General features: G+C 41.2%; 1 protein-coding gene across 1 annotated transcript; it reads right to left on the reverse strand.

Moving 5' to 3' along the window:
* Positions 1–12,460: 12,460 nt before the first annotated feature.
* ATP7B (ATPase copper transporting beta) lies at positions 12,461–37,102 on the reverse strand. The gene is made up of 20 exons (XM_074913595.1): positions 35,894–37,102; positions 34,128–34,364; positions 32,815–32,978; positions 31,773–31,934; positions 30,322–30,398; positions 29,786–29,960; positions 28,257–28,490; positions 27,987–28,078; positions 27,724–27,851; positions 26,465–26,619; positions 26,121–26,255; positions 25,197–25,391; positions 23,489–23,671; positions 21,751–21,949; positions 20,264–20,410; positions 18,837–18,979; positions 17,096–17,299; positions 16,868–16,985; positions 16,020–16,122; positions 12,461–14,547 (listed from the first exon to the last, which is right to left on the reverse strand). The coding sequence occupies exons 1-20, from the start codon at positions 37,071–37,073 to the stop codon at positions 14,283–14,285; spliced, it is 4,296 nt and encodes a 1,431-aa protein (XP_074769696.1). The 5' UTR covers positions 37,074–37,102; the 3' UTR covers positions 12,461–14,282.
* Positions 37,103–56,995: the final 19,893 nt, after the last annotated feature.

Consider the following 56,995-nt stretch of genomic DNA (forward strand, 5'->3'; position numbering starts at 1 on the left):
TGCTAACATTTTGCTACATTAGATCAACATCCTTTTTTTTTTTTTTTTTTTTTTTTTTTCCCAGTTTGACAAAAGAGCTGGATCCTGACTGCTTGTATCAGTTAAAACTCTTCAAGACATGAGCAGCATACCCAACCAGTCATGCCCACCTGTCTTTCTACATTAAGAAAGAGCTGCAGAGGTGGGGTCCCTTCCCTAGCCCAAAAAACTCTTGCAAGGAGCCCAGCTGAAAACTGGTTACATATCCCAACTGATACTGGTAGCTTCTGTGGTTGTTAAAGAGCTCAGAGATGTTTTACCTGAAGTGGCAGGGGGGGGAAAGGCAAGTACTTACAAGTACTTATTGTGTGGGAAGATCCAGATGGGAAAATACTACATCAGCATTAAATCACAGTAGTTCACTTGTCCCATAACACAGTTAAAAATATAGCGGAACGGGGATCTTACTATGTTTTATGGGTTTTATCAAATACCTGAGAATAGTAACTATGGGCACAGGTAAAGAAAGCTTCTAGCAGGGTTTCGACGTGGCTTTAAACCACTGGGTTTTTTTCATTATTATTTTCATTCTTAAAAAGGATTTTTAAAGGATTTGAGGAATACTTAGTGTTTTCAGTGCATATGCCATCTGCCCGGGGAGGATGCCCTGAAGGCCTCCAGCAGGCATCCTCCAGGTCTGGCCATGCTGTCTGGAGGTGATGCCACCCCAGAGTTGTGCCACTGAGAAAGACCAGGGAAACAGATCATTCAAAAAGGGAATAGCTGTGTAAACAAAGTGAAGCGTGTGGTCATCCGTAAAAGCATTTCTTTGCTATGCTGGTGAGGGTAAAGAAAACCCGCAGCACTCATCAAGGCAGTGTCATCTCATGCTCTTCCACATTGTGATGAGCAAACCCCAAGTCCTTCTGCACTGCAGCTGGGATCTGAAACATGGATGAAACCAGTTTATGTGGCAGAGAGTGTGCTGAACTACACTGTTTAAAGGCAAATCAGCAGATTCAGGCAACTCTTAAGTTATGCCTGGGAGCTGAAATGAAGGCTAAGGGGCTGCATGCTCCTGGTGGGAGAAACACAGCTAAGCTCCAGGATCACAAAGGTTTCAGGAAGCAAGTGTGTCTGCTAAAAGAAGGAGGCCTCTGAGTGTGCTGGAAAGAACAGGGATGATCAAATCTGTATCACTGAACTGTCGCTGCAAAGGGTTAATCTGCATGATGGGGCAGAGTGAACCCTTAGCAGGTTTGCTGATGACACCAAACTGGCAGGAGTGACTGATACAACAGTGGGCCATGCTGCCATCCAGAGGGACCAAAATAAGCTGAAGAAATGGGCTGACAGGAACTTCATTATGATTTTGTATATATCCTGAACCTGGGGAGGAACACCCCAGGCACCAGTACATGCTGGGGAACACCCAGCTATCTGGAAAGCAGCTTGGCAGAAAAGGACCTGGGGGTCCTGAAGACACCAAGTTGACCATGAGTCAACAATGTGCCCTTGTGGCAAAGAAAGTGAACGTTATCTGGGGCTGCATTAGAGAAAGTATTGCCAGCAGGATGAGGGAAGTGATCCTTCCCCTCTGCTCAGCACTGGTGAGGCCACTCCTGGAGTGCTGTGTGCAGTGCTGGGATCCCCAGTACAAGAGAGACATGGACATACTGGAGAGACTCCAACAAAGGGATACAAAGATGGTGAAGGGATTGGAGCATCTCTCCTGTGAGGAAAGGCTGGGAGAGTTCAGCCTGGAGAAAAGAAGGCTCAGGGGGGATCTCCTCAATGTATATAAATACCTGAGGTGAGGGTGCAGAATGGAGCCAGGATCTTTCCAGTGGTGCCCAGTGTCAGGACCAGAGGCAATGGGCACAAAGCTGAAACACAGGAGGTTCCCTCTGAACATCAGGAAACACTTTTCCATTGTGAAGGTGACCGAGCACTGGAACAGGCTGCCCTAAGAGATTGTGGAGTCTCCATCGTTGAAAGTCTTCAAAAGCTGACTGGACTTGGTCCTGGGCAACTGTCTCTAGGTGTCCCTGCTTGAGCATGAGAGGTTGGACCAGATGGCCTCCAGGAGTCCCTGCCAACCTCAACCATTCTGTAATTCTGTGAATCTAATTGTTCCCACCAGCATGTGTGCTCTTAACACATTACTCTGTAGTATTAAACTTTCTTAGCATTGAAGTGACATGGAGAAAAGCTGGTGAATGTTGGTTGACGTTCATGTCCTCTTTCTAGTTCTCAGCTTCTGGAGGCAGGGACAAGGACCAGTGACAGAAGTGGCTCTGGGAAACACGTGTTCCCAACAAGGTGCCACGTGATCCTCAGCACAGGAGCAGCAATGGGGAACACCACATCTGATGTGGACAGAGAGACAGGATGTCCACATGGGCTTTTGTGGCTGAAACACATTCCCCAGCTTTCTGAGGCCATGGGAAATGCTTCTTCCTAGTTTTTCCTGTAGTCAAACCAATCTCCCAGCTCCCTGGTAATTGCTTTTGTGGTAAACAGTTGGAGCTGAATAACACTAATAAGGATAGCTTTTCTGCAATTAATTATTTTCAAAAGGGACTGAGATTCAGCCAAATGCTAATGAAGTTAGAGGAAAAAGGGAGCTGAGCCATGCATGAAGCACTGAAAAAGCTTTACCAGCAGTTTAAGAGCTGTGTCATTTTCTTCACCAAACCAGATGGATACATCTTCCTGCAACCCTTTTCAGTCACTTTTCACATTTGAGCTCTTCATTCCTTATGTAAATGGTATCACTTAATTCCTGCACTAGTATTTTAAAAGACAAACTAATATAAGATGGAAGACTGCCATACAGTGGGAAAGCCTGAGCCAGAATGTGAAAATATTAATAGAGTGGATGAGAAATAGTTTGTCTAGTCTGAGATATTTGCTTACTGTAAAAATAGGATGGGGGAAAAGGCAAAATGGAAAGAAACTCATGCAAGAGGGACTGCCTAATATTTTTTAAACACCAGATACAAAAAGAGATGTAGGGACACAGGGCGTTGCAGGACTGTAAGTTGTGCTGTCATGACTGGTCTTAGGATAAATGAGCCAAGGCTGTGAGAACTGCTTGATCACACAGAGCTACTGAGGAATGGATGGTGGCGTGAGTGGTAGATGAATTCCCTGTGCTGACACACTGACTGGGATGATTGGCAGTCTGTATATTTAAAATGAGACCATGAGGATTGTTGGCTCTTTTTTTCCCCAAAGATTTTCAGCCCTGTTTTGGATTATCAGTCAAAGTATATGGCTCATCCAGCACATGAGTATTTACTATCTGGCAGGCCAGGTTCTTGAGCTTTTGCTGTATAGAAATAGGCCCGCCTCACCTTTGTGATCCAAATGACTTTACGCACCTTCTGTTAGGCATGAATAACATCTTCCCTTAAACCTTCCTATTCGTATGCAACTAAACAACACAGAGGTCTTGAGAGTGCCTCCCCCATATTTCAGGAAAGCTCAGTCATCCTCCTCTTTTCCAAATCATCCAGCCTCTATTAGAAACATCTTTTATTTTAAAATCAGTGATGTGGAATTGCTGGATTTCAGAGTCCAGGAGAGGGTAAGGCAGACAAGTTTGCTGGTGACAACAGATGAGATATGTAAAGACCAGAAAAAGGAAGTGTATAATTACCCCAATAAAAAACATGCTTACAATACGTACCAAGTTATTGAGGAATAGCTAGCTGTCTTCATGCCCTTTGACAGTGGGCTGCTATTAGGCGGAATGATGTAATTAAAATTACTCAAACCAGGCAGTTTGAAAGTCCTTTCCATTCCTCTGCTCCAAGCCCAGCTATATCCCTGGGATTTCTGGGTCTGAAATAGGTTAAAAGTTGTCTTGCAAATGTGCATGAGGTTTGATACAGTATGCGTGTGTGGGATTTACTGCAAGTACTGCATGAAGTTGACCTGCAGATGGACTGTGGCCATTTGCCAAGGACATGGAGGTGGCTCCATGGACAAGGACAGTGGCAGCTGGCTCAGAATTACTTTGGATATACAGAGGTTCTGGGCAAATGCTCAGAATCTTCCAATGCCATCCTAAGTTTCTAGGCAGAAAAAGAAAACACCAAATGTGGAAAAGGCCCTGGTGTACATCAGCCCAAATTACATGTCTGGGGATAATGCACCTGAGTCACACCTTTCTGAAGAAGGTACACTAGTCCACTTCAACCTTAGCAGGGTCAAGAAAGGGGAGATGGACCTGAAGTCTGTACATGGTGAGCCTGGCCAACAGTGTCAGCATTGTTCCAGTCTGTGCATCATATGGGACTGAAAAAATAAAGATGATGCTGAGATCTGCTAAAACTGCACATCACCCACTGGTGATGGTGGAAACCACCTCCAGAGGCAGCAAGGAGGTTCTTCTCTCTGGTAGTAAAACAGAAGGAGTGCCATAATACCCTGGTGACTTAGGCTTGGTTTCTCCAGAGTCTACCCTTGAGCTGCTGTGTGTGTGCAGCCTCTGTTGAATTTCCACACACAAATCCCAAAGCATGTTACACACGGGACCAGCTAAACCTGTTGTGGAAGATGAGAAATGGAGATGTAGAGTATTGTCGCAAGGGGCAAATTTAACTACCTATGTGCATCCTCTTGCCAAACCAATGACTTAAGCTTGGAGTAGCCCTTATTAAGTAAATGGAAAGATAATTTTCTTTCTGAGGCAATAGGGGTCCCTCAGCAGAGAAGAAACCATGGTCATCAAAGCACCAAACTCTGTAAACAGGAACCATGGGATCAATAGAAGACAAAGAAGAAAAAGAAGGACTAATGTTCTCTCAGAATAACAGAGGATAAAATGGGATAGCAGCTGATGCAGGTGAAGCAGCCCTCAGGGGAAATGTGCTAGCACTTTCTAGTTACTGCTTTGGTACTGCCCTGTGTGCAAGTGATGGTGTCAAGAGCTGGAACTGCTTGGAGTATCGTGGCTTGCTCTGTGTCCCAATGCCTGTCTGAACAACTCACCGGAATAAAGAGAATATATCACTTGCTGTGGTTTGCCATTTCTGTCTCTGTTCTATTGGTTCTTTGGGTGTTAAGAGTGGTTTTTTGCTGAAGCCAGTGTATGCGTTGCAGAAACGCTGTGGCCATTCACAGCACCAGAGGTGTATATATACAGCATAGTAAATTACAAGGGGAGAGTGTTAATACCAGTGCAGTCATTCTCATTACACCTACTGCCATTTCTAAACGTGTTTTAATTAATAAAGAAGTCAGTGGAAGAAGAGCATTCAGAGGAAGCACTGTCATCAGTGCAGGTGGGTAAATGTGGTACACAGATAAGACACGCACCTTGGCAGAACTTGTAATCTGCTCATTTCATACTCTTCAGGTCTCTTAGTACAGGGTTTTCCAACGTGTTTCTTTTCTGACTTACTCATACAAGACATTGAAAATGATGGAAGAGCTGGTGAGAATGGGGAGGGGGAGGAAATTGTTGGGGAAACAATCACATATGTCTGAATCACAGACTAATAACTTGTCTGCTGGTGAGTTATGTTTTTGCTCACTTGTTTTTACAAAGCTAAAAGTGAGGGTCTTTAAATTCAATTTTTATTTTATTTGGTTTTTTATGAACAAGCCAAACAATCAGGAGAACAAGGCAAGATGGTGGTGAAGAGGCAGGGCTGACCTGCAAAACATCCTGGTCCCTGCCAGGGTCAGACACCACTCAGGTCATTTCACATGCGCCTCAGCTCAGCTTTGTGTAAGATGAAATCAGAACTTGCCTTGTGGAAGTGTCTTGATGTTTTACTGCTGTAAAGCACCTTTATCTCAGGGCTTACATTTAACAAATGTGCAGGGAGTTAAATAACAACAACAATTATAATCTTACTAAATCAGCACTGTGCTTTTCATAGAATTTAACACTTTTCAAAGGAGGAAAAGATTGAGGCTGCTTTCGGCTCAGACTTGTTTTCACCTCCCTTGCCAGCCCTCCCTCTCAGCAGTGCCGTAGAGGCCCTGCGCTCTCTGGGCCAAGATCCCAAGGCAAAACTCTCCAAACAAAGCTGCTTTTCTTGTTACTTTGAAGATCTCTGGAGAGCAAGCCTATTTTTCTGCTGCCTTATATTTGTCCTCTTGCTTATTATTTAAGCAAGATCTTTTCCTACAGCCTAGTGTGTTCAGAAAGGAAAGCTCACTGTCAAATTCCCATTTCCTCCCTTCTTTTTTAGCACACAGAGTTGTTGCTGAAGCCATTAATAACTGGTTAATGGCTTCTTCAGGGAAAAGGACTTGATCTGCCACCTATTTCACTGCAGAGGTGCTGTGATGAAACCTGCCTTGGACTCAGGTTTTGGGCTGCTCCCAGCTTCAGCTGTAGGCTGCGGTGGGTGCTGGTCAGACCCTGGCACCCCTCTGAACAGCTGAGGCTTTCCACCCTCTGGGATCCCCCAGTAAAGTGTGACAGTGGCCTGAAAATCCGGGTGCCCCCTCCCTACAAAAGCAACCTTTACGTCCCAGTTTCTCTCTCTGCTCATCACGGGACATGGCAAGCAGCTCCTACCCCCTTTAAGATACCTGTGTGCCTTGCAAATATTTCTCCTAATTGTAGCTTCCTTTTCCCACCTTATCTAATAGCAACATATTAAGCCCATATTTTATGGTCCGTAGACCATATAAGTCATACTTGCCTGGCTGCACAGCTGTCATCTGTCACAGCAGTCACAAGCAAAAATCAGGCACCCTGTTTTCAGAATAGATGGGAGTTGCCTGGTGTCCCCAACCCTGTCAGCAAAGCCAGGTGGGGGCTACAGCAAACTTTCACGGAGGAGGGAAGTGAATTATGGCAGAGGCCCTCTGGCCTCAACGAGTACTACTGGTCGGTGGGGCGGGCCCAGTGGGATCTTATGCCTGGTACCACCGCTGGCTTCCTCAGACCACATGTCCCAGCAGCGGCTGCCCACCAGCAGAGGCAGGTGAGTGCAGGCATCTTCCACCAAAACTTCCCTTTCAGCAGCTTCGTGCGAGCTGTGGCTATAAACTTTCTCACTGCAACATGGCCTTGGCCAGGGTAGCATTGGCCAGTTCACCTTTACAGCCAAAATCTGCCTCCCACACGAGTGTGAAGCAAGGACCACACAACCAAGAAGCCTTACCTACCTCCCCTTCATCCCTAAAATGATGATAAGCTTAATGAGCTCCATGGTCTGTAAAGAGAATTGATCAAACAACAGCTCCTGAGTAAGTTACTTGTGGCATTAATATATTGCCATAGCAAGAGGATAAAATTCCCAACACAAATGGCAACTCTGCAGCAAGTATCTGACATAATTACAGTAATTATATTGCCTCCACACTCTTTTATAAATCGGTGACAGTATATATTTAATGAGCTCTTTCCTGTTCAGCAGGTTGCTCCCAGCCACTCAGATCTGCAACTGCAATGCAGAGGTATCTTAAAATAACATTAACCCTTGGAAGTGATGCCCCTTTCTGTGGGGACACAAGAGAGTCTTTCGGAGCAGAGCCTGACTCTGCACACCCTTCCTGGTGCCTCTGGAAAGCACAGGCAGGCTTCGGAGTGAGCCCACACACAGATCTGATTTGCCCCGGTGAGTAAGCTTTTTGCCAGTCCTGCCTGCACGAGCTGGATGCGAGCACCATCGGGATGTAACCTGTTTGAAACCTGCATGCAGGTTACAAGCAGCTCAGCCCACAGTGGCTTATGTTGCGTAATCTGATGCTGTGTCCTGTAGGAAAGTCAAGGTTTTTCTTGTCTTTTCAGAGCAACCAAATATTTTTGCAGCCCCTCAGCTAGCAGGTGTCTAAATAATAGTCCATCAGCTTTACCCATGCAGAGGTACCTCTGGAGGCCCAGCAGGACACTTGTGGCAGTGCCATGCTCTCTGTGCACGGAGTGTGCAGCTGGCTGGGGCTGCTCGGCACAACCCGTGCATCCCAGTTAACAGGGAGGTAACATGGTCGCTCCAGGGATGTACTGCATTTGGACCATCTAAAATCCAGCTCTACTCTGCAGAGAAGCCTGTGACATTTTCATTCCGGGGACAAAGTTTATCATGTCTATCACCAGGAGCACACAACGAAGCAATCCCACACCTGGCAGGAAGGCCGGCACAAAGCCAGGCACTAAAACACCAACACCAGATCTTCACTGCAAACTCAGAAGTCCTCTGCCCTCCATGGACAAGACCCTTAGCTGTGTCCCCTGCTTCGGCCCCATAAACCTGCCCACTGACGCTCAGGAATTTAAGAGCCAGCTCTAAAACCTGAAAATGAGTGCACAGAAGAAGACCACAGCCAACTCCCATGTGCCCCCCATGCAGTGGGGCTGCCCCCTCCTGCTCATGCCCCCATGACAGAACCACACTGGGTCCCCCAAGGGACCTGATTAAATCTTCAGGCTCCAGAATGGACGAGCAGGCCCCTCACCAAATGCAATTAAGATCAGCACAGAGTGGCTACTCTACCTTGTTCCTCTCTGCCAGTCCACACCGTGTATGCATATGGCACACCCGGCCCCCCGCACTCCCTGTTGCCAACTGGGCAAGGAAAAAAGCTGCAGAACTGCAGGACAGTGGGCAAGTATCAGGCTTGCCGTGCAGTCCCCTTGTGTCTGGCCAGAGGAGACTGTGCTCTCCTCCTGCTGCCCACCCCAGGGTGCCATCTCCAGCTCTCACCCTAACGCTGTGAGGGTAGGCAAGATGTGAAGAGCTCAGGGTACATGGACACTCAGGCAGGTGTTCCCAAACAACAGAAATGTCTAAAAAAATAAAAGAAGCTGAGAGATAAGTGCTAGTTTTAAAGCAATTTGCTTTAAGCAAAACTGCCATAAACCATCCCCAACTGAAGCAGAAGCTTGGGTGATCCCACTGATCTTGTGTATCCCCAAAAGCTTCACTTGATGCGTTCCCCAAGGCCCTGTGTTGCCTGGGGACTGCTCCTCTTCCTCTTCAGCAGCTGGTACCACCTGGGAGCTCCTCACCTGTCAGGGGCTGAAGGCGAGCAGGGTTACAAGGGATTTAAGTAATACTACAGAGCTACAGCACCTGGTGACCATGGCACCGCTGCTTTTTAGAAAAGCCTTGCACCGTGTCAGTCTTTTTAAAAAAAGGTAGCAGTGAAGGAAAAACAGTTTGGCAAACTCTTTCAAACACAATCTATTTATTAGTTTATTTATAGACAGTCATATGGATTTTGAGTAGCTCCCAAAGTGTTTGGAGGCCTCAAATATTCAGATTTATGCCTAAAATTTTTTTGATATCTATCATCAGACACATGCAGCTGTAGTTCAGAGGAGCACTGAGCATATGCCTTATCTTCATTGACTCCGAAAGGATTTACAACACTTGTGCTTTGATGCTCCTCTGAACAGAGACACATTCCTGGAGCCTTATGGCAGATCTACATGGTGACTTCTCCTAAAGTAAGAGTCTGCTTAAAACAAAAAATAACCAGACAAGCAGTCTTGTACCCTCAGCTGCCTGGGGAGTTTAAACTCGCATCACAAGGTGCAGGTTTGTTCTGAGGTCACGGGCACCATGGTTTGCCTTCCTGCAGCACTGCTCTTCTTCTTGAATCTCAGCTTGTCAAAGGAAAAAGAAAACTAACAATTTTAGCTGACAGCATATGAGGAGCTCAGGATTTACTTAGGTGTCAAATAATACAAACAAAGTAGCAATTCAGAGCTCAAAGCAAATAAACACTAACCTAAAATCTGTTCCTGGGCTATATAACGTCAAGTCAGCCCAAAATGCTAACACACTATGCTATTTGACTTAAACTGCCCCCTTTGCATTTTTTAACCTCCCTGCTAACCAGCAGTCAATGTATTGTATCTTCAGATGCTTTAGAGATTAAGACGATTCTCTGGCTTGGGCTCAACCTGCGGTGGCATCTCGTGGTCCTCCACGAGGTGAGGTGCTGGCTGCCAGGCGGCACAGCTCCCCGACCCGAACCTCACACCGATGCCCCTGGACCGCAGCACTGACCAGCACAAATCTCACAGGGGACTTTCCTCCACCTGGAGTGGCTGAATGCCCAAGTGGGGAAACAAACACACACCTCCTCCTGTGACATCCCTTCCCCTTCACCTGCAGCACCAGAGGAAATTTCAGAAATCATCCTTTTATGCGTGAACATAAACAAATCATGAAAATCAGATCATTGCACAGAAAGCTTGTGGATGGGCCACGCTAGCCTGCAAAGTCCGGGTGCTTTTTAACACAAGACAAGGAGAGGAATTAATCTGCCTCCTCCGGCATTTGTGCCTGTCTGAGAGTCACATGTTAGCAGGATGTTTTGCGCTTCACTACTTCTTCATTTGTTGTTACTTTCAAATGATTTCCCACTGAAAACCAACACGCTTGTTGTTGACATCGTAGTACAGGAAATTAGATCCGACATTTCAGTGTTATCTGATTTCCCATCCCTGTACTGCATTGTATGATTTCACCACCTACTCATTTGTTTTCTTCACACACAAATGCATTTAGAGAAAATACAATCCTTGGAAGAGTATTTAGTCAGAGAAAGGATGTAATCAGCTTGGATAGAAATCAGACAGCAAATTTGCTTGAAAATGGGGAAGAGAGGAGGAAATTAAATGGTTTCTTTCCTGTGAAATTAGGGCACCAAAAAATTTTATGGCAAACTATAGCATGAAAAGTAAAATAGTAGAAAAACTTCACAGGAAACACTGCTCCTGAACTATTGCACTAAAAATCGAAGTAAAAGATCTGATTCATCAGACATATTCTGTGTTCATTAAAAAAAAAAAAAAAAAAAAGAAGTTATGGGAAAAGACTCATAAGCTTTTCCCAGGGCAAAATAACTAAATGTCCCAGATATATCAGCATTTAAGATCAAATCAGCAGTAACTGAGTCATGCCAGGAGAATGTGCAGAATGTAGACACCTAAGGCCAAAACTGGGATTTGAAAAGCTCCTTCACACTATCTAATCCATCAAAATACTCAGTCCAAGGAAAGAGGAGAAACGTAGCACACTAGCGAGCAGCCGGGGCACAAATCTTAGGGATTACCCAAAGAGCCCATCTTCTCGAGCACCTTCCTTCAGCCATTTTACTGGACCTGGTTCACAGCGCAGAGGACCACCAGCCACAGGCCAGCACCTCACTCTGCTGGGGGCTCTGCAGGCAGATGGTCCTGGTGAAGGCAAGGAAAGCTCATAATTATGTTATGCAGAAATGCAGATGCTGTCCTCCATCTCATACACCCCTCTAGTGAATCAGCTCAGGTTTAACAAGATCAGTGATCACTAGTGTCAGGACTAGCACTTATAATTTTCTTGACTATGTGTAACTATTCTAACTTCTAGATATTTATGCAAGTTTCACAGCAGTTTATAGTCCCAGACATTATGTAAATATAGTTAGGAAACCTTAACATATTTTCTAGTTCATTTCAAGTTATTAAATAAAGTCAGAGCCAATCTTTCTTCCAGTCCTTTGGCACCTCCCGAGAGCAGGATAGCGTGATCAGTCCAATAATTTTCCAGTTCATATTATGTTCACAAAAATAAGAGAGAGGACAGCTGGACAGAAGGTCAGGAGATTGTCCAGGGCAGTCGCCTGCCCCAAGTCAGGATTCACCTCTGGCCAATGTGTTTTCATCAGGTACGTGCCTGATCGCCATGCACATCTGAAGACTCCCCCTTGTTATAATGGAGCACTCTTCCAGAGCTCCATAATCTTTCCTGTTAAATGGTTCCTCCCTAGTGACTAATCTAAATCTTCTTTGATTCAGTAAGCCTATTATTTCTTGTTCTAGCCACCATGAACATAAAAGACACGGAAAAGATGAAAGGAATAAATTGTTCTCTTTGTGTTTTCCTTTGAGTATTCTATAGGCAAACCCACTCAAACTCCTTCGATCTTCTTATATTTCTCATTCTCATGTTTTCCTGATTTCTGTTAAATCTCATTGCTCTTCTCTGAACTGTCTCTGTTTTTTCCTAATAAGTATGACACATAAAATTAGACCTGATACCTAAGAGTTGAAGTTATTTTATGTCATATGGATGATATAGTCCTTATACATCTCAATGTTTCTGTTCATTTTGGAGCTTCACTATGTTAGAATGGGTCATAAAATGAATGCCAGCCAACTACCTGACCTTTTTCTGCCAAGCTGATCTTTAATTCCTCCCTTTCCTCTTTACAAAGTTTGTCAGTTCTGTCCAATTTCTCAAGATTATTTTGAATCCTAATTCCACCCTTCAATGTGCTTGCAACCTCACCTGCCTCAACATACAATACAAAACTGTCTCTTTTTCCCCTTCTATATATCCTGCCTGAAACAGAACACAGAGCAGTCACAAAATCTTTCTTCTGCATATGTATCCAACAATCATTGCTTATGCTATTTTTTTTTTTTTGCTGTACTCCTCCAAAAAAAAAAAAGACAAAGACACAAATTTGTTTGTTTTTTTAAAAAACACAATATTTTTACTGTAAGCACTGGTAAGAAAACATAAAAGCGTGAAACAATAGACTATCTTCCCCACAGGGACATGTATAGGAAGCTACAGGATGTTTGAAAAGTGTGTGTGCTGTGGAAGTGATCTCTACAAATGTAAAAAGATTTTACAGTTTTAAAACTGTAGAGGAAGAGGGAATAGGAAGACCTGCTCAATGCTTCAAGCACAATTCTTTTCCTCTCTCACTTGTTTTTCATTTTTACATTAGGAGGAGCAGGATTTGAACCTGTGTTAGAAATAGTTCTGTCTTTAAGTCAGTGAAATTAAGCGGTTATTTCACATTGCTTAGCACAGTAATTCCTGTTCTTTCACTTTTTAGATTAGGCTATAAAACTCCAGTCTGCCTGCTTCAAAGTCCCACAATTGAGCAACACAGCACCACGGGACCAGATTCAGTGCTCCAAAGCTGTTGATTCCTACTGTCCTGACTAAAAAGTGTTAAGGGATTAATTTGACTTTCACACTGATAAAGTTACTGCAAGCTTTGGTAAAGACATTAAAGTGAAAAAAGGGTTGTTCAGCACCTTGATTTCTAAGGAAACTAGAGAAATAGGGAAATTAAAACTAATTCAGAGCATGAACACAAATTTACATTAAAATTCAAGATATTACAAATCTTCTTAGTTTGAGTCCTTCTGTCATCAGAAAAGGTTATTTATATGGTAGCAAATGGAAGCCCCACATTTTAAGGACATTTTTCCACCTTTATCATTTAAACTTTTGGCTCCATTTTAAGCAACTAGCAAGCTAGAGTTAACTTATGCAATAAACTCACTCCTTTCAGCCATGCTGGAGTCACACCAGTGCTAGTTCTGCTCTCATTTGCATCATGGTAAATACCACATTTGCTCACACTGGCATAAATTCTTCACTGTGTCAGAGGGAAGAGACAGACAACTTCCCAATTGTCAGGAGCTTCATGGGGTCCTGCAAAGTATCCACAGGAAAATTATATGCTGACTTGGACCAGGAATTGCTCTGCCTTTGTGGACTTCAATAGGAACAGAAAAGTTCTGGTGACTTAAAGGAGTTTGTCCCAAACAGGAATATCTGTAAACATAGTAATGACTCACAGAAGATATCTTGTGCAAAGGGGGAAAAAAAGAGCTCTCATGGAGCAAAAGAGAAAATCTAGGAGAGCAGTGGGAATGACAGAACAAGTTTAGCAATGGAAATGTGCATCAAAAGGATGCAATACCGGAAAGCAAGTGAAAATCTTTGAAAGAGACTTTTCACAGAGTTATAGTCAGTGAAACACCAAAGCATTTTTGGTCCAAGGAGATGCACATGAATCCCAAATACAAAGTGCTCTCACAGTTATGTGACTAGTCAGGATTTTGTGTAAAGATACAACTTCTGGCCACAGAGATCCTTACGCCATAGATATTTTCACTTGGACAGAGAAATTAATATTTGGCAGCTCTGAAAATACTTTTGCTTCATGTACTCTTGAAAGAATAAAGTTAGAATGAGCAAAAGTATAGAATTTGGTGCCCAGCAAGCCGTCCAGATAAGAGAAACTCTTTTAGACTCTGAAAATGACAAATTTTACATTATTTCACTAATTGCTGTGTGCAAACTGCACAGTTCATTAAAGAGCCACAGATTCTTTCCATGACTAGAAATAACTGGTGACCTGAAAAAAAATCCACAATCCATACAACCCAATATTGAGCTGAGTTGCAATTGTTTTGTGAGCTGAAGGAATGACTTCACTTACAGTCTTGAAGCTCCTGATGAAATAAGTTGGTCCCTCCTGTCACTAGTAAAGAGGAACATTTCCTCCAGTAGTAAGAATACAGTGCTTCAGATGTACTGTTCTTCATCCCCTCCATTCATGAGCAAAGACCACTTGTCCCCTTCCTCCTCAACAAAACCATTACGTCTTGGCAACTTGTCTGAAGTCAAGGAAGAGAGAGAAACTTGACTAATCTGATCCCAAGGAGCCGATCTGGATGAATCCCTCCTCCTATCATCCATTCCAATATGAACACTGATTTGGGAAGGAGTAAGTGGCTTCATGCGGCCTTGAGCTTGTGCTTCATAACTTTCTGTATCTGGCTTCTTATAACTAAGAAGAGAAAGAGAGAAGATGTTTAGTACCAAGAGGTCAATGTGTAGAAGCATCTTTGACATTAGAACAAATCAGAAATTTCTGATAAGCTAAAAGTTACCTGCACTTCAGACACAATGTTAATGGCTAAGAGTACTGGTCACACAGCATTAAGACATTTCAATAGTAAAAGAGAGGAACTCTCCAAGTGAGGTTCTTTGAGAAAAATTATGAGTTTGATGAATTATGAAAAGGTTCATAGTGGACAATTGCAGGCGAATGGGCTTAACGACCCAAAAATCACTTTCTGATTCAATGTATTCTAGGTCAGAAAAAGCCAAGCAATGTCAAGTATGCACGGTCTTCTTCATATACATGTGTTATCATGTTCTTTGGAATCTGAAGTTCTGTCCAGCTGACATGAAGCTTCAGGGAAGATTATTGTCCTACAGAGTATACAGTAATACAGCTTCCATAAATTTGAAGCCAAATATGTTTTAGGGTGTTCTCAATATCTAACCACAATGGTGCCCAATATTTAATATAATAAGCACAAGATCAAAAGAATTGCAGAATAAAGGAATCCCTTTATAGAAATTTCTCATCCTTTGCATAACTACACACAGAAAGTTTTTAGGATGAAAAACCTGTAGTGGTAGTGCTGATTCTGCAACAGACATGAGCACATATGTAGTTTTTATTCTAGATTTTGTCTCATTGAGCATTTGCAGGATCAGAAACATGATGCAGCAACAGATTTCCTATATTAGTTTGTACTATACCATACTATACATTACAGAAGACCCGAGCTAAAGTAGAAATATATGAAGGTTTGGACTAATTTCAGACACTGTAAAAAATATTTTTGAAAGATGTTTGCTCACAATGCTGTTAAAAACAGGTCCACTGTAACCACCCTAAAGGGCAGTCAAAAAACATAGCATAAAAAAAATTAATAGAATTTGAAAAAATCTCATTATAGTTCAGAAATTTGTTTGCTTAAAAAAATAGAGCAAGATACTTTATCCGTAGCAAGTTGCAAAAGAATAAACACACTACTTCTCTGTTTCTCTCTGGCTAAATTAAATAGACAAAAAACCCAAACCAACCCAACAGGTATAAATCTTTTTAAAAACATCTACTGCTACATTATGGAGAACTATCTTTTGAATTATTTGTTCACTTGAAATTTACAGCAAAGCCATTTCTGACCATTACTTCACTTGGTATTGAACATGATGTCCAGCATGGGTGTCCAGGTGGCATTCAGTCAGACTTTTAGCTGATAGTTAAGGAATGCTCAGTACAGTCCTTAGTCCAGGCGTGTCCATAATGGTGACACCTGTCTCTTTTGGAGTCAAGGATTAGACAGAACAACCCCTAACTAAAAGGCTGTCAGGCATTTTTAGGTATACAAAGCCTAAAACAGCATCTCATTTGAGTCCCATCAGCAGTGCTGCTCACGAGTGATTAGTATTGAGACAACTTGCCATTTCAGCTGCAGGGAAGACAGCACGACAGAGACAGAAGAAGCTGCCATTGCTGCTGATCCCATCCAAGGCTGAAGCACGAGGCCAACAGGCATGAACACACCTAGCAAAAAAACCATACAGACATCAGCCATAGCCACCTGTCCCCATACAGACATTTCTGTCCCTTCGTATTATAGAACAGATCAGCAGAGACCTCCATAAACACACTAGATTGATATATATTTACTCACTTATTTTTAAATATGTCCCTGCCATTGCAAGGGATGACCTTTGCACCAATTCAGCTACAAGACTGCAGCCACAAGGTAAGGCTATTTGTCCCTTCCAGCTATTCTGCACATATGAAACAAAGAAAAGTAACAGGAAGACAAGGTAACAGTCCATAAAAAGGGAGGGGAAGTTACTCAGAAAAAGAGGAATGCTTGAAGTAAGCTTTAAGAAGGAATGTGGAGCATGAGAAGATATCTGACAGAAGCAGAGAGAATGCAATTAGTAGGAGAGAAATGTGTGATTCAGGGTGAATAAAAGAGGGAGCACCCAGAAGCAGGATGGTATCTCTGATATACAGAAACTAATCCCCAAGTACTGTTATGTGAAGTAAGAGCATGGGTTTAATTTCATCATATAAGAATTTATTCCTAAGAGTTTAAAACTTGGGGAAAAATATTTTTTTTTTTTCTACAACATGAAAAAAAAAACCCAACAAATGTATTTGTTTTGTCCTCCTTCTGACAAGATTTAAATATTATAGGAAACTCTCTTTGGTTCCTTGAGCAAGAAATCCTGAGAGAGACACTGCAGAGCTCAGCTGTGCTGCTGTCTTAGACAAGCTGGCAGTCACGTACCTGCTGCTATGGGTATTCCAAGCAGATTATAAATTAAGGCAAGAATGAGATTTATTCGTATTCTTCGAACTGTTCTCTTTGATAAGTGAATACTGGCAACTACATCCAGCAAGTCATTCTGCAAGACAGAAGAGCATTGAAATTTTTCCACATGCAGTCTTCAGAATACCAAACCAAAAAAGCGAAGTGTCAGTGATAAAGAGGACAGGTCAAAACTATAGTGCTCACTCGGATAAGAACAACATCTGCTGCTTCAATAGCAACATCTGTACCAGTTCCAATTGCAATTCCAACGTCGGCCCTGGCTAGTGCAGGGGAATCATTGACTCCATCACCAACCATTGCAACCTTCTTCCTCCCATTTTGGAGCTCCTGGACTTTTGCAACCTTGTGAGAAGGAAGAACCTCAGCAAAGACTTTTTTGATCCCAACCTACGTACAAAGAAAGAAACATACCCAGTTGGTAATAAGCTTCATGCTAAAAGGAAGAACCATTTGCTGTTCTGGGTGAAGGGGAAACAAGATCAATCAAACTGATTCCAGTGGAGGCAACACTTGCAAGCTACACAGAAAGGTGAAGAGTAACATGCCTTTGGCATAAGAAAGGGACTGATTACAGCCCCCTCCATCGTTACTGCAGAGATGCTGTCAAACCATGCTCTGCCCTTAGCGTCATGCCCCACAGGGCTTCTGAAGCTCTACTGTCCTGGTAATAAAGGTCTGGTGTTTAAAAGAGCCAGTTTTCAGCTAATCATGTTGTGTGATGCACCAGTAAAGGTTTCAGTGAAATGTATGATCAGGCAGTTACACCAGGGGAAACATAGAAACACCAAGTATATGCAAGTCTCAGGGAAACTATGAAAATAAGGCAGATGGCTGACTAATTGCTTGTACTCTTCCACATCTCAACTAATAAGGAGTTGCTACCAATGGCTTTAGCGCTGTAGTTGAAGAGCAGGTGGGTGTACTAGAGAGGGCTGGGATATTGCTCCTGGTTTGGCTGCCTCAGCAGGGAGAGATCAGCTTTTCGCCACACAAAAAGCTCTCTTAACCTTTCAAAAAGTACCATTTAAAAAAGTTTTTAGGACTGTTACCATTTTTCCATTGGTACGGAAGTAAGTGCCAAAAATTCAGTGAAAATGTAGGTTGGCACAGACTAAACTTGGTTGAAAACTTCAGTTGAGTGCCTGGAACCATAAATTGAAGGTTGTTTCTGAAAGACTTAAAGAAAGGTGGGGTGGGAAAGTGCTTTACTACAACACAAAAGCGTGAATCAAAACAGGAGAAGGATTAAAGCATCACACTGAGAAACAAAACAGACCTCACCACATATGAGAGGGTGCATACCACAGCACTGGTGGAGTTAGCTGTGTGGTGGGATACCTTAGGAAAGCAAGGTGGCACACGGCAGATTAGAAGTAGACCAGTGCAAAGGGAAAGAGGGAAATGAAGATGGAGAGGGTGGAAAAGGAGCAAGGTAGAGTGAGAATTTGGCTTTGCCTTTGGATCAACATTTATAGTTTGAGATCAAGGAAGTCTCATATAAACCCAACCTCTTTTAGACTGCTATGTTTCTTAACAATAGTGCTTATAGGTATTGTTATGTTACCCTTAAAGACAATGACAAATCCCCACTTCACTTATTGGAAACAGAACTGAACCTTAAAGAAACTTTCCTTTGTCACTAACCAAACGCAATTGCCCTTCAGTGAAGGGAAGCAGGAGTCTTCAGTTCAGCAACAGACTAATTACTGCAAGAAACTCTGTACCTCTGGAGAAGTACTGACTGCTTGTCTTCAGCAAGATCTTAATGTAGCCACTGACCTGATTCTCAGTCCAATTCAAGAAAAGTTAGTCTTGATTTAACATATCCAGGCAAACTCTGAGTTCCTGCTCCAAATTCAACTGGGGTAAGCAGAGCTTTAGAACATCATCATGTATTTTTTTTGAAGTGCAAAGAAGCAGATACCTGAGTAGCAATGGCTTTTGCAGTTTTTCTGTTGTCCCCTGTTATCAGCACCACATCTATTCCCATGTTTTTCAGTGTGTGCACAGCAAGGGCAGCCTCCTGCTTGACAGTGTCTGCTATTGCGATCATTCCACACAACACACCTGCGCGAAGAAATGTCCTCTGTTAGAGAGAGCTATGGGAGGCAAAGTGGCAGCAAGAGAACAGGACTCTCCTTCCATCACACCATGGTGGCTTGTGAAATAACACATTCTGGGCAATATTGACACTCATAAGCCTGAACGACTGTCTACAGTTTACTAAGTTATGGTCTCTTTCTTACACACACACACTTTTATCATTTCTCTGTTTCAGGTCAAACAAACACCTTTGATATTTAGGGAGGAAGGGAAGAGGAAGTTAGCTTTTAAATATGCCAGACTTCTAGGTTTTATGGTATGTACAAATACAATAGTGAGCCAGAGAAAGTTTTAGTATTTGTGCCCAGGTCAGATGTTGAAGCCAGTCCTCCAGGAGGAAGCGTATAGAATATATGGTTTTATGTCCCCTAATCTTTCAGGGTTGGGTCCCTATTATAATTAATTTCTTTCATACAGAAATGTTGCACCTCCCTTCCAACTCAAAAGTGCATCCATGTTTCCTTCATGTGACTTACAAAAATCTCACATTGGTTTATCATTGCATATTACCTTTCAAAAGTAAAGACTTCAGTAGGTTTTTCAGCTCTGTATCTCTATTGGCTATCCCTAGCAGTGACAGACATGCTAGCTGTACCGTATTTCCATGTTAAGAGCACTGGATTTTGCCAGACTGTTGATGGAGCTCAGTCTGAGATATACAAATGCCTCAAAATTACTCTGCAGGACCACCAAGAATATTTATTCAGTAACTGAATCAGACGCCCCTTTTCAAAAACACAGAAGCACTGGCAATCTATCACCATTGTAGCAGTTCCTCATATTAAGGTATGGTGTAGTATGTCTTTCTGTGTAGCACAGAACAGAACACCTCTGGCAAAACTAATTTAGTCTAATCTATTATACTTGAATGATTTGATGAATGTTTATTCATGAGATGTTTTGAAATCAGTGATGCAGTAGGTTGGTGTGTGATCCTTAGTGAAGCTGTGTCAGGATGGGACATGACACTGCACTGGCACTGCTTTTCTGAACAGCAGTCCTAGACAACAGGTGGTTCAGAAATTAAGACTTGAATTAAAAACTACCCAACAAAATCTTATAAACACTGTTCTGAGGTGAAAGCTTCTTTTAAGAACACCTTGATACTTTGCAGTTCACAAGCAGTTCTGCACTGAAAGATTAGCAGTTTCTTGACACTAAGCCACTGATCAATTGCTCCAGAGTTTGTTTTTAATCCATTCCGTGGTAGGATCAATTGATATTGTCACCCCAAAGAACAGCAGTTACCATCTATAGCCACTAGTATGGCAGTCTGTCCTTTTGTTTCATGGTCTGTCATTGCATCATTTACATCATTTGCAATATGCAAGCCATTGCGTTGCATCCACTCACGATTTCCAATCAGCACTGAGTATGTATGAGAAGCTGATGAACCTTTGTGCACAGACAAAAAAGAAAAATTATCAACTCAGAGATAGTGAACACAAGCCAGAGAAGTTTGAGGATGACAATGCCAGGTTGCATTAGCTATAGAAGGATACTCTTAGGAGGTTTTCCCAATTTTTTTGTGTGTGTTATGGACTGGAAATGGTCACACCCAAGACACAAACAGAGCAGTCTTGTTGAAGTGCTGCTCTCATGGCCAAACACAAATGCACAGGCACTACCTGAAGACAGTCTCATAAAACTTTTCTCCTTCAAGATTCAATCTGTTCCTGTTTATACACAGAAGTGTGTCATGAACTTAATGGAAGTATTTGCCTGTATTTGTCTTTGCCAGTTGGCATTGTTTTTCTGGGTAAGTGCAGTATGCACATTTCATAAAAGCCATGCTGCTTTGTTCTCACAACTAATGACTTCTTTCTAATATAAAGGCTATTTCTGGTAAGGAAATTTGTTTTGTTCTAACAAACAATGAAACAGTGTGTAAAGCACCTCATTATCAATTCAATCCAACTTCACAAGAGCTGTATGAAGCAGGTGAGAAAATATTACATTATCATCATTCACGAATGGCACAATTCTGATGATTAAAGTTCTTATTTAATTCTCTTAATAGCTTTCTCAAAAAGGTCAGGAGCGCCAGAGTCTTCTGAAAAGAACTGATGAGCTTCTTACAGAAGGCTTTAAATGCTTTTTCTTTCTTTTATGCACTACAAAAGAGCAAAGTGGCTTCCACAGAGCCTGAAAGAAAAACAAATGTATTGGCCTAATCAAAAACATCAGGCACTGAAACTCAGTTTGCAGATATAAGGCCCTTTATTGTGCATCAGCTGAATAGATTTTTTCTTTTTTAAAACAAGTGCCTTGAGAGATACATGAACAGAAAACAAAAGGTCCGAGTTAATATGGAACTAAAGGGTGTATATAAAAAGTACCAGTAAGATAACATACGTTAAATGTAACTGCTCTAAATGGGAAGATAATGCTAATTGGCAAATTTTGCTCTCTGCTGGACTATTCTTCTATCCAAAAGGGACATTGCTGGGTATGCCTGATTGCTTATGTATTGTATGGACTTTTTGAGTACCCCTCACTGTAGCATCTAAATTCTTATTAAGGTTTCTGAATTGCAGAGAGATTGAGAGTAGAGGAAAGAAAGAGCTTCAATTTTTAATAAGGCACATTTTTGTCCCTCGTGTTCTTTGCCTCCTTTTGCCATAAATCCACCTTTCTGTTGTTCCTAGTCCGATAGGATTGTTTCACAGTGGTTGGCACTGTTGATTCATTAGCCCTCTCATTGCAACCGGCAGACACTTCAGGGGCAGACATACCATGTGATTTGGAGAGCATGATCAATGCATTATCTCCCAGAGGAGCACTGCTGTCTCTGCTCCTGTTAGTGTCCAGATTATCAATACCCTCCTCAGTCATGTCCAGGACAGCCTCCACACCTCCGACTTTGCAGCTGATGCCACAGCCTGGGACTGCCTGGAAATCAGTGCAGTATCCCAGGCTCTGAGAGCCAAGCTCCTGTGGATGCAACCAGAGTTCATCATCAATCTATGCTACCCACTCAGAGTACAAATATGAGGTAACTCCTGCTGAAAAGAGGCCTCCTTCCTCCTCTTGACAATGACTGACTGACAGAAAAGCAGCATGGAGTATCAGTAGTGCGGAACTAAAAATCAGGATGTTCTGGACATGCTGTGGTTTAGACTTCTAGAAAGGGGCAGCCATACAGATCACAGTCAGGTCTCAGCCCTAGCAGCAGCAAACTATAAAGGATAACTTTTCCTTTTAGTTCAAGGACAAAGCATTTAAACTGGTGTTTCATGACCTTAGCCAACACTAGGAACTAAAGAGAAATACTACAACAATAAGGCATACAGCTTTTGAAAAGTTGCAACTTCTAATTAACCTCACAGACAACTGGCTGCAGGGGATCAAGCCTTTTATACATATGTAAAAGTATAGTGAAAAACTGTATCTAACTCCTGGACTGATCTGGCTGGATGACAAGGAAACTGGATCTTTCTGTTGAGTTAAAGAGAGAACCCAGTGAGTACCTTCAAGATGAGAAAAGGGATTACTAGGACCCTAGGAGTTACAAAAAGAATGGAAAAAATATGCATTTTTAAACAAGTTTTTCTGGGTTGTCTCTGGAAGCTGGAATTACATGGACCTTTCAGTGACATTCTTACAACATAGGGATGATGAGGCAGGTGGTAAGAACATTAGTAAAGAGTATAGCATTGCAATTCATATAAGCCATGATCCAGTAATAACTGGTGCATGGGATGACTACAGAAGTGTCAGGGAACTAAGACAAATTTGAAAAAAGAAAATGTAAAATATGAGAGAGGCATCTGAATCATTACCCATACTCTCTTTTCCCTTCTAAATTTATATCTTAATTTCCAAATTTTACCATTGAAAGATCTATCACTAGTAAGTTTGATATGTTCTTGCCAATTATTTTTTCCATAAATCAATCAATGACTTTTTTAGCAGAAATAAATAATTTATTTAAGCCAGACTTCCTATTTTGGTTACTATTTCTGCTTTCATTCTTCCTGAAACATTTGAGGAACACATGCAATATATAAATTACTTCTGAGTACTTGCAAAATATGCCAAGACTTGAGTAATCTATTAATTCATTTGTGAAATTCACAAATATCACAGTTTAATATTCAGATAAGCAAGTGACTAATAGAAGTGACTAGGCCGGTAACACATGAAATGTCACTGCACACATTTGCTTTACAATGCTATTTTGAACATAAGTATTCCTCCTGCACATATTCCACAATCCTTATTTTCCCATTAGTTCACAAAAAACTTTGTAAGATCATGCTTGAGAACTCCACAGCATTACCAGAAAAGCAAAGCTTAGAATAGGTCTTCTGGTATTGTCCAGACTAAGATGCATAATTATAAAATCTGCCAGCTTTCCATCCTGCTAATTTTCAGGCAGGCCTGTCCCTTTGGGACTTGCTCATTTTATACAACATTGCTGCATTTGCCTAGATCCCTTCAGGCCTTAGATGAAATAGGAAGGCTAAGTACCTCTTTGCAATATTTAGTGACTGCCACTCCTAAAGGATGCTCACTGCTGGCTTCTGCAGTGCCAACCACTGCCAGTACCTTCTTCAGAGAGAGCACAGCTGTGTCTCCTAGCAAAAGCACCCTCATGACTTTAGGAACTCCACAGGTGATGGTCCCAGTTTTATCAAACATCACAGTCTTGATCTGTGAGAAATAAACCAGAGTTACTACAAGAATAGTAATGTTCATATGCTTTAAGCACATAAATATGGGCAAGACCTTAATAGTCAGTTAACTATATTCACACCAAGACAAAATGAACCTCCAAAAGTAGGGATTCCCGTATGTACCTTGAGCTATCTGTACACTAGATCTCCTTATGCTTCCTTATTCATTCTCCATACAGTGATTTCACTGAAGCTACAACATCATCTAGTATCTACATCAGGATCTCAGACAACAGAATCATTGCAGGACTGGTACTGTCCTTTGTGTGTGTGTGTACATATACGCATACAGGATTCAGGTAATGGCACCTTCATCACTTTTACCACAAGGTATATGATGCAATGAGGACTTTCATGAATGCAGTTCTAAATAACTAACAATAGACTGAGGAAAGAGGACTCAGGAAATTATTTGGCGATAAGAGCGGGTGGGAAGAGTGCAAGAAGCTGCAACAAGTTACAGAAACAACAGCCTAACCAAACCCAACCTCATGCTATTCACCAAATACAGCAATCACTTGTTAGCCAGCCCAAAGGGTCTTGAGGAATGAGGAAGGAACTAAAAAACACAGTCCCACACACACTGAAACCCAAAGCTAAAGTCAATTCTAGTCCTGAAAATAAACACAGCACAGAGAAACACACAAACCGAAAAAATAAACAAGGTAGGCATTATTTCCATTCCCAGATATTCCAACCCACCAACCTTGCAGAAATCAGCAAGTCATCTAATTTTCCAGGCTCTGACCCTAGCCTCACTTAGATTTAAAAGGTAAAAAGTCCTGTCACTAATCAGCAGTCATTTTCTTGGTTTTCGCAGAGCTTTGGAAAAACTTCTAGTCTATGCTTTATAATGTCCAGTAAGAACAAGAATTATCAGTCTGATGAACTTATTCTTACCACCCTTTTCACTTAAAATGTTCTGCCTATGTCTAATCCAGTCTACCATAGAATGGTTTAAACTCATATTCTTTTCACTGGCTGTGGACACATCAAACCTCCTCCTCCTTCAATCTCCTCCTCTTTTCATCAGTTTTCTGTCTTTGAAGGGTTTTTTCTGTCTCCCATCGTTTTTCTATACACTAAAAGAACTTAAAATCATTCTGTTTTTCCCTTACATCCTACATTTTAAACTACTAGTCATGAACAATATGCATTTCACAACAGCCCTCTGAGGAAAGAAGTAAAACACTGGATTATTGGGATCTTTTGCAGAAGAGGTAAAGAGCGTGCAAAAGTCAGAAATCTCTGAGATCATGCAGAAGATTAGCAGCCTCACTGGCATAAGAGTGCAGGAACTGTTGGCTCTCAACACTGCTGTGACTGCTTTGAAGAAAGAAGGTCATATCTGTCTCCTTTACCTTAATGAGCAGCAACCAACAGAAAAAAAGCCAAAAACAACATTCTGCAGTCTTTCTCCGGACCAGAAGGATTTCCTAGGAAATCATATTTCATGTAGCAGCAGCTGGGTAAGCTACGAAAGCACCGAATGAACTATTAACCTTGTGTGCCATTTCCAGGGGTTTTCCACCTTTGATGAGAATACCATTCTGCGCAGCAACTCCTGTGCCCACCATCACAGCTGTGGGGGTAGCCAGGCCTAAAGAACAGGGGCATGCAATGCTCAGCACAGTGATTGAGGTTTGAAATGCAAACCTCAGTATTAATTCAGCTTTTGAAACATGTTTGTTCTGATTCTGCAAGAAGAGGAAAGAGAGGGGAAAAAAAAAGAAAGATGTATGATTGCTGATAGAAGGTGACATAGACATACAATCAATCATAGCCATTTCAAAAAACACATTTACCTGGAAACCTCCAGTATAGGAAAGCAATTTATTATTATTACTGTAATGGTGGAGAAAGGTCAATGTTATAAATTGTTTATGGAAGTTTTTTCTGGCTTTTTTTTTTTTCTCAAGCACACATATGTTTGACTCTTCTCAGACTCCCATAAGACAATATAACTTCCTGGCATTTCCTTTATAGCTTAGCAAAGGGGAACCATATTTCCAGGTACACAGATCCCCACAGTTGCTGAGCACAGCAAATACACATCCTAAAGACAACAGAAGCTCATCTTCTTTTGAAACTCAAATCCACAATCTGCCATCAGGAACAAGGATGTCCAAAAAAATTCAGGCAATATAGGAATGGCTCAGCTCCCTGCATTGCAGCTATAGGTCATGTTTAGTCCAGAAAGACTGCCAATAATCTCAGTTTGTAGAAAACCCATGCAGAACTAAGGGGTAAATGCAAAGGTATATTTATACCTGCAGATAGATTTTAATTAATGCAATCATCTGCTCTATGTAGGAAATACCATGTTGTACAAAAGTATTTGCCAGGTTGCAACATCAAACCCTACACACCGGAGGTATGTTAATTACACCTAACAACAAAATCCAGCTCTTAATGAAATTACTTACAGGAAAATATTTTTGAATAACATCAAAATTTATAAAACCAATTGTGATCCATACTATCAATGTCACTGTTGAAATGATGATGATAAATGGAACAAAATATCCACTAAACTTATCTGCCAGTTGCTGGATAGGTGCCTATAAAAAAGAAAAACATATTTGTATGTTTATAATCAAAACACATAAGTATGTAGAGTTCCTGAAAATACATAATAATCTTCATCTGATTCTATTCTGAAGTCTGGAAAACACACGGTTTGTTGAACAGGTAAATATATAAAAATACAGAATCGTTTTCTTATATAACCAAAATCTGTGAATACATTTTTCTTTTCTATTAGTTTTACCTTTGACATTTGAGCTTCTTCCACCAATTTCACAATTTGTGCCAGAGTGGTATCATTACCAACATGAGTTGCATTAACAAGAACTGAGCCATGTGCATTTATAGAACCAGCAATCACTGTGCTCCCAGGCTTTTTAGTGACTGGCATAGCTTCCCCTAGAAAGAAAAGTTAAGAATAAATGAGGTGATGCCCCTAATAATAGTGAACATAGTCCATTAGCACACAGCTCATTGTATATGCTGGCAAAATCAGCATGCTAAGCAATAATGACAAGAAATCACGTATTGCATATCTCTGTCTAGTGAAGACATGTGTAAGTGCTGTCATACTTCTGTAAAATCTTTTCTAGTTTTAGTTTCAAAGCAAATGCTCTTTCATTTGTCCTAACCCTCCAGGATGACATCCTCAAAAGCGTCAGGAGCAAACTGATTGTAAAAGGAACTGCTAAGAATTTCTCCGATTAATACTTTGCAAAGCCATGGGAGTTTGAGCAATCTGTCTTTATTTCCACCCAGTCTGAAACCCCCAGTTTTCAAAGACTAGAAAAAGCTGTCTCCGTGGCAAAGCTCCTGTTCTCATGCTACCTCTCCAAGAATACTAGCTCTAGAAAACCTTTATTTTCTCTGGTTTTAGGATTAGTTATTATGACTGGCTCTCTCAAACTAACGGTGTTCCTATTCCCCAAGCAAAGTAAACACTAACTAAAAGAAGTAAGCCAATGCCAATGTAAAGTTTTTATATCCTTTACCTTAGTTACAAGAATTGCATGATGCAGTAAATACTTATTATATTTACAAAATGAAATTAAGATTTCAGAAGTTATGAAAAAGTCCCATGAGCATCAAGTAATGAGGCTTTCTTTCTCTCTTCTTGCTCACTGGGAGAGCCCTGTTCAGGGCCCCTGCATACACCCCAACACCACAGCAATACTTCCCCATCACCCTTTAGAAGTTATTTCTGAGAAGGTGCCATCCCTACAAATACATTCCAGTGGAAACTCCCAACAGATTTCCGTAATAATGACAATAGTGTTTAGACTCTAGACAGTACATTAATAAAAGTGACAAAACTGAGTGGAAATTCTTCAGCTTTTTAGGGTGTGCGCAGATGTGGGATTTGGATTCAAGCTCACAAAGGCCAGGTACAGCATCCATTAAGGTGGGAAGTTATTCAGACAGCAGTTTGTTGGTTTGGTCTGGTCTCTTTTCTTGTAAGAAAGTGTTCTGGAAGATTTCACTTCTTTGTGTAAGGCAAGTTACCAGTAATGAGAGACTCATCTGCCATAGAACTGCCTTCAATGACCTTTCCATCCACTGGGAACTTTCCACCAGGAACAACCTTTACAATATCACCCCTTTGAACCAGTTCAACAGCTACCTGCTCCTCCCTGCAGAAGACACAAATAGAATAGATTATTTACAACACCCGTTTCAAAAGAATAATAAAGCTTTCACATTAACTGCATCAAGACTAGTCTGTGCACCCAGGTAGGCTGAAGGGGTTTTGGTTCATAAATACATACCTGACGATAGAGTGGTCAGGTCCAAGAGTCACTACAGTGGCTTCTGTGGCTTGAAGAGATATAAGTTTAGCAAGAGCTTCTGAGGTCTTACTCTAAGATACAGAGATAAATGTTTAAGATATATTGAGATACATAAATGCTGATGTCTACTTAACACAATGACTTGTAACTGACCTTGTATGATATAGGCTACATCAGAAACATCTGACTCACTCTGAGTAGTTCTATTCTCATCATAAATACACCATAATTAGTGTGAAGATGAGTTACCTTTGCTATGTGTTCCAGCCATCTTCCAAGGGCAATGAACACAAACAGCATTGGAGGGGTGTCAAAGAAAGTGACAGGGCTTTTCTCTGCCTTTTCAATTATTGCTACCATCAGGATCACACATGAATATACATAAGCAATCGTCGTGGCCAGTACGATGAGCACATCCATATTGGCTGTCTTGTGCTTCAGTGATTTGTAAGCTTGTACATAAAAATACCATCCACCAAGAAACTGTTGGTGTAAGTATGGACAGACTCATATTAATATCATAGCAGTGAAAGCAGAAAGTACATAATACTGCCTGTAGCAAAATTATAAACATGTAGTAGATAAGAGAAGGCATTGCTGTCCCATGAAAATTTTATATTGATATCATTTTAGTGGAGTGGTCTACTAGAAAGATGACTCTATTGTCATCCTCTCACTTGCCCTTCCTTGTTCCTCCGGGGGGGAGTGGCTGGAGAGCTGCCAGTCAGAGAGGGACCTGGGGGGGCTGATTGACAGCCGGCTGAACAGGAGCCAGCAGTGTGCCCAGGTGGCCAAGAAGGCCAATGGCATCCTGGCTTGTGTCAGCAATAGCGTGGCCAGCAGGGACAGGGAAGGGATCTGACCCCTGTCCCTGGCACTGGTGAGGCCGCCCCTCGATTCCTGTGTTCAGTTTTGGGCCCCTCACTACAAAAAGGACATTGAATGACTCGAGCGTGTCCAGAGAAGGGCAACGGAGCTGGTGCAGGGTCTGGAGCACAGGTCGTACGGGGAGCGGCTGAGGGAACTGGGGGTGTTTAGTCTGGAGAAGAGGAGGCTGAGGGGAGACCTCATCGCCCTCTACAGCTCCCTGAGAGGAGGGTGCAGAGAGCTGGGGATGAGTCTCTTTAACCAAGTAATAAGCGACAGGACAAGAGGGAATGGCCTCAAGTTGCACCAGGGAAGGTTTAGACTGGATATTAGGAAACATTTCTTTCCAGAACAGGTTGTTGGGCGTTGGAATGGGCTGCCCAGGGAGGTGGTGGAGTCCCCATCCCTGGAGGTGTTTAAGAGTCAGGTTGACATAGCGCTGAGGGATATGGTGTAGTTGGGAATGGTCAGTGACAGGTTAATGGTTGGACTGGATGATCTTCAAGGTCTTTTCCAACCGAGATCATTCTGTGATTCTGTTCCCAGAACAACTCTGACAGGTACATATCATCCTTTTCCTCTGCAATGCATAGTGAACAAGGCACAGAAGTTGAAGGGATATACCTACAGCTATAACTGATTAGTTTGCAGCTGATCGGGTGTTTCTTCATTTAAACACTACCTTCCCCACTTGGAAAACTAGCTGATGCAACTTTGGAAAGAGTTAAGTGCTGTGAGCAATTACAGAATGGATAACTTGCAGAAAATTGCCACTTCATTCTGTGTAGGTGTACAGACAAGAGGGCAGGGCTGATGCACTAAACCTTTGCAGTCTCCTGTCTTTATCACATCAGATTACATAAATGCAAGATGAACAGAAAGCAAACCCCTATGAAGTACTCTGAACATACCTGAACAAAAGTGCACAGGACGAAGAAGAGAAGATTTAAAATAGATAATCCAGGAATGAGATTCTGTTCCAGCACCATAGACCCGTGGTGCTCACCGTCAGGTATTAGCATATAAATCATTAGGATTAAGACAGGGATCCCAAACAAGAGGCTGCACATGAAAGATTTCCTCCACCTGAAAAGTAAAAGCTGTAAATCCCTGGTTGTTGTACACGCCACAGTACCCAGGCCAAACAGCGTGCTCAGTGCAGAGCTTGAGGTATCAGTACTGTATTAACACACAGCTTCGGGATATCTGGGAAAGATCCAACACTCTGGGACAGTTTCAGTGTCTCCTACATAATTAACTGTATCGACTTCTATCAGTTAAAAAGTGAAAATAATGAAAGTAATAAAACTACTCGAACCAAATGGCAAATTGTAAAATTCAATACGCTTTACACAAGGATAAGCTAAATTAACCGGAAAGGAGCAAGGGAGGTGAGTTGCAAGAGATGATCTATACATGTTCATTAGTGAGAAAGAGAAATACTTACTGCTGTATTTCCTTTTTATGATCCAGGTTATGTGCATTTGGAACTCTTTTAGCCACGGAAGCATGAAAGCCAATTTCCTTTTTATTGAAAAGGAAGGAAAGATAAGTGAGTTTTGATTAAACTAACCATATTACCTATAGCATTTTTAAATGACACTACTTTTAGAAGAAATGTCAGAAAAGGACACTCTTCCATATTTAATAAATGCCAACTTCTTATTTATTTTTAGATCCTGCCAACATGAGAAGATATTTCAGACAGTACTCAAAATGTGGACTGCAAAGGATTTCTGCTACTGGACACAGTATATAGATGCAGTAAGTGTCCCAGATTTCTTAGGCACAGGAAGTTCCCACTGACAGCTGGAGTTCTGGCCCTCCTCCTCAAGGGAAATTTATGCCCTTTCATCTCCGCTGGAATAAGTATGAGAGATGTAATACCACAAAGGAAGGTAAAAATGTACAAGCCACTGGGATAGTCCACCTTGCAAGCATCTCCTTAACACTACAGTTGAGTAAGTACACCTGAAGCTGAAAATCAAAGTTGCTAGCATCAGTTTAAACCTGTAAAACAACAAACTGCAGGGCCAGTTTTGACTGATGCTGCAGTGAGTCACTGCAGTAGCACCACACCCCCCACCCCCACCCCCCCACAAAAAACCCACAAAAAAACTAAAGTACAATGCATTTAAACTACTACTACAACACCTGTCAGCACAATACATTTAAACTTCGTATCTGCATCATGAGATGCTCCTGTGGCAAGATGCACTTTACCAGGATGACTCTGACAGCCTGAAGAGTCTACTAGTTAACACGTTAATCACTGCTGCCACACTAATTCTGCAGTTTAGGAGCTTTTTTCCTGAGTAAATACTCTAGAACGTGAAAGGCAAACAGCCACGATAACGGCAGATTTTATGATCTGTGTGGTTACTAGTAAGCCAGGATTTTTTTCTTTTAGTGGCTGTACCACAAGCTCTTTCAGTTTAAAATGTGCAATTCTGAACTGATGTGGGAATAAATGCCAGTGTATACAGAGATGTGTTAATATTTGTGGTATGGACTCTTGCAAAACTTCTTTTACAGCCTCTTTCACTGGCAAGAGAAAGTAGTATTTTTCTCTGAACTATCAACACTTCACTAAAATGACTGGAAATCAGAGACACATGATTCTACACACACAACTGCAAAGAATTAATATATGACACTTTTACCAGATATGGATAAAAAGGTTTCTTTTTGTAGTTTTTAGGGTGTGTTTTTAGAGTAACAATGTGGGAGACTATGCACTACTGTGGAGCAGAGAAGCTTCACCACGGAGCATAAAAACATATGGCAATAACTATGTCATCTGTAAAAGTCAGTGAAACCTCTCAAATATCAGCTGCTTTATTTCCTTTTTATCTTCACCTTATAATTGTTCACACATAAAATATTTCTAAAGCTTACCTCAATTATTTTTATAATATCTCGAGGTCCAGTGATTTCAGGATCAAATTGGATGTGAGCTTTGCAAGTAGCAAGTGCAACTGAGGCATAAAATATGCCATTTGTTCTCATGAGTTTAGATTCAATATTGTGAACACAAGAAGCACAAGTCATCCCTGTAATCTAAAGAAAAGACAAATTTAGGTACAGTTAGCAGTCCTCCACATTCACTCAGTATCTGTGGATGAATTTGAGACAAGGTTTCCCCATGTCACAAAGATACTAATGACTGTTCAAGCTCTGTTGGTACGGACCCACGGCCTCAGCATTAAGATTTTATAGAGCTGTCTTAAATGAAACAAAGCTGAGAACATAAGTATCCACTTTTATTACAAAATTCTGCAATCAGCAGTTCTAGTCACAGCTATATATTTGTGTAGCAACATTCATACACTGCATTCATTGCAATAGCATAGCTAATATCGTTCTAGCAGCAGCTATATTAACATTGCCAAAGTGAAACTCTGCACGTGTAACTTCATCTCGCTTAATTTTTCTGTGGCTTCAATAGGACATGTTCCCGCTTTCTGATCTCTTAGCAAAACGGCAGACTGTTGTTCTCTGTCTTGTAGTAGGTATATGACAGAGAATAAAAACAGACTTTTGGAGAATCTGTTCTTCATATCAAAAATTTACTGATATTATCCAAAGTTTTCAGACCTCCATATGAAGCCCCAGGCATTATCAACATGTATTTGGAGATACATTCTCAGTTGCTTGGAGTCTGTACCTCTGACTGATGTGCCTTCACAGAAAAGTTCTGTTTCATTTCTCCTTGCTAAGAAAAGTCTATTCTGTACATAGAACTATAACTTTTTATCTCAGCATCTTTGGTTCTTTTAAGACAAATTGATTTTGTCTTTTCAGCAATTAGGAAACAAAAGTGTCATCAGCTAGAACTGACCTGCTGAAGCCACAACTCCTTAAACAAAGGCATTTGCAAGAAAATTGTTCTTCCAGACCCGACTTTTCCAAAATATAATTTCAAATACATATGACTTACAAGAAGCTCCACATTCCCTTCTGTTTCTGCATGATCTTCTATGACGGTAGCTTCAAAACCCAAATTCTGGATCAGCTGTGCTATTTCAAGAGGCTGTATAAAATCTGGCTTGTATTTTATCTCTGCTTTACCTGCCATCAGTGCTACTAACACTGAAACAATTCCTGCAGTGGCAATAATAAAAAATATTAGATAATGTCGCTCCTTTGAGGGAAAGAACAATAAAATATTACAAGTGACTGTCAATGAGTGCTCTAACAACTTAGAGATGTTATAAGCCTAATGATTTCTCTCTGCCTCCTTCTAGTGTTGTTCCCTAGTCACAACAGGAATTTTCACTGAGATCCCCCCACACTGCAGTTCCCTTTAGCAAACAAAGGAACCGCAAGAGTTACACAGAAAATGTGATTTTTGCTATGATCCAATAAGACAAAAAGGATGTTCAGAAGCAATCTTTACACTCACCACTGCAAGCTCTACCCTGGACTCTCTAAGTTTGGAAAGTCTTAAACAAACCCCACAGCACAATGCTAGGCCTTTTTATTTTCTTTTTTTTTTTTCCTTTGGCTTTGGTTTTTTACCTTTTTTTTTTTTTAATATAAATAAAACTACAGAAATCTACATTTAGAATTGAAAAGCAAACATAAAAGTCACAGGCAAAAAAATGTTGTTCTGAAGTGCTGATGGTTTCTTGGATTTTTAAATCAAGGCAGTGAGGCCATCACTGAGTGACTGGAGCACAGGAATCAGTAAGCAAAACCCTCCAAAGGCATGCCTACACAAATTAAATTGCTGAGGCTCATCTGTTCATCTTCTCTATGGCCAGAGGAAAGGCAGCTCCAGTCTGCAGACTTCTAACCTAATAAGCTTTGCTGTGCCTAAGCTAATATAATCACTGAGGAACTGGAGCCACGAATTTGTTTGTTCCTGCTTGTGCAAATGTGCCCTGAAGGGTAAGTTTCAGATCACAAATGTGTCAGAGCTCTTAACAGCTCTGGAAGAGATGGATTGCTCTGTGAAGCAATAAGGCCCTGACAACTAAATGAGAACCATTTCTCTGTTCTTGTCCCGAGCCTTATTTGAAATTGTTATCACATTACAGCAACTTACTGTTACAAGTATGTCCATTGGTTTTGTCTACCAGTGCAGTAGGATAGTTAAACAGTGATATAGTTACATTAGCACTAAGAAAGAGCATTAAGTCTATTTAACCTCCAGATGTTGTACCACAGCCCCTTCCATTAATCACATAGAATACCTTTTCCATCCCATAGTCCCTTATAGACTCATTATAGGAACCTTAAATTTATTACCATCTTCTTTCTGCAAATTTCTTTCAATGGTAGATACACATGATGCACAGGTCATGCCCGTGATTTGTAAAAAACACTTTTCAGCTGTCAGTCTGCTGTGCTCTTTTGGTCCATCAAGGTGAGGACTGTCTGGAAGAGCATCCGAGGCACAGTCTTGGTGAGAAGACTCTGGAGGTTGAGGCTGCACAGCAGCGTTGCTGGTATCAGGCTGGTGCCTACATTCTCCAGCGGCGGTATCTTGAATAAATGCACAAGACACTAAACATACACTATTTACAGTGGGATCAGATGATGCAAAGCTACAGTCAGGCCACATTTATCAACCATGCAAAGTCTCTTAGTTGTTTGAACGGTCACATGGTAATCTTGGTCTCTTCATGGAAATAATATAGATTGTTGCTATGCATGTAACGATATACACGTACCAGTACCACCCGCTTGAGCATTTAACTCTACAGAACTAGTTTTCCATTTTCAGATGGCAAATGATTCCCTCCAATTTCAGTGCCTAGACCTGACAGCTACCTCCACTAGATAAAGATATATTGGTATCTAGAGGGTCCTTATGTATCACAGAGAATGCCATCCAGTCATATCCATTCTGTCCTTGTTGTCATTTATGCAGGACTCATAGCACTTCATCTCAAACAAGGAAAAGGACAAAGTTTCTCAACAGGTTTCTCTTTATGGCACAATATTTACACTGCAAGTACTGAAAAATTAGTAGTGGAATGATTTGCAGCACCCAGAAGACCTCCAAGGCCCATTGCAATCATTTTTGTTCTTTACCAGAGACTGAACAGACACCCAACAACTCCAGCTTTGTTCACAAACTGCCTCCCTCGAGCAGAAGTTTGTGTAAAGGAGCAAGAGTTTCTGAACATGTTAAACACGGGGGGTCTCCTCCTTCTCCACAGATGGATTGGGAGGTCTCCCACCAACAATCATAATTAAACACCACATACAGCCTCCTCCTCATCTGTAGTGGAACCACAGATTCAGAGGGATTGGACTCATGAAAAAAGTCAATAGGATATAGTCTACTGCGATCAACCTAATTCATTCCAGATAAACTAATCAGTATCTCAAAGCAATTCTGTTGAGTTGAAGCAAATAAATATTGCCACATTTGGAATTTTATGGAGAGGAGATTGTGCACCACAGCAACTTCTTAAACACTGAGCACATGTACAAAATGTACAAACTGTGCTACAGCTGACATGTAAGAACACCTGCTTCCACCAAAGAGTACCTGCACCTTGCCACTTACCTTGCTTAAATTAAGGCTTAGTAAAGTAGGGCTAGTAAAAATCCTCAAGAAATAAAGGTGAAATGATTAGGACACTAAAAAGAGATTTTAGTTAGGTAAAAAGTGGTTTTAAATGAAAGACATTTCATTAAGTTTGTGGGGTTTAGTATTTTGGAATATTTGTTTTGATAGACCTACTTACAGCAGCCTAGACCTAGGAGGAAACCTACTTCAGCGGGTAAGGTGATCAGCTATTTGAAAGACTTTGTACCAACTTCCAAACCTTTTGGTTTCATAAGTAACTCAACTCTTCCACCCACTAGTGCAATTTTTAAGGGCTGAAATAAGGTACTTCACAGCTGAAGTCTCTCTCACTTGTTAAGTGAGGTCAGATCAGGTCAGTCCCTTAGAAAAGACAATGCCAATGGTTTAAGAGTTTCTCTGCAGAGGAGTCTCAACACAAGTGTCGCACAGTCCCATCTGGCACACTACCCACAGAAGAAAAAAAACCTGTTACCTGTCAGCACAGAAGCATCAAACCCCATCTCTTCTATGGCAGCTCTTAACTCTTCTCCATTAGTAATAGCTGGATCATAATGTATGGTCCCAGTTCTGCCGGCTAGAGAAACTGCTATACGTTGCACTCCTTGTCTCTGTGATATAGCCCCTTCTATAGACTGTACACAAGAATTGCAGGTCATGCCATCGATCTTAACAACAGCTGTGCATGTCATGTCTTGCAGTGGCTCTCTGAAGAGATCATATAGCAAAGCGGGTGATGGAGATGCTCCTTTATTTGCTTCTGAACCATTAAGGAAGCATACTTTAAAGTTTCCAGGTGGAAGGGATTCAATAGCTTGCTTCAAAGCTGACAGGGTAATTAGATTTGGGCTATACTGTACCACAGCACATTTATGCTCCAAAGACACTTTAATACTTTGTATGCCAGGAAGATCTGATATATTTCCTTCAATGTTTCTGACACAGGACTTGCAGTGCATGCCTTCTATCCGTAGAGCCATTGTAGCTGTGCTACTCATCTCAGCGACCAGGGGATCCACTCGATCACTCTCAAGACTTGCTGGTATCTCCTTGGGGTTTGCATTCTGCAAGCGCTCCAGATCGAGGACACCCAGCTTCAAAGGGGCTGATTTACTTTTAATGGTGCAGTCATACCCCAGGTTACTGATATGGCTCTTGAGGTCATCAGGCTGAATGATGTAAGGATAGTAAGCAATAATTGCTTCCTGGTTACCAAGTGACACCTTGATTTTTGCCACACCATGCAGTTTCCTAATCTTTCCTTCAATGTTGGTGACACAGGACTGGCACGTCATGCCTTCTACCCGAAGCTTAACTACTGCTTCTCTCAAGCATGACGAATTTACAGTTGCTGTTGTCAATCTCTCTTCTGCTATGTTGGCATCAAAGCCCATATCCTGAATTTCCTGGCAAATCTGTTCAGGATTTATTTCTGTCTGCAGATACTTTATTACAGCATTGTTCTGTTCAAGGGAGACTTTAATACTCACAATGCCCTTGACCTTGGAAATTCGGCCTTCTATCGACTGCACACATGATTGGCAAGTCATTCCCACAATATTGACTGCCACGGTTTGTTCTTGGGAAGATGGAGAGGGCACAGTTTCAAAGCTCTCCTCATAGCCCATGTTGTCAAAAGCAAAATGGTGTTTCATTGTAGGCTCCAGCTCACAGCCAGGAGGAGAATCAGTGTTGGACAAAGTCTAAGGAGCAAGAGGAAAAATAAAAATAAAATGCACATATCTTTAGCACTGTAAAAGCAGCAATATTCTGCATATTTTGCATGTGCTCTCAAGCACATACTAGAAGTGCTCTCAAGTCAGTCTATACCACTGAAACACCTCACAACATTACACTTTGAATATATTACCAGTGAGCTATGCCCATGATGATGAATCAGGCCTCTGAGACTTCTCTTGAGCAGCAATTTAAAAAAATATTCACTAGGGATATAAAAGCAAAATTGTCTCACTATTCCCACCCCAATCCAATCATTTAAAACTTGAACCCTTTGCAGCCACAAGGCACTTTCACCATGCAGTCTGAGCCCTGCTCTTCAGAGTACGTTGTCACTGGCACAAAGGGTCACAGCAGAGAGTGTGCTGAATGTCTCTCCACAGATGTCAGAAGCTGGCTCAGTTTGGCCAACCTGCTACTGTTCAACAGGAGTTCAAACCAAACCAAACAGCCCACAGGAAACAGAATCAAGAATTTACCGGGAGCCTGAAACATGCTAGCAGAGGAAGGACCAGTTGTGTGATAACTGAAGAGCTATACGCAGGCACACAAAGGCCTGGGCAGTTTGCATTATATACAGATCTTTTAAGTTAAAATCTTTATCTGACAAAAATTTTTAAAAGACACAGAACTTTACGCAGATACTTCCACTATGGTTTAGTTTCATGTAAGGTGAGGCACCTAAGAAAGACCATATAGTGAGCTACAAGAACTCCCTATTTTTAACCAACACTGATTTTCAGGATGTGATAGCCAGTATTGAAGTAGATTATCTGGAAGTAGAATAACTCTCAGTCAGATCGCGGGATCCACAGTACTAAGACTCTACAGTTTAATGCACTCAATTCAACTGAAAATGAAATATTTTTTTTTAAATAGTGAAAAAGGCAATGCTTCTCCAAGAATAGGTAATCAGAGCACAGATTCTGTCACCAAAGGAAATTGCTGGTGCCAAGTGATGAGGAAGACTGAGAAGGGGAGGGAAAAGTCCCAGATTGTCAGATTTCATTGAAAGAACATCAAAGTTCATGTCCATGACAAGGCAGCTTTGTCTACTAAAAATCTAGATGCAAGCTACTAGGACAAATCTATTGTCTCTCCTGGGAAGCCATGGGCTCCCTGCATTCAATAAAGCACCCGATGCTGGGCGTTACTGCAGGGAGGGGCTGGGGAAGGGGCCACTGGATCAGGCTCAGTACCACAAATCTTGTTCCTACCACTGACAAGAAAATTCCCTCCTCAGTATCACAGCACAGATGAGAGGCATTTAGGCTGCTTATTAACAGTAGACTGAATTCAGTTCATTTGATGCAGTATTCAAAATTCATTAACTCAATTTTGTTTCACGCTTAGACAGATTGGGAATAATGAGGTCTGGGGTCACCACCAAAATGGCAAAAATTTAACATGAGAAATTTGTTTTCAGCCCTCTCCATGCTGTATTTATTAGAACAGGAGGAGGAATGAGCAAATTCAACTCTTCAGCGCTATGGTGCAGCCCGCCAATATCATGCCTGCGACATTTCCCCTGTGACCCCTCCCTTCTCGCTTGGTCTCAAGGCTATGCTCCAGGGATGCTGGGGAAGAAAAGTCATGGGAATATTTTAGCCCCGACACCTCCTTTTACCTCCCCCTCCTGCAGGCCCGGCAGCACCCAGTGCACATACTCCTCTCCTTGCACTTCCCTTCCCAGGAGTTACTGAAATCCCCAACATACATGGAAATGAGCAGCCAGACCCTCCTTTCAAAACAAAACATAAACAGTTAATCAGAGCTCCCAGCAAAGATGAGTCCCTGTTTAAGCACACACAAAGATGACCACACGCTCACTTCCTCCTATTTGTGCCTTTCCACAGTTTAAAATAATAATAAGGCCTTGTATATGGAAAAGCAGCCCATCTGAAAACAAAAACAGCCTCTCACCCACCGCTGCTTAAACTCAAACTTGCATTTACTCTAAAGTCTACCTCAAGAAATACTATTTTAATATTGTCCCTCATCTCCTCTTCCCTATCTCCTGTCCCAGCCCCCCAAGGACACTTTGCTCGCAGTGGCTAACTCTTACCGCAAACACCTGGTAAAGCAAAAATCCGTGTGCAAGTTACAGGAGCTCACCCTGTATGTTTACTTTGGCTCATACGACAAAGACATTTGACTTCTGCATCCTTTGGCAAAACAGAGCATGAGAGATGGGCGAGATGAACATCCTCCACTCTCCTGCTCCTCTTCACCACATTTCTGGCAGCCACTTGCAGATGAAACCCAGGAACCATGTCCTCCACTGCGTTCCCTCCACCCCCACACTCACCAACCATCGCAGTTTTCCTAGGTATCCAGTGATATAAAAGCAATTAAAATTAAATGCATAAAAAGATTAAAGGGTATTTCTCGTCCTCCAGTCTTTTGAAAAACATAAAAGGACTGATTCTACTATTTCAATGCACTGTAAGCCACAGAAACATCAAAACTTGGCTGCTGCTTTACATTTTGGATAAAAAGCTATCCCAATGTTCAGAAGAACTGGCAAAAATATTTTGTTTGTTACTTGACAAAACCAGATGTTTGTTCTCTGTAGGAGAAAAATGCTTGCACACAGATTTTTAAATGAGAAGGAAAAAATTAGAGAGGGGATGTAGATATAAACAACAACAAAAAAGTTTCTTTCCTTTAAAAAAAACAAACAACAAACACCCCACAAATGCCAAACCATTGAAGACTCTCCCCTTAAAAACCAGAAATGTACACAGGTTCAAAAACAGTATTTACAAAGCATTTAGTAGTGTTTAAGAGCTTCAAAAAAAGGGGACACACACACACACACAAATACATCTATGTGTGTATTTGTGAGATGGAATGTTTCTACACTAGATCAGAGGAAAACAGCAGGTTCACACAAGGACACAAAGATAAGGCATGCATAAATGTGTCAGTAGTTTTCCTCAGGCACATGCTAGGTCTCAAAAGAGGGTTTCCTGATACCAGCTAACACCCACACAGAACATGGTATCCATGAGGCTGTACAGTAATTCAGAGACAGCATCTGCAAGAGGATCAGAGAAGCAATCACCTCCAAAAATAATGAAAAAAAGTGCCTGGGATTCCCAAGTGTTGTCCCTCCTGCTTGCTTCTGCCTAAAGAGAAATCCTAATGAAATAATGAAAATGCATCTGACTCCACATCCAGACGGGAGTGTGAAAGAATTGGCTGCAGTTACCGACCGTTTTGTCTCTCGCACCAAAGGAGGCTTGCTTACTTTTAAGGGGAAGTATACACAAGTCTGTTTGCTCTGCCAGTCTCACACATATTTTTACAGTGACTATGTAGAAAATATGTAATGAAAACATGAAATTATGACAATTCTTTCCCTCCCCTGTTTACATAAAAGTTCCAACTCAAAACGCACAGCAGAGGCTCTACTCTGAAAGCAAAGAATCCCTACAGAAAGCAGTGTTATGAAACTCATTTAAGTAATACAGAAAAAAAAAGAGAAGAAGAAAATTTAAAAGGGTCTCCTTGACACAGAAACAGCAGTACCTGGAGACAGCTTTAACAGAAGTGCCAGAGCTGAATGGAAAACATTCCCATCTGACAGCTCTAAACCGGACCCAAGACGGTTGCAACTGAAACTGCTGATGTGCATGAGCATAGCATCTGAAGCCCAGCTCCCAATATAAGGATTTCACAGCAAGCCCACCCACGTGAAGAGCAACCCTTGCTGCCCCAGACAGGAGTTGGAGCACTCACTCCTGCCCTGGGGCAAAGCAGGGTTTGAGGGCAGCAGGAAGAGGTAGAGGCTCCTGCTCCCCGTGTTGACCACCTCCAGCCAGCAGGAAGGAGATCATCCCAAAGGAATATGGCCCGAGGCTGAACTAACTCTCTGGGAAAGCATAGTGGTAGAGCAGGGCAGGGAGATGCTGCTGAACTGGGAGCACCAAATCTCAAGTCCTGGCTTGACACACAGTTCTTTGCATTATGGCATCCAGAGCTCAGTGGCTGGTTCAGGGGGAAAGGTGGTTATTGTCCATGGCCTGTGTGACTGGTGGGGTAAAACTGCTCCATGACAGGCTGCCCTCAGAGGCCTGGCATCAGACTGCCCCACTGTCTCCTAAAATGAACTGGGTTTTGGGGGTACTTCCATTCAGAAGTGTAAAGGCCAAGGGTTTAACACAGCAGTGAGGGAATACAGAATAACTGTAAGAAAATCAACTGAACTGGGAAAAAAACACCCAAAGAACAAGAAACCACGGCACTGGGTGAGACCCTCCCATACACGCACATGGTGACCAGCATCCTCACAATGGATGCAACCCCATGGCTGTAAATTCAACAAGGTGGCTCATTACCAAGAAAATTCCTCTCCCTGCCACCTCACCTTCCCAAGAGGTGCAGCCACCTCTGAAAAGCCAGTGTAACTCTCTCAGTCTCTGCAGCACAAGGCTGAGGCCATGCCAGGTGCACCCCACAGCTCCTTGAGCATCACCCATACAGCTGCTGCTCCTCTCTGGTGCTCCAGCAAAGTTCTCCCCCCAGGGATGGCACTGATCTACAGCCCTCCTTCTCCTGGCCTGCAGGGATGCCAATTTTCACATCCTGAAATTCAAGCACTGGACTCCTCGCTGATGCCAAGCAGTCAGCCAGTGAGGAGATGGAGCCCATTGCAAGCAGCCCCTTCCCCTCTGCCTCTCCCTGTCATCCACGTGCTCATCCACGAATGCCAGACCGCACTGAAACTCTCACCCAGTGTCTCCGAAGGTTTTGGGCTGCTCTCCTCCCCATACATCCACAGGCTGAAACCAGCTATCATACTCCTGCCTTCAAGCACACAACTGCCAAAGAATTATTTTATCTGTGTCAAGGTTTTACCTTTCCTGCCTCATTCTTTCACAACCCGCTGATTCATGGCTTTGGATTCAGGCAGGCAGTAACAGCACACAACTGAAAAGCCACATACTATTATTTAAATGCTTCAGATGCTTTCCCAGTTTGTTACAGGCAGCCAGTGAACAACAAAAGGAGGACAGAGCAGCCTCAGGAACATCAAAGATCCCAAGTCTTCAATTTCATGCCTATTAACAGCAGCACTTCTGAGTGAGCAGAAATTCAACCCTCATCCTCCTATAATAAATTTCAGTACAACCTCCATCCATCTTGTTAGCACATACTGTTTAATGTATTAGATCTTAACTAGTTGTTCTTCCTTCCCTCTTCCCCCAAGCTTAGTGAAGATTAACAAATCGCAGTAACTACTGTTTTCAGTAACTGCTTGTAACACAACCTGTTATTTTTCAAACAGTTTCTGAGTCTTAAACAAGGGAAAAGCCACCCTCTCCACCTGGATATAAAGATTCAAATAAAATACTACTTTAAAGCAGTCTTTATGGTGCTTTGTTTTCAAAACACTTCATTGCCCTAATGCTTCTGCCAAGGGACTCCTATTTCCCATCCGGGAACAGGTTTCTCTAACAGTACAGACAATGAGAAAAGATTTAGGCACTTGCAGCTAGTCTTACTGAAATGATACCTACACCGTAGTTAGCAAACCTTAGAGACCTTAACAGGTGCTTTTAAATTAAAGAGATTAAATTGTTTTAGTGGAAAGCTTTGTTGTAAATGGATTGTTTCTAATTTAGAATTAAAACAAAGCAAAACACTTTGTGATGTTCTTCATGGCTCCAGTACAAGCAATGCGTACATCCCAGGGAACGGAATACAGAGAGATATACTTTGGTAGAACAAAGTCATTGATGTAAATTTTTTTTTTTTCTAGAAATAATTTATAATATGAAAAGTAATTTGAGTCAGAGAAACCTTCAGGTATATTTGGTCTGTCCTGGCTGTTATTTCATTCTTGTCTGACACGAATTATTTAAGCCATTCTAAGCATACAGAGTTTCAAAGGACACAAAATTTGTTCTAAGAGCTTCTTTTCCTTAAATATTCACCATATTCACTGATCCAAACTACATTACTGTCATTAACATTCCTTTTAAATAGCAAAAACTCTTTTTAAAATAATAAACCTCATGTTTTTATCAGCATTGATCTTTGCAAGCCTCTTCTCCACAACAATCTCCAAAAATACCATAGTTGTATAAAACATGGAATTAAAACAAAAAAAAAAAACAAAAAAAAAAAAAAAAACAAAAAAAAGGTGCCACAGATGTATTATCAAGAACTTTCACTAGCATTCACTTAGTAGTTACAAATAAACTACTCACCTACAGTTAGGAGCTTTTAATGCTTCTGAAATTTCTATTATTCCAGAGAATAATCTGGTACGAGCTGCTGTCAAACTACCCAAGCATTTGCAATTTAAAAGGAAATATACTAACATGTTTCCTTAAGTAAGAATCACCACTCTACATTATTAGAGGTGGAGCTGAAAAATGCTCGTTAGTTACTACAGCATAACTCATCATTAACACCTGCTTTCAAAGATTACTTTCAGAGGATCTCCAGAGGACTTTGCATTTGTGTACTGCTTGTTATGGGGCAGGCATCCATTATGGGGATTGAGACAATTTAGATAAAGAAGGTTTAACCTTCTTTAATATACAATCCACGTCCAACATGCTTTGTTCTGAATTCTCCAGTTCAGAAACACCTCTTCCCCCCCAGCACACACACACACCAACCAGCTCACTGACCTGTCTTTCAACTGTATTGACTTCTGGCATTCCCATGGAGTAACTCTGCAAAAGTTTCTCTTCTTTCTGCAAGTTACTGCTTGCTTTTACTGGAGATCCTGTGTTGGACTTTTCACCGATAATCAGTAGTTCAGGCACATCATGAGCTGCCTGTTGCTTACGAATAGACACCAGCGTTATGTTTTTGTTGTTTAAAGTAGCTAAGCAGGACAGTTCCCTTTTAATTTTATTGTCCAGTTTTCTCTCCATTATCTTTCTGGGCTTTAAATATTGCAACGCCAAAGGAAAGCTGTGTGAGAGCGGTTATTCGGTGTCTTATTCTTTCAGCTACATTTACAACGGCTTGAAGAGTTCTGCCTGTCTAATCAATGTTCTCATTAGGCATTCATCACGAAATCGCCGAGGTAACCTGTGATCCTTGTGTACACTGCTCGCTGCACTCAGCTACCTGCTTTCCCTGCCAGTTTAACTGCTTCCCACCAATTGGCATCCCTTGTGCTTACCCAACGGCATTCAGCACTCCTAATCTTTGCACTCGGCGTCGTAGTTTGCTCAGCCAAGGCTGCCTTTCACAAGCTAGTCAAACATGACCTGTGTGCAGCAAGCCAGTGCATAATTAACTGAGCCAGCCAGGCTTTAGCTCCTTGTGGCCATGCACATAATCACAGCCCCTACAAAGGGCAATGCTATCCCATTTCCTTCTTCTATGAAATTACCAGGGATTTCTTGGATAAAATGTGGTCCCTTCTAACACAGAAAATGTGCCATTGATTATATCATTAGAGAAGGTTCCTAGACTGAAGTTCTTTCACTCATTTAGGGCACGAGAACATTCATTCTTTGTTTCAAAAGGGGGGAGAAAAAAAAAGAGTGAATACAACATTTATACTTTTTAAAATGTGCCTCTTTACTAAAAAACAAACAAGCAAACAAAATTAAACCAGCAATTACTATCAGAAAGTAAAGGGGGGGGGGGGGGGAGGGATGGGATTATATTTCCTTTGGCAAATTCAGTTCCCCTTAAATCCTCTGGGCAACTACAGGAACATCAAATTTAGACAGCCATACATATGACAGGCACCACCACTAGAAGTGCTTTGAGCCAAGCCTGAAGAGATTTTTCTGGGATTGCCTGCAGCACATTCACAGCACTGTGCTGACTTGGTGAGTGGGATTTTTAGTTCCCTAAGCCCACAGTAGTGCAGTCCACTTCTGAAGACACCCCTGAACAGAGACACCTAAAGAATGGCCATCCAGGGAATTTGTATAACCTAGTTGATGTGTCATCAATTCAAACCCTCCCTGGTTATGCAGTGACCTCACTGCCCAGGCAAGCCTTAAGTAATTGTTTTACCTTTAATCAGAATCTCTTGGACTTGTTGAAAAAAAGTCACCAAATTTACTCTTATGCAGAGGTTAACATGGGTCAAAATCTCACCATATCTCTGTGACCTCACAAAAACCTGAGGGAATAGATGACAGCCACTCCACCTGTCTGACAGGACAAATCCAGATTCTTTTTACTTCCAAAAGCAGCATTACATCCCTCATACCCTCTCCACGAAGACAGTGGTCCAAAAAGCCACCAAGCAGGAAATTAACATCCTGGCTTGTCTTCCTGGCATAACTTCCCCACAAAGAGAATTCCTCTGCTCTGCTCACACCATCCAGTTCTTGACTCCAGAGTTAAGAACCATCTTTGGAAAAAACCAAGGTTTTCTGCCAATGAAGCAAAAATCAAAATACTGTTGTAGCACTATTTGTATCACTGTCTTAATATACAAGATTGGTGATAATATTAAAATTAAAATAAAGGGTGATTTTGAAAGATTTTTGAGAAATGGCCCTTCTAAAGAGTATTACTACAAAGAGGAAGGCATCTGTGTTTGTCTTGTATTTATCAATGAAATCAATTAAAATACACCTGACTTCAGCTGGAACACTTTTCTGAAAAAGAAAACTATGTTAAAGGTGAAATATTTTCAGGAATTACTGATTTTAACTGGTTTTGGAACAACCAGTTGAAAATCATACAATCTGACTTACCTAAAAACATTTCAGTACAAAATACAAAAGCTATATCTACATACTAAATATATATATATATAAAGTTAAAACATGTTTTTTGTCTTTCTAAAACAAAATAATTATCTGATGTCAAATCAAAGATGTTCAGAAATTCAGCTCTGTGTCCTAATTCCAAATAATGTAAATTTTGAATTCTAGATTGTCTTAGGGAACAGAAATTCAAGAATCTAGCCAGCTCTGAAGTATATACTTGATCCACTCATTTCTGACAGTATTTTTACTATTAAAAATATCCCAAACCCTACCCAGCACATTTCTACAAGTAACTAATATTGATGAAATTATCATGTGATGAAACATACTGTAAAAACAAGTTTTTTTTATTTCTTCATTTCAGGTTCACGGGCAAAGCTCAATTTAGGCTGACAGATAGTAAGCATCTCCTCTCTGATTCCCCGCAATCATCATTTTTTTTCCCCAACTTCTGAGCAACTCTAAGGTAAAAGTCTGTTTATTTCTAAAAGCAGTGGAGACAAATTCTTATATTGTCCTTTGTCTTCAGCGGAGTCCTGAATACTTATTTGGAGGTAGAGAAGAAACACATGAGGTTGTGCTTTGAACACTTTCGGTTTACAAGATACTTATCCACATTAAAAAGAATTATTTGGCTGGAGAAGTAGTTTGCTATAATTCTTCAGATTAAAGGGGCATAAAGATGTATTTCAACCAATCTAGCTGATTTAAAATACCTAGTTTAGCTGCGGGCTCAAGCAGATGGCAATGGCAAATGAAACCTGTGCAGCTGACTGAGTTCTGAGAAGCTCTTGGAGAAGAGGTGCCATTCACGAAGCAGAAACTGCTGAGCATCTGATAAAACCAAACAATGTCAATTTACCTTGATACACCAGGCTGAAAGCTCAGAGGTTCTGCCCCACAACTCTCTTATGTTCAGGAGGCAGTTCAGGAAGGGATCCAAATGTAGGCACCTCAAGGGTGGCAACTTCTGCCAGAGGAACTAGGCAGCTGCTTCTAAGTTAACTGCTGGGATCACCTGCTGCTGAACTCCAACGGACTGCTACTGGTTTCCAAATTATTTTCCCCATTCTAGCTCAATTAATTGCCCCTTTAGAGTTGAATTTAAATGTGTTAGCTGCAAATTGGGGGTGAGCAGTTTAATTAAGGCTGGAATAAGGAAGGCAATGTTGCCTGATTCATCTGATAACAGTATCATTCCCTGGTTCAGGCTTGATTTTGCAGTTTAGGGGTTTCACCAGGAAGATTCACTCAGGTTTGGTAGCATGAGATTTAGATGGCAAATAGAAAATATGCCTGCTGCCTTCACAGCTCTCTGCTAGTGTCAGGCAGAGATGTTTGCATTTTCATGTCAGAAAATGCAGAACATCCCAAGAAAATTAAATCCATTTGATTTAAAGCCTCAAGAGCTGGTAAAACATGAGTTTTCCCCTTTACATTACCTGCTACTGTAAGAGAATATGATAAACACACAAGAACGATGTGTTTTCAGGTAAATTATGTTTGCTGGGTGCATTCATCCCTGTCTTTATAGGATGTTCCGGTGTTCACTTAATCCTTCTGGCTCCTTGCCCAAAGAAAGCATTTTAGAATAGTCTTAACAATGGCTGGAAAGATGAGACACTTGAATTCAAGGAAAAAACTGGGGGCCTGGAGGTAAGGGGGTCATATTGCCTTGATGTGGTAATAAGAGAAGAATAATAATGATAGGAACTGGTTCAGATATGTGCACACCACATCAGTGTAAAAAGGGACATATTAGTATTAATACGTCACCAGAAATCCTGACTTTGAAAGTTGTTTTCCTACTCTCCTCCTCTGACTGACATCATTTTAAACCACTGAAAAACAATCCATCTTGAGACAATGATATGAGGCTAAAACCCAAGCAATTTCACATTTGACAGTACTTTGAGTTCTTTTGAAGTTGTCTTCAGGATGCAATCAGCTAAAATTTTTGATTTTTTTTTCCCCCATCATAACAGAGTTAGATTGACTTTGGTTTTTAGACATTTAATGCAACTGCAGGAACTGGAGTTTTAAGAAAAAATAAATGGGGGGTTGGGGGGGGGAAAGGCAAAGTGTTTCAAAGCTCCTAATAACATCACAAACAACAGTGTTACCAGCGCTGGCAACTCACAGTTATCAGCAACTTGTTAGAGAACACTGGGGGGGAACCTTGTGTGAAGTAACTATTTTCCTTTGTCAGTGTACTCTTTAAACTAAAATAGAAGTAGTTAGTAAAGCTATGCTCTTTTTCTTCAGGCAAATCCCTGTGCTTGCTCAGTCATTTTTCAGTTCCACTAAGCAACACAAACCTCACGTTTCCCCCATGAAGTCAATCAGTTGCAGATGAAAGTTCAGTGGAAGCTTGGTCAGATTCATGGTACATAACTATGTCCTTGACTTCTCCAAACTGTCATACTTATTACAGAAAATATATTTTTTTTTAAATGCCATACCTTTTTAGCATTGAAGAGGCAACAAAAATTCCTCTTTACCTACATTTGCTCTCAGTTTTGTGCCATGAAATCAGAAAGGTAACAGGCTACAGTCCTAAGAAAAGTGACAGCCATCAGATACACAAGCATTTCTATAGCATGAATGGTATACATATATCTTTCAACAGATGAAGAAGCATGATCATAAGTAACATTCTTTCATACACTATAAGAAAAATAACTCTGAAATACAAGGAATCAAATTCCTACCTGCCATGAATAAAATTGTTTAAGAGTTGATGGCCTCATTTCAAATCAAATCAGCTCAGACTTTGGCTTCAGTTTTTCAGGAAGTAGACTCAATCTTCTCTAAATATTTGGAAAAGGTTTGTTTGCTCTAAACCAGCAAAACTCAAAAGAGTATCTCTTTTGTAACAGGGCCCCAAAACGCATACTATTTTTTTTTTCATTACACGGCTTCTAATATGATTGCAAATTGTGTGGACTTGGTACTTTGTCTGCGGTTAGCAGTGTTGATTTCATTATGGTAATTTCTGTTATCTGTCTGTTTATACTACAGGAATTTGTTTTCAAGTGCCTGGAAACTACCAGGCTGATCATATTAGCACAGGAAAAGACACACCTTTTGGGTCAGGGTTTAAGTGCAAAGAACAATTGCAATCTGCGTGAATTAATTAGAGTCCAGATTTCCAGTAACGTTCATTTACTAACAGTGAAGAAGGTTGGCAGAACTCGCTGGGCAGTGCCACAACAAAACCAGTATTTTCACTTCTGTGTTTCCAACTTACATTTTCTGATGTTGTCCATGCTTTGCTCTTGCAAAGTTTGAGCAAATTTCATACAGAGTAAAAGGATCAACATTTTATCCATCTTAATTGCAGTATTTAAAATATAACTCGAGAATGATAATATTACAAAAGTAACTATTTTTAAAGGCAAATTTGAGAAGAAAAAGTCCTGTACCTGTGAACTATATCAGTTGCTGCTAAAGATCATGGCTTTTGTCACCTACATTTGCTATCCACATTTAGAAATAAGACTCAAGTCCTTAATTCCAGTTTTGTCAATTCCTTAGTATTTTTTGTGTTTTTTAAAAATATCTTTCACACTGGTTTTGAATAAATAAAGTGCTAAGTCTATGAATTGTGATTTAAGTAAATGGGAAGACTGATTTTTTATTCTTTTCCCAAAGTAAGCTACTGTTTACCCTGTAGAAGGCAAACTAATAGCAGTCCCTAAGATACCTTGCTAAACCTGCAATTATTTTTTTCCCTATACAGATCAGAAATATAAGCCTGCATATTAAGTGACATTCATGTATATAATATATATTCTCTAAACTGTCCCTGACTGTAGAGTCCACACCGTTTAAATTTACTATGAGTCCCTTGCCAGCACTTGCTTAAAATTATTCTTGTCATCTTGTTTGACAGCCAGAGAGATATTTCACTTTGATGAGACACCTGACACTATGTAAATAACATAAAGCTCATCATATTTGTAAAGCATGCAAAAAAATTAAATTTATCAAAAAAAAAAAAAGGAATGTGACTCTGATTTAAGCCTGTATTTCTGGTTCTATGGCAAATGTTTAATGTCAAGTCAAACTGCTCGGTCTCTGAATAAAAGGTTATTTCATCCCATTTCATTTACATACACCACAATCATCCTCATTTCAAGAAAAAAAAAAAAAAAAGACAAAACAGCATCTTGTGTTTGCATTGCAGATGCCATGTTGAAAATACAAACATACTGCCTTTGTTAGGACAGGCTAGATATGTAAAGGCAAGCCCAAATTCAGTTTCTCTTAACAGTTGTTTCTGGCTATATTATCCTGGCAGAAACCACCTCTGTACAGAAAGAGAGGAGTTTCCAGCAAGTCCCAAATCCCTGAGAGAGCTTGATAAGTAGCACTCCTCACCACAGGACCTGGGCTCCTCCAGCACAGAGTCCTGAGCAAAGTCCATCTGCTTTCCTGGTGTTCCAGGCAAAACTGCCTGGCAAGTAGGGTTTCCACTTTCTTCATCATCCTTTTGGTTCTTTTACTCCTTTTTTTCCCCCCTCTCTTCCTGTGGACTGGTTGCAGTTACTGGGTAGAAAAAGGCACGAGGGTGTTAGGGCTCTCTCTGTGATCTCACCCTTGCAGAGGGACTAAGCTCAGGTGACCCCATGGCCACAGGGCCGAGCCACAGCCCAGCTGAGCCGGTAGGAAGGCCCTTCTCACCCATCCTCCACTACTTGCTCTTTTGGGCTCTGCCACACACTGCCAAGACAAGGCTAGTGCCCTCTCATGAGCAAACAAACTGGGGCACTGCTCACATACCACTGACCTTGGCATCATCTGTACTCATGGTGGCACTGAAGGGACAAGAGGGTCCAGTTGTTCAGCAGCAGGGGCCTCCCAAACTACAGCGCTGCGCTTAGGCAGGTTTTAATTCCTGATCTGGAGATGGATGAAGATCTGCCATTCCTCTGGGTGACTCCCCCTGCTACAGTAGGTAAGAAGTGAGGAAGGAAACCTCTGATGAGGATACCACAGGCACAGGAGGTGGAGGCTTTTCTGTTCCCAGTTGTCAGAGGTCCAAACTGTAATGTATGTGAGCTGCTGTTTACTGAACATTTTTCTACAAAAATCTTGTTAATTATTTGCTCTTCAGGGCTAGGAACTATTACAGTACTGCCCTGTCCAGGTCTAGTATCTTGCATGAACTCTCAGGCAAGAACCACAGGCAGGAAGTTGCCAGTTTCTATCAGCGGACAAAACATACTTCCAATTGACCATGAAAACAGGTAGAGCTTGCCTGGATAGAGCCACACCAATTCACTGAAGAGGCTTATAGAAACCGAGTGGAGAAATAAAAAATAAAAATGAAAACATATTTGCTGTTATTTTTTTCTGCTGGAATATCTGGTGATTCCCTATCACATCAAATAACACCAGCAGCCTACAAGTAGTGGGGAAGAATTCAGGTGCAAATGTCAGAACTAAAGCAACAGTCATGGATGAAAGTATCAACACAGGTAACTCTGCTACTAATTTTAACGAAATCTCTTCCATACAAACAGGTGCTTTGAGAAACATCTAAGAGATATGGCAATACAGAGTAAACCTCTTTCTGTTTACAAGTATTTTTACCTGAAACATTTAACATCTGGATTGAAGTATGCAGCTAACACCCTGCTTTCAAATGCAGATGGATTTTCTCAGGTTGTTTTCTGTGGCATGCATACTAGCTCATCATGACTCAAACTCACTGTAAAAACAGTGTTTGTTTATTGCATGAGCACCCAGAGGAAACTGGAAACATTTGACTCCTAAAGAAAAAGTTTCTGGGAGCCTGCAGTCGTGAGGAAAGGGAAATACTAAAAAGTTTTCCAACAGTGAAATGGAGGGTTTTCTCAGCTCTCCGCAATCCCGTCATTTCCAGAGTTCACCTCAGTCTGTTCTCCAGACAAAGAATGTTTCTTCCAAGGAAACATTTAGTCAAAACTGATGCATTCTGCAGTTCAGTATAAAAGAAGGTAACAATCCTGAGAGTTGCTGAGCAACCTTCTGAGATTTGTCAACTGCCCTCAATTCCTGGGAAGCAGAAATGCTAATCCATGGAAAGTCAGGCTCGGTTCATTTATCATTCCCTCCTGGTACCTCTGCTTGTTGAAAGAAAAGGTAGTGCAGCAGGGAACTACTTTTAAGCAGCCCTAGTTCAGCCCCTAGAAGAGCATATTTGATTGAATCTACCCCATGGGAAAATCACCAACCTTTCAAGCTTTCTTCATCCCCAGAATAGAAATAAGTCAGAGGAGGTTATGAGGCACAGTGCCTGCATCTCTCATGTCTGGGCTAGCCAAACAATCTCCTCCAATAATTGTAACTCTCTTCTGTCCTGCTCCACAGACAGCTTCTGGCTCCCTTCTCTTTCTTGAGCAGTGCCAAGGAGCCAGACGCGAGCACAGAATACAAATCCTGCCTCATCCTGGATTCATGTGAAACAAATTAGATTTTCATCCAAATAGCACTCTCCCTTGCTTCCTGAAACAGGCGGAGAAGCACACACAAACACATGTGCACAAATGCACCCTGAACAAGTTAGTTTTTCAATATGTGAACCTTTTAAAGTCTGATGATGGAGGTACCTATCTCAGAAAAATTTCACACTGTGAAGTTTTGCAGCTTCCTGAGCAGTTTCACAGTTGATTTAAGCAGATGTTAGGTACTATTGTAAAAGACGTGGTCCTTCATGAGCCTCTTCATGTCCTGATTGGGTGCAGAGGGCCATAGAGACCTTAGTATCTGCATAAGGGAGAAGGAGAAGCACAAAGGGTTTGGGTGTGCTATCACAGACACTTAAAAATCACAAACTTGCAGCTGAAAAAGCTGGGACTTAAGGTGACTCTACATGTTATTTTGCAAGCTCAGTGATGTTATCAGTAGGGATACATCATTTGCCATCCCATTTCTCTCTGTGCTCTGAGTTGCTTGAATGTAGTTCCTTTATCCACCCTAAAAAATGGCAGACACTTTGCTTATTCCTGCTGATAACTGTTTAGGAGAACTGACAAAAGAGTCCATGGGAGGTTAAAACACTGGCACAATATACAGGATTAAACTGCAACAGTGGAACTGATTTATTTTCCCACATGGTCCTTGTCCCACTGGGACACCTTGTGCGAAAATAATCTTCTGTTAATCAAAAGCTCTGGGTTCAACCTGATTAAGTTGCCTGGTGATACAAATAAACATGGTTTATAGGAGGTCTTGCAAAAATTCTGTGTAGATTGAAGCTGCTTAATTCTTCACTGCTTCCGCCAAAAAAAGGGGCAGCTTTTGCTCATAGTTACATAGCATGAGCACCCATGCCTTAGAACATCTAGTAAAGATGATATTTTTTAAAACTTTTAGTAGAATTGCTTGTATTTAGCAACTTCAGTATTACAACATATCAGTAAAAACAACCCCATAGTGTTTTGCCCCAGATATATTAGTGCAACAATTTATTTCCAATACTAGTTTTTTAGTTCGCAAATATTTAGTACACAACTGGTGCAACTTTATTTCTGCCTCCTGTTACTATGCAATGAAGAACAAAAGTATTGTAATATTTAATAGCCTATCACAAGACGTGCAAAAAGGAAAAACTTACTGTGTATATGAATGATCTAATATTCCTTCTGCTAAAAACAGTCCCACGCATTTTGGTAGCAAAGACAGCAGCCCTGAATGGGAGACTCAGTGATACACAGTGCATGTTTCTGAAAGAAAGTAACCAACTGCACAAGAAAGTGTAAAAGACCACATGACTGTCATATGAATACCCTTACACAATATTAATCCAGTTTCTTTGTGTTATGACTTGCCAGTGTTTTTATTTTACCAAGTTGCTCCTATGTGGAGTACTCATCAAGAATGAGAGTTACAAAAATGTACTTTAAAACGGTCTCAAATGCCTTGCAGGCTTGTGGAGAACACACTGTGAGTGGATTCTGCTATTTGTTCTGAATACCACTCACTTCAGAAGGCCCGTCTGCATGGATTTTCCTTCAGAGTAAGTACCTTAATAAGGAGAACAATTAAAACAGGACAAAAATGCTTACAGAGGCAGCAAAAGATTAAAAATTTGGTACATCTCTGGGAAGGTGAAAACACAGTTGACTTCATGACAAGACTGATTTAATTTTGTTGGCATGTCAGCCACATGGAATTTCTACAGACAAGGTTTTTAATAGCGTTCTCACTGCTGGAGTGGGAACACCACAGAGAGCTCAGTGCTGCTCTTGCTGAAGTTATTGTCAATACCCTAAATGCATGCATGCAATATCGTCTGCTACATATGTATTAAATTGGGGAAGTTTTTGAGTGGTGGAAACTTAATTAGACTGCGCTGGACATTGTCATAGTAAAGGTAACCCTTGCAGTCTGTAAGGCTGCCTGCAACACAGTCTTCATATTGCTCACAGCAAAGCTGAATATCCTTTGATTAAAGAAAAGTTAACAAAAGAACTTTGAAAGTATTAATATGTCTGGTTTTTAATTACCACTAGAGGCACTAAGAAAAATAAAACAACTAGGATGATAAAGGCACTGGAGCATCTCTCCTATGAGGAAAGGCTGAGAGAGTTGGGACTGTTCAGCCTATAAAACACTCAGGGAGGATCTCGTTAATATATATAAGTACCTGAAGTGAGGGTGCAAAGAGGATGGAACCGGGCTCTGTCAGTGGTGTCCAGTGACAGGACCAGAGGCAATGAGCACAAACTGAAACAGGAGGGGTTCCCTGTGAACATCAGGAAACGTTTTTTCACTGTGAGTGTGACCAAGCACTGGCACGGGCTGCCCAGGGAGGTTGTGGAGACTCCATCTTTGGAGATATTAAAAACTCATCTGAGCATGGTCCTGGGCAACCGGCTGTAGATGCCCCAGCTTGGGCAGGGGAGTTGGACCAGATGGCCTCCAGAGGTTCCTGCCAACCTCAACCATTCTGTGATTCCGTGAACTATAAATTATCACAGTGGAGAAAACTATGTGATACTCCCACCATCACACAGATTTCTCCCTAAAACAAGCAAATGAACACTGCTTCCAAAATAAAAATAGCCTTCCATGAAGACAGTCTGAGGTGACTACAAAACCCATAGGAAGAACTGCAGAAGAAACAGGGGCCATCATATGAAACATCTTCTGACTGAAAAGTCGGGTGTGAGAAACTTGTGACAGGAGTGGTAAAGGTTTAAAAATTATCATCTGAACTTATGTGACAGTTTATATCTGTAGCAACTTATGTAGGCTTTGGAAAAAAAAAAAACAAATCCACATCTAAACTAATCAGAGATGCACTAGCAGATGCAGTGCAGCTTTTCTTCACATCCTTTTTTACCTAGTCTGATTGTTTTGTGAAGAACTTTTTTTTCCCCCCCATCCTTAGGTAAGGATCTGGAAAAGTTATCCAGATCCAGAATGTCTATCTGTTTATGCAGATGCTTTATTAAAATGTGCCTGAGCTACAACTTATAAATCATACACAGTCTGCAAAAACATCCTGTTATCCTGTTTCTTGGCTTACTCCACCAAGAAATAAGCACAGGTGGTAAAAGAAAGGGCCATGAAGCTTAAAAAAAAATTTAAAAAAAAAAAAAAAAAAAGAATAGAAATCAGACAGGGTTGCTCCTACTGAAACAATTCCCAATTCCTCTGGTCTATCTGTTGTTTGCCATAGGAGCGAAAGCAAAACAAGAACAGCATTTATGAATTGGTCTCCCAAAAACAACTCCCCCGGTTTTCTGCCAGCAGGATGATTATGGGTCTGTATATGCTGTGTAACACTAACGCAGGACAGTCAATCTGCATTCATGCATAAATGTCAACATTTCAGGGAAGTGCCAGACCTACGTCTCACAGTGGCTGTGCTGTGCAAGCAGAGTACGCCAGCCTGTACAGCTAGGTGACTCAAGTCTGAGGCTCACCCTGCCGGAAAGTTCATGCACTGCAAATACAGTGCCACGAGGCAGCTGTTTCCATCGTGCACTTTTTCTGACAGTTGCCAAACGCACAGACAGGTATTCGTTAACAGGAGATTTGGGGAACTTCCAAGAAATTGATTAGGTGGTTTCAGAAGAAGCAAAATATTTTGCTGGGCTTAAGCTAAAACGTATTTCTGAGTTTTAGGACCGATACCCTGAATAAAGTGTAAGACTCGTGCTGGAAGTTTCATGGATTAAATCCTGATTTCAGTACAGCTAACCTTGCAATGAACTTTGACTGAAAAGAACAAGTTGTACTATTCTAGCCACAGGAAGCCAAAGGCTTTTCTGAGTACTTTTGCTATATCAATTACCAAACAGAGATGAATCTAAATGCAAAACGCTGCATCTGCCATTTATGGCCCAGACAACTCAAAAGCCAGGTATGTAGGTGTCTTCTTTATGAATTATTATTCTCGCTTCCTGGAGCTCTTCGGCATTACTTAAGTTTCATTTTAATTAAGCCATGGCTAACCTGTGATCTTTCAGCTTCATAAAGATTCATACCTTCCAAGGGAGTGGCCATAAGCTCATTTTCAAGTCAGTGGGGAGACACAAATTTCATCATCTAAAATAGACAAGAATTTCTTGTTACCTAGAAGAACCGTGTCTCTTCTCTGAACCCAGGAAATTATCTTCTAATGTTGACATTACAAGAGAGGTGTCTTGAGTTGAGAGATGTGAATCCAGCAATGGTGTCTTCCGCAAATATCCCACATGCTTCTCAGGCAACTGATCTGCCAGGGAAGAGGAAAAAGATTAAAGAAGAGAAACCAATGTCTGTGGCACCCTACTTATGAGAACTGCTGGTTCAGAAATTAAATGTTAAGTTTTGATTGCTTCCCAATAGAACACTTCCGATTTATCTACTTACATAAAGGCAGAGATACCCTGATAAAACCTATAGTTAGTGGTATTTAGAACAGTGAAGAGATTAAATAAAACCACCAGTAAAATAACCAATAAATTTCTATACTTTGAGGGCCTGACATATTTCCAGTTCCATTCCCACATGGTGAGTCCTCGTAAGTGGAAAACTCAATGCAGGCGGGTCAGAATCAGATAACCCTTACTTAAGCTGTACTCTTCTCACTCCCACTACAGGAGAGACTTTGTATTTCTGTTTCAGGCTACAGCAATGGCCAAATAAACTAA

Source organism: Athene noctua, chromosome 1 (assembly GCF_965140245.1).
Source record: "Athene noctua chromosome 1, bAthNoc1.hap1.1, whole genome shotgun sequence".
NCBI classification, from domain to species: domain Eukaryota; kingdom Metazoa; phylum Chordata; class Aves; order Strigiformes; family Strigidae; genus Athene; species Athene noctua.

What these genes read in the sequence shown, in the direction of transcription:
- ATP7B (XM_074913595.1), bottom strand. Translation starts at nt 37,073, where the DNA reads ATGAAACACCATTTTGCTTTTGACAACATGGGCTATGAGGAGAGCTTT. An exon ending in AAGAAGCTCAAATGTCAAAG is followed by an intron (nt 26,256 to 26,464) that starts GTAAAACTAATA and finishes TCTTTTTTATAG; the next exon opens with GCACCTATCCAGCAACTGGC. An exon ending in CCCTGGAAATGGCACACAAG is followed by an intron (nt 23,672 to 25,196) that starts GTTAATAGTTCA and finishes TATTTCTCACAG; the next exon opens with ATCAAGACTGTGATGTTTGA.